The sequence below is a fragment of the Fringilla coelebs genome (assembly GCF_963513975.1).
Source record: "Fringilla coelebs genome assembly, chromosome: 13".
NCBI classification, from domain to species: domain Eukaryota; kingdom Metazoa; phylum Chordata; class Aves; order Passeriformes; family Fringillidae; genus Fringilla; species Fringilla coelebs.
Window position 1 is genome coordinate 7888619 of NC_140039.1, and position 60948 is coordinate 7949566.

The 60948-nt window shown below is 44.1% G+C and overlaps 1 protein-coding gene and 1 long non-coding RNA gene across 6 annotated transcripts; both read right to left on the bottom strand.

The window, feature by feature from the left end:
• Positions 1–3874: 3874 nt before the first annotated feature.
• POC1A (POC1 centriolar protein A) lies at positions 3875–48380 on the bottom strand. Of its 4 annotated transcripts, none has more exons than XM_084214330.1 (11): positions 48313–48380; positions 47022–47106; positions 46189–46360; positions 45103–45282; positions 43901–44008; positions 42514–42629; positions 38129–38262; positions 30266–30334; positions 28922–29017; positions 16023–16160; positions 3875–4135 (listed from the first exon to the last, which is right to left on the bottom strand). In XM_084214330.1, the coding sequence occupies exons 1-11, from the start codon at positions 48328–48330 to the stop codon at positions 4037–4039; spliced, it is 1215 nt and encodes a 404-aa protein (XP_084070456.1). In that variant the 5' UTR covers positions 48331–48380; the 3' UTR covers positions 3875–4036. The 4 variants fall into 4 exon arrangements, with proteins under 4 accessions (XP_084070456.1, XP_084070455.1, XP_084070457.1 ...); XM_084214329.1 differs by having other exon boundaries at positions 16023–16163; XM_084214331.1 differs by lacking the exon at positions 30266–30334 and having other exon boundaries at positions 16023–16163.
• A 9150-nt stretch (positions 48381–57530) lies between these two features.
• Positions 57531–60551, bottom strand: LOC311158822. Of its 2 annotated transcripts, none has more exons than XR_014616485.1 (3): positions 60449–60551; positions 59412–59551; positions 57531–58203 (listed from the first exon to the last, which is right to left on the bottom strand). It is a non-coding gene; the product is annotated as an uncharacterized lncRNA (long non-coding RNA). The 2 variants fall into 2 exon arrangements; XR_014616486.1 differs by lacking the exon at positions 60449–60551 and adding an exon at positions 59914–59970.
• Positions 60552–60948: the final 397 nt, after the last annotated feature.

The window sequence follows — 60948 nt, forward strand, 5'->3', positions numbered from 1 at the left end:
CGTGTTTCAAAACACATTTTGTTCAAAAGCAGCTCTTTAAAGAGGTTATATAATAAGTGATTTGTACCACAAGGCTGGCTACTTAGATCATAGTTGGATTTTATTTCCTGGTTAGCTGGCAGGACCCATGTCCAGTGATGAGCCTGTGGGCAGAGGATGCTCCTGGCCATTGCCTTTCCCGGCCAGCAGAGTCAGTACCACAGTGCTCTGCTGTTTCTGCCTATTCAGTAATGAGCTCTGCTGGTGTATCTGTCCAACTCCAGCTCCCAGACAGGAAGGAAAGTGGGCAGTGCTTGAAGATTCTTACTTTTTCACAGATCACAGTTATGTTTAACATGCTCCATACTCACAGCAGCCAAAAAGCCATTTGCAGCAGCACCGGGCTCCCCAGGGGCCAATCTCAGCACAAAGAACCCTTGCTGAAAGTTTAGTGAGGTCATATGTCTGGCAAATGTAATGGCAACAAATTAAACTACTTTTTTAAGAACTTGGCTTCCACTGTGCCTTGGAGATCCAAAACAAAATCCTTAACTCTTCGTGGACTCCTCCTGCACAGAGCTCACCACGTGAGGTTTGCAAGGCAGGATTTGTCCTCGAGCAGTGCAGAGGCCATGTCAGCCCAAGGACAAGCCACAGGCTGCTCCTCACTTGGCTGCTCCACTGCTCCCCAAGTTAACAACTTCACATATGGGACACTGCAGATGTGCCTACATTTCAAAAAAAAAAAATCATGAGTGTAAAAGTGGGTTTAACTCACTCCAGAGGCTACTCTCTCCTCATCACTCAAAACCTGTGGTGCTTAGTGGACAAAGCACAGAGCCTCAGAACAAGACAGGCAACAGGATTTGGGCTCCTCGAGATTTTTTTTTTAGGTTTTTCAATCTTTAAGCACAGGGATTAAAATGTCAGTCTTGTAGTTTCCAAGCCTTGCCTGCCTCTCCAGCAACAGCCAGCCTGCAGAAGTGCTGGTACATTTTAAGTCCTATTCCAGGTAGGACGGTTATAAGGGGGAAAATGAAGTTGCTGAGATTTAGGACAAAGAAGGTAGATAGTACTGTCAGAATCTTTTCAGATTACTTTTCTTGCCTCCTAACTTATATAGAGGTTGTAAGATTCCCTCTCCTCCTGACTCCCCACTCCCATCCACCCAGGGTTACCACTACAACAACATGGAACAAGAAGGTAAGAAAAGCAATTTTCCCAATCTGCTGCTTTCGACTGGGATAGAGTTTATGTTTTTACCCAGTAGCTCCTATAGGGCTGTTTCAGATTAGTGCTGGTTACAGAGTTGATAATTCAGGGAATGCTCTAGTTGCTGCTGAGCAGTGCTTACACAGAGCCAAGGCCTTTTCTGCTTCTCACCCCACCCCAAGAGACGAGGCTGAGGGACAGAGTTGGGAGGGGACAACCAGGACAGCTGAGCCCAACTGACCCAAGGGATATTCCAGACATGTGGCATCATGCTCAGCATATAAAGCTGGGGAAAGAGGGAGAAAGTGAGGGCATTCACAGTGCTGGCATTCGTCCTCCCAAGTCATCACTACATGTGATGGAGCCCTGCTGTCCTGGGGATGACTGAACACCTGCCTGCCCAGTGGAAGTGGTGAATGAATTCCACATTTTGCTTTACCTGATCAACTGTCTTTATCTCAATCCACAAGTTTTCTCTGGTCTTCTGATTCTCTTCCCCATCCCACTTGGGGTGAGTGAGGGGCTGGGTGGGGATTAGCTGCCAGCTGGAGTTAAAACACAACACCCTACATCCCACTTGTCCTCAGCACTTGAGCATTTAACCTGTTTTAGAAGTACAGTTACATCTTTAAAATGGATTCACTCAGAACATCTGAAAAGGAAACACATCTGTATCAAAAGTGCCCAAATGTGGGCACATCTGGACACCCGTGAAATGTGTCAATTGTACTGCCATCCTCTCTAAAATACTATATACAGTTGCTTCTGTGTCTCTAAGACATTAGAAACTACACGTTAAAAGGATGCAAAGGCTATTTTTAAAGTAAATCACAGAATATTCTGAGTTGGAGGAACCCACAAGGATCATTGAATCCAACTCTTAAGTGAATGGCCCATACAAGGATCAAATCCTCAACTCTGCCATTATTAGCACCATGCTCTAACTGAGCTTAAAAACTAATATAGGAATGTTTCAATTTTCCCCTCCATACCCCAGTCCCAAAGGCCAGTCCACAACACTGAGGATCAAGTTGAAAGTTTAGGCTCTTGCAACTGATTTCTGTCATTGTTTCAGTGGCAGCAGATCAGGGCAGGAACAGCTGTTTTTCTAGCAGCAAATTGGCCACAGCATCTTTGACTCCCCTCCTCCCCACCCATCTGCATCACCACACAAGCTCATTTCAATGAAAATGATGTCAGTCTCTCAACAAAAAGCCACTGAAAGCTTAGAGCAAGAGCACAGAATATCACCAGTGAATTGATTCCATTAAGGGAAACTAATGATTTATCAGACTCAGAGCCTGGAAACAGAAAACAAAGTCTGTGGCAGAGCAGAGAGAAACTCATCATCAACCAAGCATGGAAATGAGAAAGCTCTCAGCCTCCCACAAATGAAGGAGTGAAATATTGTGATCATGCCAGCAAGGGGTTCTTAGAGATGTACAAAGAACCAGGAGGGAAGGAGACCAGAAGCTTCCTAGTGGCTGGCAGGAACCAGCTCCCCCCATGTGGGATGAGGAGTTTTAACACCACCAAGATACTGTCCCAGCCAACACAAAAACAGCCTGCAACAAAAACAGGTGCAACACCAGACACCATCCCAAAGCCAAAACCACATGGCCTGGCCTTAAAACCAGCTAAACCCCATGTGAAGTAAGGATGCCAGCCTGTCCTCAGGCAAGCATCCAGAGTGCCACAACACACATGGATGGAGGCCCTGGAAGCTGTGCTAGGCTGGCAGGTGCTGGTGGCACAAGGTACCACCAAGGGCAGGAGTGAGGCAGCCTCCCTGTCTGCAGAGGTCAGACAGACAGTGGTGAGGAAGGTAACCCTGAGGTGCTCAAGTTTCTCCAGGAATGTGGGTCAGAGTTTATTGCAGGAAAGGAGACCACCAGTATGTGTTAGCAGAAGAGGTGTTGCAGACAGGATCTCCCAGAAGTCCAAATTCTTGTGCAGCTACATACTGAACAGCTGCTCGAGCCCCAAAGCAGTCAGGAGGAGTGATGAGGGGAGGAAGGTGCCAGTGATGAGCTACTCAATTGTGAAAACATCTGCAAAATGACCAAAAATTAAAGGCAGTCCAGTAAGAGAAGAGGGGAGTTCCATGATGGAGAAAACATTCCACTGTTTAGTTCCCTTCCTGTCCCTTTGCCCTGTCTTTAGGAAGCAAAAATGAAGCAAAATCTCCTTGGAAATCACCCTGCATCTGACATGCTGGGGCCTCTGTTCCAGCCTCAATCATTCCTCTGTTGCACATGGGAGCAGGTTCAATGTGTCAGATTTAATCACCTCTGCACAAATATCATCCAGGGTCTCAGCTGCTGTGTCAGATTCACTGTGTGAGATTTGGCTGAGACAAACTCTTCCAGGTGCCAGCTGCACAGGACCTCACCTGCTCGATATGGTCCTAGAGCAGAGGTGAAATACCAGTGCCCCAAACATCCTGACAGCACTTTGCTTCTCACCTTCAGGCAGCACACGCCTCAGCAACAAGCCTAATACAGCCTGGGCCAGGTGTCTGGCAACTCCAAGGTGCTTACATACTTTAACTTAGTAGGACCAGAGACAGGAGAGATGTGACCTTCCTGGTTAGTACTCAGTCCACATGCTGGCTGCTGGACTTCTGGAAAGCACAAGAGATCACAATTGTTACCCACACTTACGAATAAAATATTGCTTTTATTTTAGTGAAGTAACAAAGCTATTTACAGATACAGTAACTATACATTCCAATTGAAAAATAGATTGTGCTCAAAATTGTTAAAGCAAGTCACACACAGTCTGTTAGGAACACAAACAACCTCAAACCTCCCAATTCCTTCAGCTCCTGACTGATTTCAGGAAATCAGTTTGTTTTGTTCTGAATGATTTTTTGCTGAGTCTCAAGACATTCCTTCAGCTTGTCTTCAGTGAGTGTCAGCCTCTGCTCCAGGATGGAAACTGTCTGCAAAACAAAGTGAAAGCTGCTGTTGAGCTACTGACAAAGACACGCTGCACACTGTACTCTCAATAAAATGTGCCCAATAAAACGCTAAATTCACAGGAATATTTTGAGGTATTTCTAGGCTGAAACTCCAGTGTCAGTATTCCAGCAGGGCAGAGCCCTGCATGACTTCAGAGAGGAGCAATAGAAGACAGTGGGCACAAAGCCCTCCTGCAGACAACACCAAGCACACATTTCAGCACTGGTGCTTTCAGACTGGGCTCTGCATTTCCTTTCCTGGACAGGTTCACGAGGCACCAGACACTGGAGAGCCACCAGACACGCTTCTGCTAACAAGACACAAATTTTTAACAATTTTACTCAGTTATGGCTCTGATTTTATCTCTTTGCTTCCAAGCATTTCCTCTCTTCCCTCAACACCATGGATCTGCTGTAATTAAAACACTCAAAACTTGCTGGACAAGCACCATGACAGGCAAGAAAACCTTCCCAGCCCAAGACAATGCAGCAGGAGATGAAGGGGAAAAACTCCAAGTGGCAATATCTACTTCAACATAATGCCTACATTTCTTTGTGTAATCCACTTACCCTGCAAAGGATTGCTCTCTTTCTCCTGGAGCTGAAGTCATCATGTACAGGATGCACAGGAAGAACATTTTAACCACGTGGCAATAAAAGCATCTGCTGAAAACCTTTTATTGATCACTCCAAGATAATCAAGGGCCCCAGCTATGCACAACCACTTTCAGCTTCTAGAGACACCAGAATGGCTGATAATGGGTGGTGATGATTTAATGCTTTAATATCCATAAACTTATCAGCAACGATCGATAGCTTCACATTTTGGGCATTTTTACTGCATAAATAACATCCTCTGCTAAAAACAAAGGATGCTCAGAACCCTGGACTTTAATAAAGCAATTCAAATAAACTTGGACAACCACTGTTTGTATAGCAGTTATACATAGAAAGCCTTTTAATAGCACATTTCGTAAGCACATCTCTAAGTGCCTGACAAAAGCAAGCAGGTCTCATTATCCCCATTTTACAGCTGGGGAAACGAAAGCACAAAGAGAGGAAATAGCTTGGCTAAGGCCACTTGAGACTAAGAAAAGTCTGCTGTAAAATGATTTGGGGAATGAGACAAGTCGTGGGGGAGAAGAGAAAACAGACATAGTAAAAACAACAGCAGGCATAAGGCAAAGCCATCTTGCAAGATTGTATCAAGGAAGTCAGGAAGGGCTTGAGGTCCTCCAGTGCATCATAATGCACCTTTTTCTCCTCCCTAAACACAGTTCAAAGCTTATTTCTAATATATTTATTTCTGACCTGTGACAAGGCAGAAGAGCTCTGCTGCAGCTGTAGAAAGCTTCACCTGAAAGAATAAACCCTGCATTGCCCAAATATTCCATAGGCTACAGCACCAGCTGCATTTAAGTTTTCTCCTCCTCTACTTCCATCCCTTAGAAGCACAGGAACTGAAGCACACAGAGAACCAGAAGAAACATTATGGAGCCAGCAGGTAACATCCAGGTGCCCCAGAGCCAGCAGGAGCCCTCCCATCTATTCAAAGGAGAGAGGAGTTCATCTTTTCCACATCCAGCCATGCCATTGCCTAGTGACTGTCTTGGAGACCAGGACAAAGCTACCAAGGGCAGAATGCAGCAGGCTAAATGTCTACCAAGGGTTTACAGCAAAGACCTTATCCTTTAAGCAACCAGACAGAGAATGAAAACCAGTAGGGATCCCGGCTTTTCCATCTAAAAAATGAATTGGTAACTCAACACTCCAATAAAAAGAGAATGAAACATTGCATCAAATTTCCTTTAGAAAGATAATCAGCTGAATTAAAGGCCCAGTCACACTGCCCTGCCAGAAGCAATGCCCAGATCACTCGTGGTTCCTCTGTTCCATGATTTACTGCCACCATGATCCTGTCAATAGGAGTTAAGAGCTGTTACACATGGCACCACGAGACACAAGTAAAGCAGATTTCACAGTGTTGAATTTGTGAGAAAGCTGTAAGGAAAATGTTTATTGGAATGGAAATTGCACGTAAGTATAAGCAGAAACTTGCAGTAAGTATTTTTTGGAAACTAAAAGTGGAAAAGTAGCAGTCAGAAATTAAATTCAGGAAGACCAAAGTAGGAATCAATGACTCTAGTCCATTTAGACTTGAATGTATGATGAATATAAATAGACAGGGCATCTGATATCCTAGGAAGGTAAGGGAAAGCACAAATACTGCCCAGCTGCTATAAGTGCTATATTGCAACTTGCACAGAAAAGCTCCTTTATTAGCAGCTGAAAGTTTTACAGTATTTCCATGCTGCTATTTATAAAGGAAGTCATTCTCAGGAGGCAAATGAAGCTGCACCCATTCAACTCCTGCATGCTTTTGCTATGCTTCTTAAAGATAACAAACCAGCAGTTAAGCCAAGGAGGAGAACACTGCTAGCCAGATCCAGTGAGGATTCACCAGAGCCCAGTTTGCACTCTGTGGCAGGATCTGGGCTTCCTGGTGTGTCAGGAATTCAGCACATGTCTCCATTACGCACCAGGGAGTAAATGCTGGATAATTTATTGAAGTCCTGGCTCAAACTGGCAAAAGGACAACAGCTTAGGCTTTAAACAAGAAAAAAAGACCAAGCTATTTATTTTTAAGGAGTATTTCTTGACATTGCAGTAGTATACTGAGCATTACTATGGGCACCAGAAAAGAATACAGGAATTTTTCACAGAAAACTTAAATCAGTTCTACCAACACTTGTCTGGCAACATTTGTCTTCATTTATTTTCACAGACTCAACATTGAAAAAAAGAAACAATCTTCTCTTTGGAAACATTAATGAGAAACTATGGAGAAATAAAAAGTTGCCTCAATTTACTTAAAAATTCTGGGGAATATTCACTCCCATCCTCCCCCAGGACACCTGAACTGAGGCACCCAGTAGTCATGCTTGCTTACCTGATGACAAGCCCCTTTATGCCATTCCTCCATGTTATTTTTACAACCCAAATAACAGTGGTTTGGGATGCTGTTCCAAGATGCTCTCATTGGTATCTTTTCCTTAGCCCCTCTTAAACATGCTTGATTAAGCAGCAGAAACAGCTCAAAAGCCACTGGCCTTAGGGCTGAAGCTTCTGCAGCAGCCCTGGAGGGGCTTTTGAGGACAGATAAGGGGGACCGGGTGCTAATCGAATGCCAAAAGAAACCAGTTCCACCAGCATGGAAGGAAACCTGAGCAGGAATCCAGAGCCAGGGAGCAGAGGTCACCAGCAAGGCTCTGGATCAGCACTGGAGCCCCTGGCAGGGGAGACCCAGGCAGCCAGATGGCTGCTATGGGCTAAAGCAGGACTTAGCCTGGAGTTGGGGGCAAGGGCACAGAAGGGTGGAAAAACTAATGCTCACCCTGCTCAGGGACACTCTCTGCAAGGCCAAAGGTGCAGCACAGGGCCTTTCCAGTATGCAGTCACAGTGGCTCTGAGTTAGCCATGGAATAGCACAGGGGACAGAGAACTGCCTGACTGATGACCAATAGTCAGGGAACCCCCCCAGAAAAGTATGGACACAGCAGTTCCTCAGATAAGTAACAACAGCTTGGCTGAACCTACAAGGGATATGATCCTGCACAGTAACTGCACCACACATGTGTTCTTGGCTCTGTGCAGGAAAAATAGGACACTTGCACTTCTATTCCTGTTTCTTCATAGCAGAAAATCCCTCTCTCCATTGATCTCAAATGAAGCAGAAGTAGTTTTCTAGCTTTACTTAAAAAGATCCTCAAAAGTTTGCTCCAGTGTTTTTTCTAAGCATATGCTAAAACATTTTGCAGAGCACTAACATATCAAACAGCTCAAAGAAAAAACATTACTTCTGCCTCTTCAGATTTTTCTTCCCTATGTGACATGTTAATTTATGAAGACAGCATTTTCTTTTCAATTTATAAAAAAAAAATCACCCACAATAAGCACACAACAAATGCAGAAGTTTCTAAGTTTCTCCACCCACACTTTCTTCACTCCACTGTGTGGGTACAAGGAAGAACTTAGGGATTGATGGTTTTTAAAAGGTCCATTGAAGACAACAGATTGCCCATAGATTTACAGAATGAGACTGGTCATATTTGACGTGGAGTTGCAGGTTAGAGAGCTCTGCCCTCTGTAACAAGCATGGCCAGTGCAGGTGTGTTTTCAAAGATGCCCTACTGCAACTTCAGGTGATTTTCCCTAAAATTAGCAATTTCAGAGCCCACTTTACTCCCAAACATGGCCAAGAAGTACATGTGAACTGCATCATAAAAAGGCTGCCTTAGCACCCAAGGGGCAGCCAGGTAAATTAAGCTTGGGAGCCCTTTCTCTAAACTAATGCAATGAGTGAAACAAACTACCATGGGAAGGGTTTGCACCGGGGTAGCCCTACCTACCTTTTACAGGAGGAAAAAAAACCTTAACTCCCACCACTAATCACAGTTTACAATTCCAAACTGCAGCTGCAAGATTGAAAGGCTCATGGGAGAACTTATGCAGCGAGAGTTCAAGCACAAACCTGTCTGGCAAGAACAGCTTCTCCTCCTCCCATTCCACACTGGGTTTTGCCCCAACATGCAGCCAGTGCCCCTCCACCTCAGCAGCTGCACTCAGACTCCCAGAGAAGATCCCTGCTCTTACCAACCACCCCAAAAGAGAGCTGGGCTGCTCTCTTCGCATGCAAATCAGAATTTAACAGCTTTGAGATGGCACCCAAGCCAGCTGCACACCTTCTGCACCTCTGAAGCATTCTCAGAAGGGCTGGCAGTTCAGACTGAGTGAGGAGATAAGTCTCATCTCACAGTAGAACAAGGCATGAAGCTTTCACAGAATTAACACTTTATGTAGCAAACAAATGCCCGCAAGGACCAACCTTACTCCATTGGTCAAAGCCTTAACCTCAGAGTGGGTTTTGCTTTAAAATAAAACATGGGGCATTTCTAACAGAAGTGATAACTCCTCATGTGCTCAGATTCAAACAAGATGTGCTACCCCAAACACTTAAAATCAGGTCTGTAGCTCCTCACCACCTCACTGGCTTTGAAGGCAAACTCTAATATGACCTCTCACAAAGCCTATTTGCATAGAATATTTCACACCAGGCTAGTGAGTGTTAGTGAGTGAAGATTCAGCACTATCCCGTTCTCTAATTCAACACCATGAATTTTCCTGGGTTTACTTTGCAACTTGCTTCAAATTCTACAAACTTTTATTATTGTTCCTACAATACACTTAGCTCCAATGTGGCTGGACAGGAACATCTTGGTCCGTGCTGTTGCACAGATTTGAGTAAGGAAGTCCCACAGAGCCCTCAATGCAGGTTTTGCACATCCATCCAAGGTTCACTGCGGGATCACATGCATTAGGAATACATGACAATGCCTGCAGAAGGACAAATGCCAGCACTAGCCTGGCCTCATCGGGATCTGCTTAAGTTGTGTTGCTAAACAACCTCCTTGTCTGTTCTCTAGTGCGGGGCATGAGAGTTCATAGTCCCACCAGCTCTCTGCATCCACCATTCAGACATCCATTACTGAGGACACTTCAAAAGTAAAGTATTTTCTCTGTTTAGCAGCCTGAAGCACTACAAGAAGGAAATGGTTACTGAGAAAACTCAAAGCCAATGCTCAGCTACCCTCCCCTTGGTATTAAAATGAGGGTGGTGAGGCCCTGGCCCAGGTTGTCCAGGGAAGCTGTGGCTGCCCCATCCCTGGCAGTGTTCAAGGCCAGGCTGGATGGGGCTGTGAGCAACCTGGCCTGGCAGCAGGGTTGGAACTAGATGAACTTTAAGGTCCCTTCCAAACAAACCATTCTATCATTCTCAGCTGCCATCTCTCCTTCCACCTCCCAGCACACCTCACTTTCTGCAGAATTACCTGAATTACAGTTTACCAACCCTCCCACTAAATTATAGGAGCAACTTTGGTGTAATGCACAAATCTCCTCCTGTGGTACTCAGCACAGCAACAAGTGATCACTTGCAGTGCTCACTGTGCTTTTTACAGTAGGAAAACCACACAAGCATACACAAAAATTCCAGTACCATCCAGTATTTGCCAGAGCAAGCAGCATGATCAGTACCAGTACCACAGTGACCAAAGGCATCCTGGGGTACAGAAAAGGTTGCCCTTTGTATGAAATCAATCCTAGCTACAAAAATGAGCCACAGACTCTGCCAGTTTCATCCACACAGGGTGGAGACACCAGGCACACAAGCCCCTTGCAACTGAGTCCTTCCATTTACAGCCCTCTGACTAGAAATGTTTCCTCACACGTTGGTGTTGCTTTAGTCTTGACAGCTGATCAGCCAAAGCTAAACTGATGGCACTTACATCAGATCCTGCACGTTTCTACAAGGGAATGGCCGATGGCTTCAGTGCAGCTTCCTTGCTGCAGAGCTCCCAGACCTCTGGGGCTGGGCCAGCACAGCAGAAGGAGTCACAAGACTCCCAGTTTCAAAAAAAACCACAGCTAGTCAATATGAGCTACAACAAAATGTCCAAACATGCACCATGACAGCAACTGCACAGTACAGAGGTTAGAACCCTGAATGACCAGAGGTCTTCCCAAACCATAAAGACTTCAAAGCCTTCCCATATCCATCCCCAGCCTCTGAGAGGATGCAAATCACTCACCTAAATGAACTCAGCTGCTGGTATCCGATAGCTGAATAACAACTTGTACTAATCTTCAAAGTCTGCTTGTGAAAACAAATTGTGGGAGGTGTTTAATATTCCTTCCCATTGAAGGAAAATGGAAGGTGAAGGTCCTGTGAACATCCAGAGAAAGGATCAGCACTTCTGAAGAGCCAGCCTTCAGAGGGTCAGAGGGTGTCCTGTCAACACAGCAACAGCCCTCAGAGTGCATTCAATTTAAGCAATCTTAGAAAGGAGAAAAATGTACTTGCATCAAGATTTTATAAAAAGCGTATTTTGGAAGTAAATTTCAGGGGGGAAAAAAAAAGTTGCTCTGCTCAATGACACAGAGGACTGGCAATAACCAGGGTACTTAATTTGTTTTGAGTGAGAGATCAAAGCTACTGAATCTCTAAGAGATGAGTCTGATTCACAAGAAATAGCCTCTATGTCTTTTAAATTCAGATTTAAAAACCAAGCTCATCTGACACTCCACAGACTTTCAGATGAGAACTTTTTCATTAGTGCTTCAGATTTCAAACTATTTCTCTTGGAGTAAAAATTACATGCAGTTTTCTCCCGTATATTGGGTCCACTGGTGTTCAGGCCTTGAGAGCACCACAGAAACCAAGATATTTGTGCACAGCAAAGGTAGAAGCACTTGGGACATGATCCCCCCACCACTGCCAAATATTTCTTCTTGACTTAAAACTACTTGAAGTTACAAAGCATATATTTTACTAATTTACATTCAGTGCCTCTCAAAAGAGAAACCACATTCATCCCTCACCCAACACAGGCTTGAGACCACATCTCAAAAAAGAAAAATTTTATTTTACTCGCTTTGATTACTAAGCACTGGACACACAAACATTTTCAGCTTTAATTAAAAAGCAACTTGTGTTCAAGTCTTTTTTAATGCAAAAAAAAAAAAAATTAGAAAAATTCTTTCTCTGCCTGCAATTTTTTCTGGAGTGAAATAATCCTTTAATCGCACATAAACTAGATTGTCCTTCAGTTCAGGCTTTGGATTATTTTACAGATTTATCAAGTCTTCTCCATTTCACTGTGTTGTTTTCTCCCAGCTTCAATGCAAGATTAGTTTGGGGAAGCATACAAAGCCATTTCCTGTGGGTGGATTATTGCAGCTATTTACGAATTTTTATGCTAACCTGGTTCTGAACTCTTCTTTTGGAGAAGACATCTTCCTTCCCACATAAAACCAGCAGCTTTGCCTCAGTGCCTGCTGCCCACAGATGAACAGAGTGAACACAGCAGCTGGAGGTGTTTGGAGTGAGGACAAGAGTACATTAAAGTGTTTGAAGATGATCACTGCAAATGCAGCCAAGACAGTTACTCAGAGATGATCTTTTCAGAAGGGCAGCTCAGCTGTAAATGCAGGAAATGCACCTGAACTAAGCAAATCTTTGATATCTGCTACATTTTTGTTTCAGCCAAAATACACGTTTCTGTGCCAGGTTATCCAAGAGAGAAAATCACCTTGCTTTCCCCTGAAACTTAAATATTCACCCTAACTCTTCATATAGGCACTGAGATACTGAGATCCAGTCCTCAATAAAAACAAATAAATTGATAAACAGTTTGCATTTTCATCCTTTCCACATCTCTGAAATGCCAGTAGAGGATTTTTAAACACAGACACTGACAAGAGAATAAGCTGCAGGAAAGGGAGGAGCAAAGCATCAGTATCATACATTTATTATTCTCATCTTCCTCATTCCTTTGCCAGATGTGAATTGCCTTCTTTCCTACAGAGGGGAACCAGGACATCCAAGTAATCCAAAACTACTGGGAACAACTGGCTCATGTCCAGGTCTCAACTTCACTCCTCAAGGCAGAAGAATTATTAAGCATATGCTACTCTCCTGAAAAAGAGCCATGTAAGGCCAAACACAAACTGCTGTTAGGAAAAAATATGAAGACCCTGTCAGGTCACATTAGCCCAGTTTCTTACAAGTAAAATGAAAGAGATCCTGACAGAGCTTTAGGGAGGAGGAAAAAAGGTTTCATTGAATTAAAGACCAGTTGAAAGAAAGTTGCCAAAACTTTAAAGAATTGAATCATATCAACAACATAACAATGAAGCTTAGCAAAGCTTCTATTCACTCTCATGGTTACTGCTAGTTGTGATACACAACAGCCACTGGATTCTTTTGATCCATCTCTCTCTGATAAGAACTGAAGTGCCCAGCTGAAGGAGCAAGTCTACTTCAGTGTATCCTCCTGTGCAGGGCACACCTCCACAGCCTCAGTGATTGGTGACTGGCTGGAAGAGACCTCTGAATTGAACAAAAACAATCTCACTCAATCAAAGCACACGACACCTCATTTCATCTGGAAATCTACTGCCAGCAGAGGGAAGGTACTAATAATTGGTGATGCAGCTTAAAGTGTGCAGCTCAGAACAAAGCTGTGTTCTGGCAAGAGATGACAGCCCACAGCTGATGTCTTACTATCACCTCTTTCAGCAGAAATTGGAAGTATTTTCTCTCCTTCCCACTTCTACATGATACCAGGTTTAAACCTTGAAATGACAGCTACAGAAAAAAATATTAGGAAAATAAATTGGGCTTAGATCTACATAATTTCCCCAAGTAGTTTATCACAACTTTAACTTTCCCCCACCAGTACTTTACACGATGGCAACACACCCTAGCATCTACAACAAGAACAATGAACACAGGAACTCAAGATACCACATCAGAAATGAAGCCAAGCTCCCACATGGAGCTAACAGATTAAATTCCTGAGAAGCCCATGGATGGCTGTACCAATAGAGGGTTTCTGAAAATGTCACATGCTCTTCCCCTTCAAGTGGATGGCCCTGCTTATGCCCTTAGAGTTCTCCTGAAACACGCAATACTCAGGAATTATGATTTGAACAGAGCACTAGGAGCATCTTCAGCCTTTCTCCAAGAAGAGAGAATAGTGACACCTGTTAAGTGTTGTTTATGGAAGTTTTCTGTTGTTTTGAAGAAGCAGTGGTGTCCTCCTTTCACAAAGAAGTCAGCAGGCCCAAAGCTGACACACACACACACACACACACACACACACACACACACACGTTGGTTTGAATCTGCTGCCTGCAGGGAGCAGCACCCATTTGTGCTTTGGCAGAAATGCCTTGGAAAGACAACCAGCCCCACACCACCAGAACTGCTTCCAGTTCACTCGGATCTCTGCACATCACAGCTCCTACCAGAGCACATCCAGCTGCATCAAAGAGGGGTAACAGTGGCTCTGCTGGAGCTGCACTCCCTTCTCCTACCAGCCCAAGCTGGAAAAGCCAAAGTTCAGACATGCAAGTCAATGCCCTCCACATCTGCCTTGCTACTGCCCACATCCCTCCTCTCTGAGGTGCCTTTTGCCTTAGTCCAGGAATCAGGAATTCTTACAGGCTCATTTGCTAAAGTTTCTTTGGTGTCAGTTTGTATCACTGCTACATATCAAAACCTTGGCATGAAAGCAGCATGTCAGGAACATCTACCTGTACAAACGCATTAATGTGGTGTTCATACAACACACGCAGAGTAGAACCAATAAGAAATTAAGTACTTCAAAGATGGTAAAAATGCTACAAAAAAAGGTAAAAGGTTGAAGAACACAGTTACTCAAGGCAGCTTTTTGGTTTTTTACTATTTCAGGGCTATTTCCAATTTTATCCTATAACTTACTAATTTATTCCTCCCCCACTGATCTCAATTTCTCTTTCTGCTAGGTTTAAAACAACATTTAGAATTTTCTACAGTTACACAATATCTTCGACAGAGATATTTGCATTGCTTATATTTAGGTTAAATCCCACACGTACTGTTTACTGCAATATTTGCCTCCTCTAAACACCTATGAAGCTGAAAAGGAGCCATTACACATCCATCATCAGAAATGTGGATGTGATTAATGTAATGAAAGATAACAATCACATTCCAAGCTTACAAGGGAGACGTAAAAACAGTATTAAAATATTTTGTGTATACATTAGCTTGCTTTTTACTCAAAAGTATAAGGGCCCAGTGTCACACAAGATTTCCCTCCCCTCCTCCAGTGTTCAGTGTTTTAAAGATCACAGCAAAAGTGCTTTTTTGCATTTCTGCCAAGTGAACTTAAATACCTTTTGCGTTTCATCCTACACTATTTTAGACTGCTTGTAGTTGTGGCATGTTTTTTAATCCTTAAAACATGCCTTCAATCTCCTGATGGGCCCTCCAACCCATCATCTTACACTCTTTGACAAGTACTTTGACAAGTTAACTCTCTCAAGAGCAGAGAGCTAACTCAGACTACTAATGAGTATGTTCAACACCAAGAGTTTAAGACCTACTTGTTCTTCCTCAGAAACAGTATTTAAACTCACAGAAAAACCCTCCCAATAGATTTTTCCATCCTACCACCATAGTCTCAGCTAGACTGGAGACCTCCAATGTTTTCCATTTCATACTTGCTCCTTGCTTCTCACATACCTCAAAAAAACACAATGAAGTTCAGGTCCAGCCCAACAGAAACAGTATTTCTCCACAATGAGCAGTTCAGTTAATCAAAAAACACTTATATCCCCAAATTCTTATTAAGTGAACACATTCTGCGATGATCACCATTCATGGCTGGTTCTCTTCAAACATTGCTTATTGACTCTAAGAAAAAACTGTTTGTTAATGTTTTAGCAGGGGATTAGTTGTTTGTAGCTGTGGGTGAAAAACATGTTCCAGCAAGGAGGCACAGAAGGGCCCAGACTTGTTGATGGGGGGAGGATTCTGCAGAGATTGGACTGTGTAGGTGAATGCTGGGTGGGGGAAAAGGAGCAGGATCTGAACAGAGTTCACCTATGGGCTGTGGTATAACGGAGGAGGGAAGAGAGACACAGATTATTCACCAAAACAGAGTTGTTCTGCCAACCACTCCTTTAGGCATCACCTTAGATAAACCCTGGCTAACAGCACAGTCTATCAGAGCTGGCTCCAGCAGCCTCTACCACGCTGCAGCACAAAAAAACTGGGGAAGGCAGGGCCTAAGGTGGAAGTCAGTGTGAGGGAACTGATAGAGAGAAACTGAGAAGCAGATGAATAAAGACTTATCAAAATACTACTAAAAAGCAGAGGTTTTGAACTAGCCATATTATTATTCTATGAAAGTATTGCAAAACATTCCCAATTCTTCCAGTCACAAGTACCTTTGTAAATAACAAATTAAAAAGCAAACCATACCTGAGTCAGAACATCCAGCTGTCCCATAATATGCTCCAGGGTATTTGCAAGACTGGTCTCCTCCTCTTGCTGCTCATGGGTCCTAACAGAATCCTGAGTTTTTGTTTTCTTATGATGAATGCCACCATCCATTTCTGACTGCTAGAAAAATAAACAGACATGATCTGCTATTGCAATGCAAATAACTGCACAGGGATTTCTCTTCCATGGAGGGTAAACAGTAAAGGACAGTTTATGCTGGGACAGTCTATGCTACTAAAAACAGGCAAAGGAAGAAAGGAATTGTTCTTGCCACAGCTGGAAAAGGAAAAGCTTCTGCTGACTTGTCTGCCTGCTCCAGGTGGAGGGTGGTTTTGTTGTTTACTGGGGGGTTCTGTGTGTGCTTTTGTTTGTTTTTAAACTACCACTGGGAAAGGCAAACCTTAGATCAAAATCTTGAAGCAATCCTGCAAGGTTCAAGTGTGCTCTTGTGGCACACAGGCACAGACTACAGGTAAGTGAAGAGTTACTGGAGCTGCTCAGGGAAGCACTACATCCCACTGACAGGAATTAAGTAAGCTACCCCAGAGGAGTCTGATTATTTCACTCCAACTGTGAAGTTAAAGCCTCTCTCCATGTTTGGTAGTTGAAAGTAGGCAAAGACACTGTACCATAGTTAAGTTCAGCAGAAGCAAGATGTCCCAATATGCATTGGAACTGTTTTGATTAAGTAATGTTAATTTTGTTTATATCTTGAACTGGTTTTCCTCCTCAACGAGATTAAGAACAAGTTTACTTTGAAGTTTCAACTGTTTTAGTTATGCAAGCTTGAATATTTCATTCAGAATAAATTAAGTTTGAAAAACACAAATAGATCTCTACTAAAGAACCTATTCTTCTTTCCTTTTCTTTCAAAATGGTATCTTTCTTGTAGAACAAACACTATTTGCATTGTTTATCTGCAATATTGCCAGTAGAAGCAGTACAAAGAAGTTTAACTAAAGGAAGTAGCCAACTGGTTAAGCAACTGCAGACTTCAGTTTCTCAATTTACACCAATGGACAAAATTTGAATTGAAAGCCAAGATCATAGCTCTCAAAACACTTCTCCATAGCCCAATCCCTGGTGCAGCTCCATCCCATGTACTTATTACTCACACAAAGTTTACAAATCAACAAAGCAAGGAATTCTGACAGATTGAAAAACAGTCTCCAAAAGTTCTTCCACATGTACTTTTTCTAAGTAGAAACGAAGATTTGCCTCTGTCTCCGCTCTCCTATGCAACAACAGGCATGCATTTCTCACCAGCACAGTACTGATTTACCTGCTCCTTTCTGTATTTGATGCCAGATGTGTGCAGATGTGCAAATAAACTGCAACATGACCAGCTCACATAACTTTAACCACCAAACTGTTCAGTACATCATGAAGATATTTACATGAATACAAAAAATTTCATATATTTAAAAAATATACATAAAACCCCTTGTGCTGCTGGGAGCCACTGATTGAGGCCACATAAAGGCTCCCAAGGCTGAGATCCAGCTCAACTACACAGGCAACATACGCAGTAAGTAGTACAAGGAGCAGAAATGTGAGTACCTAGGGAAGGTGGAGACTGGAGGGGGTGAGCAAGAGAAGAAGAAATAAGAGGCTGCAGCAGTAGCAGCTTTGACAGGAGAAAGCCTTGCTGCTGGCCACCAACTGCTAATAAGTAGGAGCTGACCATTCTTCCAGACCCTGCCCATCCAACCATCCTCCTACAGCTAAGCCTCACATGGCCAGTTCTGCATAAGGAGCAGGGAAGAAGGGGAAGGTTTAAGTGACAGCTGCTCCACAGGGATCACTGTGCTCCACATAGGCCAGGGGTGCAGCTGGGTATCAGGTGGTACCAGCCACACCAGCCTCCGCTAATTTCCTTCCTCCCACCTGCTTGAATAATTTGGATTGTCTACAGGCCCCTGGCCAACACAGCCCACACTCCAGGTCACACAGCATGGGAGCCACACTCCAGCTACTCCTGTGCTGCAGGAAGCCAAAGAGCCACACATTGCTCACTGATGCATTGATTTAATCAACTAAAATATGTTCTGGTAGAGATGAGATCAATCCAGTCTTAAAAACCTGCTATTTGCTGCTTAAATTTAGAAGTGAAAACAAACAAAAATCACAAACCATTGCTTTTCAAAAGGTAACTAGCATTAAAAAAAACATTTTCTTTCTATTTTAAGGCTGACTAGCTTATGCTGATGATGTAACTTCAGGCCAGTCAATCATGGCACAGCAGAAATTTTAGTGAGCTAAGGCTGCATACAACCTGCACTTAAAAACCCCAAATGATGATGAGCTATCCTCTTCAAAACCCATTAGAACAAGCTGACTCACAGAGCAGAAAAATGACTGTAGCAACAGATTTTCTCCATCTATCTTTATAGCATATGTCAGACAGCTTTTCATAAAAAGCTTCGGGGTTGAACTCTGAGTCTATATTCTCTTTGTTACAGTTCACGAAGTGTAAGAGTCTGGCAAAGGCAATACTGCAGAGATGTTCCCCACTAATGCTTTAGGGGTCAGGTGGTCCCTCTGAAGCCAGAGCTGTCAGATGCCATATTCTGCTGCTCACTCACAAGCTACGTACCACTCCCACAAAAAGCCACCTCCAGAAAGGCCATGGGAGCTCCTGAAGGCAACAGCCCCAAGAACTGAAATATATCTACATTTAAAAACAGAAACATGACAACATGGCATACTGTCCCATTTCAACCACCACAGCTGCTTGCAAGGGTCCTTACTGCCCATCAAGAAATCCCATAGCTGCAGCCTTCAGCAACGAGGTTCTGAGTTAGTGCCTGTGTCTAAAGCAGGGACAGAGCCAGCCAGCAAACAACCACTGGGTCACAGCAGCCACTTCCAAAAAGGAGGCTTCCAGCTGACCAAGGTCCTTCACCATTCGGTTCTAGGAAGTGTGCACCTAGCTAAGGAAGAACCAAATTGCCTCCAGACCAAAACATTTTCAAATTTTGTAAAAGCAGACTAAATCAGCTGCTGTTCCCAAGAATGAACAAGAAAACCCTTAGAAACATACAGCCTTAGAGAGACTCCAGGAGCCCTTTAATGACGATTTATACCATCTGAGCCAGCCCTCAGGAATTTAAATTCTAAAAGATTTAGAAAAGCATTGCAAAAATACAAAATTGTGTCAGTCTCAGTACCAATGACTATTATGATTACAGGCAGTGACATCTGTGCTCTCATCTGACTCACCTGTGGGTGAAGTGCCAGCTGAATGCTGGGGACAGGCACCAGAAACAATGGCACTGCTGCAGAGGTTTAATTCATTTCAGTCAGAGTTCAAGTGTACAATTTATTTGGCACAACCAAACAAATGTCTCTGCCATTAAATATCTTATTACAACATCTGGGTATTACACCCTGGGAGTAGAGCAAGGAGCAGCTGAACATTAAAGGAAGAAGAGATGAGCAGTTTCAGAATACAATACAGATCTCAGTGACAAAGGGAAAACAGAAGTGATTTATTTATAGCAACCACTTAAAGACAGCACAAGGCAACTACTTGGGGGAAGGGGAAAATTAATCAGCCTTCATTCCAGAGGTCTCTTACTGAGCCTCTTATGAAAACTGTTCTGGCTAAACAGCATCCTGGCCAGCAATTACAGTGCTGATCAGGGGTTGGGGGGCAGGTATGAACTAAACAACACATGCATCTGTAGAAAACTGCAGGAGACAACTAAAAAATGCCATTTTGCTCCTTAAATGATTCTCAGAAGACATATTGATACAATAACCACCCACCTCAGTTTTACACCTACTAATAAAATGTAGGATTCTTATAATTCAGTCCAGAGCAACTCCTTCCTTCTTCCTTTTCCTCACCTCTCTCCACTGGATGGGAAGAATTGAGTGGTGTGAAGGGGGTAGGTTCAGCTCTACCTTTAAGTCCCTTTCAATTAATTAACACAGTGTATTTACTCTTTTGAGGGTTTTGTGTTTTGGTAGTTTTTTTTAAGACAGTGTGATGTTGCCAAGAATTAATTTTCAAGTATCTAGAAAGACAGCACACCCCTTAAACAACACATACATCCAACATGTTCAATGCAACACAGACTTTCAATGTATTGTAATTCCCCAGTGCACTCAAATTCATTATCTCAGCTGAAAAACTACCCCTAAAAATAGAGCAGCAGAAAACCCTCAAAGGTGCTGTATACAGTTCATCTGAACCCCAATTCTACTAATCCAAAGAAAAGAGAAATACCTTTAAAAGTCTTTTTTGAGGCATCATTTTCACTACAGGTAAAACACTTTAAATGTGTTCCCAAAGAGCAACAGTGACATCCAGTGGAAGCACATCAGCTTCAAGGTAAGCACCACAGGAAGGTTAGATGGAGTACAGCGTGCTACATAGAAGGGCTCATGAAAAGCTGAGAAGTACCTCAGTCCTCCCTGCTGCACACAAAATACCACTGACTGAGCACAGGCCCATTTCTCTGGCCTGGAAAGGCATCCCCTCTTCAAGGCAGCACTGAAGTTTCTGGAGCCATCACATTCTTCAAGATTTGCATTACTCCCCCTCTACTGTCCAGACCAGCATAGGGTAATAACTCAATTTAGGACACGAGTTAAATTAGCTTTGTGAAACAATTTACATGACCAATCTATGGTCAACTCTTATGTCAGAATTAAAGTTGCAATCAGGCAGGGAATTTGGGAGGGAGAGGGAGAAAAGAGAAGGCAGGTGAAAAGAACATTGCCTACCTTTTATTTTTGCTTCAGACAAACGGTACCTTGGGTTTGATGCAATTATTTACGCAAAACCCTCCTCCCTACTGGTGTTACTAAAAAACCACTAAAATTTGGCACCTCTACTGCAACAGCCATATTTCACCATAAGTCAATAAATATTAAGCTCCTGATAAAGTCAGGAAGAAATAAGAGTTAATAGGGACATCTCAAAGCCATCTAAATCTCAAGGCATTCCTGTGCCAAAGCCTAAGTGAGGCACTGGCAGGAGGAGGCGGATGAAGCAGGCTCGTGTATTTTAAGTGAAACAGCATCAGAGCATCTAGCTCTGCTGACCAGAATACCCGGAAGGACAGAAACAGGGGAAGAGCTAGTGGCCAGCTAAGGGACTCAAAAACGTACAAACAGCCTGTCCATACAGAGAAGGCTGCACTTGGACTGAAATTTGGATTTGCTTGGAGAAATATCAGCATTCTATCTGTGCAAGTGACCCTCTCTGGCAATCTCTGGCCAAGAACAGGTCCTCACCAGAAGGGAAAAGCTGTTCCCACATTTCAGTGACCTTGCTCTGTGGTTCAGTGTCTATTAGTCCAGTTTACTTACCCCTATAGTCTGTAAGTGTCACTTTTTAATCAGGACAGACAGGAGTACCATCAGCTTCAAGGTAACATTGAAGACAAATTGGAGCTTGGCACATATTGCATTTCCAAAAGCACAAACTGTATTCATGTGAAAAGTGAAATGAGAAATAGCAATGCCAGGCACTGAAAGCTCAGTGACAGATAAAACTTAATGACTACCAACTGTTAAAAAAAAATAAAGCAAGCCTGTATTTCTTGAGAAGGAAAATCTAAGGGTGGACTTCAACATTTTAGTTTTGTTTCCTTCATTTTATCTCCTTTAAGCAATTTTCCCCTCCCATCAATCCTAGAGTTTCTTTAAGAAATAGGAAGAGATCTTCCAGAATTCAGTATGGAATAATTAAGCTTTGTTGCATAGGTGATGCTCAACTGTCTAACACAGCTCCTGGAGAATAACAACAACAAAAATTTCAACAGAACAGTTTTGTGTGGAAACAAGTCAAGACAGGAACAAAAACATAAGAATGAAAATCACTTGTAAGAAATGTCACCAAGAATTGAAGTGCTTCTTTCTGGTCTTGATTTTTGGAGAAAAACTCTCAAGAAAAGGCAGCAAAACACTGAAAAAAAGTGTTTATTCTCAGCCTTGGGTTGTCCAGCTACAGGTTCTTTTGCACCAAAGCATCAGCCTCCAAGGCAATACACACAGACATCTCCTGAAGTGGGAACAACAGCTTCCAGCTCATTCCCTTCATCAGAATAATTTGCCTTTTTCCACTGATTTAGGTACAGACACACTGTGTAACATACAAATGATGTGCATACCTATTTTGTTACTTATATACATGCATAAAAATGCATGCCATGTACATGTAAATGCAGACACAGACAGACTACAACACACGCACTTGTTCTTATTCCTTCTTGAAGTTTGAATTTTAGCAGAAAAGTCTGAGATCTTAGGAACTTTTAAAGCTTAAGCTAACTTCATCCATCTCCGAGCTGGCACAGAAGTGCAGCTTGAAAAGAAACTTTAAAATCTTGCCTCCATCTCACTCCTTTGAATTATGACTCAAACATTAAAACAAGCCACATACAGCAGCAACCTAAGTGGGAGAATTTACATTAATTAGCCTGAGATGCTGAACTTAAAAGGCAATTTTTATTCTGACCAATAATGACTTGTCAGGACTTGCCTTATTGTTCCAGAGTCTAAGAACAAATCTATTCACTGTAAGATGACAGAAATTAAAAGCTGATCCTCTTATTTCTGGAAGAAATCTTGTCAAACGAGAGCACAAGGGAAAACAGTTGTAGGAGCACAGCTGTTCCATCCACTACCAGGCAAAGCTGCTGCAGGTTGCTGCAGTCATTCAGGCTCCCTGGAAAGCCAAGCCGAGGGCACTGCCTTTTCCCCTCTCCCCCGTTTTTCACCAAGACACTTCTATCACTCCATGCCCTTGTCCAAAGACCCTCTCCAGCTCTTCTTGTAGTCCCCCCTCAGGTACCAGAAGGGGCTCCAAGGTCTCCCTGGACTCTTCTCCAGGCTAAACAATCCCAACTGTCTCAGCCTGTCTCCACAGCAGAGGTACTCCAGACTTCTGATCATCCCCATGGCCTCCTCTGGAGCCACCCCAACACATTTTCCTCACACTGGGGCCCCAGAGCTGAAGGCAGCACTGCAGGTGGGGTCTCACCTGAGCACAGCAGAGGGGCAGGATTAGCTCCCTCAGCCTGCTGCCCACAGGGCTTTGGATGCAGCCCGAGACATATTTGGCTTTCTGGGCTGCAAGTGCACATTGCTGGGTCAAGTCAAGCTTCCTGTCAACCAACATACTCAAGTCTTTCTCTTCAGGGCTGCTCTCAATCTCTTTTTCTTTGTTCCTGTTTAAGATCTGTTTCCCCACAACCCAATTACAAGGCCACATCTCCAAACAGGCTTTAATAAAAGGAGAGGCAACTATGGGTAACCATCTCTGCTTGAGAAGGATGTAGGGAAGAGCTCCTGTGATCAATCATAGCAAGGCTCCTGCTCAACCCTATAAATTAGGGTTGGACAGCCACATAGGATAGAGAACAGTGGAAACACCTTGAGTACTCATCACACTGTTGTTCCTTTAGGTAAACAATCTACCTACCTTTTCCAAGAGGAAGGCTATTGTGCATCAGACTAAAGCTTCCTGGAGTTGGAATCATCAGAAAAGAAAGGTGATAGCAGATGGGGGAAAAAAATCATCATTTTGCAGACCAATTCTTCACCACAGACTGAAGACTGGATCCCTGCTCTTGAACACAGGATCCCTCCCTTATAATGCTTAACATTACATGAACAGAAGGGGGTGGAGAAGGTGCAAACAAAAACCCACATTCACATCCCACTGCAAAGAGCTGCAGCTCTATGGAAGAAAACTGATTCCCAGGAAGGAATTTCACAGGAAGTAAAAAAGAAAAGGTACAACAGGATTCATAAGTATTAACAAATGCCAAAATTAGATACAGTTATCAATTTGGAAGCCAAAAGGTCAAAAAAAAGAGGCACATCTGGCCCATGAGTAATTCAGAAGGAATTTGTTTACACAAGGACGAGCTGACAGGATGAACTGCTGCAGTCAGCACGAGACCATGGGCTGAGCACTGGAGGCACCCGAGGTCACCAAACAAACCCAACCAGCAAAGGAGAGAGGTGGAGTCAGCTCTGGACATTCAGTTATGGACTTCAGACAACTTTATGATCAGATCACATTTTCTAGAATTTGCCTCCAATCCTATCCAACAGGACCATTTGGGATAATTTACCATTGAAGAAATAAGCAGAGTCCAAGGCCTGGGGAAACCCAGCAGCATCAGAAGAGCCTAAATGTCTGTCTTAGCTGAAAGACAGATTTAAAGAGTCACAGGCTGCTTGTTTCTAAATCCTTTCTGCTGAAATGCTGCTCTTACCAAGCTTTCCTTTGTGAAGATCAGCTGTGCCTGGAAATTTGGTAACTTCACAACTAAGGGCCATTTAACTCCATAAGAGTTAAGGACATTTAAGATATTTGTGCTCCTGAATTTCAGAAAAGCAGAAAGGTTTTTCTGGCAAGAGAATGTCAGTGGACAGTTCCCATTTCTGGCCATGTCTCCTAAATTGCCTTGCCAAGGGATTACCTCTTTCTGAGGTACCTCAGCACAAGCAAGTTTTAAGGTATTTTTCATTAGAAAGTTATATACAGACACTGAGGCTGAAATCTCCTCATAAGCCTCCTCCTTTGCAAAGTAACATTTTGCAGAGTTACAACATGCCAGAAGGTTTATGTTTAAATCTGAGCAAAAAATCTATGTATCAATGCATATTTCCTGTTTTCCATAATATTTCATTAAAAAACTGTCTACCTACTGAGCTTATACTACAATGCTTTTATTCACCATTTTCAGTGTTTAGATAAACAAGCTTAGATAAACACCCAAGCACTGTCTAACTGCCCATGTGACATCAACCATTCAGCATTTGCTGAGACACTTTACCATACACAGCCTTCCTGGAATTAGTAACAACAGCAGCAAATCTGTCCTATAATGAAACAACTGTTCTTGCATGCTCACATCAGCTGCAGCCACACATGCAAAGATTTCCTTGTACCTGTAAAAAAACCCAAAAAGCCCACCACCAAAACCCCAAAATAAAACATATTATCTGCCCTCTCTGGAAAAAAATAAGTCATGTGTTGAATGTTTTCATAATTTATTAGAACAGTGAACACATCCTCTGATCTGATCCTACACAACTTTCACCAGACAGACCTAAATGCTTAGTTACTGACCCCAGACAAGTATAAAAGCTTATATTTTTGAAATCACCTGCAAAATCCATTCTCTCATTTCCTTTAGGTCCTCACCACTCAATATTGTAGCATAAAGCAGGAATTTACCCTTTAGATTCTAGATCAAAGCAAGCACACTCACAGGATCAAGGCACAGGACTGCAAAACTGCCTTTCTTCCCATCAGCTTCCCACTGCACACACCAGGAGTGCTTGCCCTGAACCTTGGGTTTCAAGGTGATTATGCAACACTTTAAAGCAACAATTGTTAGCCTATAATTTAAGAACAAGCATTTATTGCAGAGCTACTACTTCTGATCTAACATTTACAGTCTCACATCTACGCTAACATACTTAGAATTCACTTCTGACAGCTTCAGTTGTTTATCACGCTTTCACATCTCTGCTTTCACACCAGCCATGACTGCAATTCTGCCCATGCTGTCCTTCTCTTTCATTTGCATTAGTCCTTGCACAGATCAGTTCTACTTCCAAAGCAAGCTGCATCTCCCAAGCCTCTATATTTACAGAAAACACAGGCAGGTGGGCAGAGCAACTTTGAAGTTTCTGTCCATTGTTACAAACATGTCCAACAGCCTGATTCATCCTGAACTTAAACCAACTGCCTGAGAAACCAGAATCTTCTAAAGGATCCAGTCTGCCTCTGCCTAGGGAAGTGAAAATTGGTTTGGAGCAACTTGGTTCTTAAGCTCACCAACCTTGACAATATTTCATGACTCTTATCCCACAGCTTATTTAGGATTGCTTTTCCTTCCTATTGAACTTGATGACAAACTAGTTTTGACGTCTGTATTCAGTTATTCTTTCTTGCATGTTAGTCAACCTCCCTCCATGACAAACCAGATACTGCACTGAGTGGTTTTACACAGTCACTGTTTTCATCAATATCTGTGCCTTCACAATGCTTAACAAAAAAAAGTCATACAGCTACACAACAGTATAAACTTTTCTTGGAAAAATGTTCCCATAGACTTAAGGGTGAAAACAGATTCGAGATGTGTCAAGAATAGTGTTCATGTATTTTAGGGGTACCAAAACTAAATAATAACCCATATGCCTATTTTAAATGTAATTATATCCTGAAGTGTCTGCAAAATCTCAGGATTATTCAATAGGCAGAATCCTGGCATTCTAACACAGCAGTAGAGAAAAAAGGAGTAGGTTCACTTTTCATTGAAGGAAAAGGTGACCTTGGCATGAAATCAGGATCTGCAGGTGGCAGCTTCAAGTCTGAATTTGACAGAAAATAACTATCTCACCTACCCAAATCCCAGCAAAATAAGCAATTCCCTATTAAAAAAGCAAGTATTTGGCTCAAAACAAGAAAGAAATTAAAATACAGTGAAATTTACGTCTTGCAGTGAGTGGTAGTAGTGGTAGTACTCTTAAAGAGCCCAGCACAATCTATTTCTAAAAGATACAAGACATGACATTCACTTAAAAGAGGAGACTGACATGAGTGTATAAGTTACTATGGAGCCAAGATCTTCATGTTCAGGTTATACTTAAAATAGAGAATGAAGCCATTTTCAGATATCAGTTTTCTTTTTAACAGCAAAGAACATTTCAGATCAATTCTAAATTTAATCTTAACCTAGGGTATTCAAATGTCTCAGAGGACATTATTTATTCTTCCCCATCTAACTTCAGCAATTTTAACTGCCTTAATCCAAGGATATAGTACTAGCTATATTTTGTACCTCCCATGCTGCATGCCCAAGCCAAGGCTTGCACTTGGATGGCAGTTTAAGAAGACTCCTTTGAAGTAATTTAGGATCCCAAATCAAAACATCTTTCTGCTACATGATTGAGCATGGATTCAGTTCTGCCTCTGCAAATACACAGCACCTGGGCCAAACCAACACACAACACTTCAGAATACAGAGTGCCTTGTTTCCTACAGGCTCAGAGCATCACTAGAGCAAACCCTGTCAGCCACCAGCACAGGAGACAGACTTGCCTCTCAGTGGCACACAAACAGCTGGACCCAGCAGCATCTACTGGATGTCTGGCCAGGCAAACTCTCCTCCACAGGGGAACACTTGTGTTGGAGGGACAGATGTTCAACGTGGTTAGGCATTGTTCAAGGGATTTCTTCAGCAGCTCCCTTCAATGGACATTTTAAGAGGTTTTATAATGAAAAACTAAGTTTTAGAAGAGCTCAGGCATTTTCTTCCTTTCTTTAAAACACTACTGGACAAGATGCTCTGGCAATAGCAGCAGCACAGAAGAGGGTAAATTTACCATCCTTTCCCGTTAGCTGATACCTTGTCTTCATTTTTTAAGCCACTAAGCATGCTACAAACCAAAAGTGTTATTTTTCTCCTAGAAAGGATGTATCTATGCCGTATTTCAGCCCAGTATTACACAATGCCATATTTTAAATTAAAGCAGATAGAGTTCAAAGCTAGACCAGTTCAATAGGCTAATAAACAAAGAGGTCGTTGGACTGATAGTTTCATAGCCTACATAACTTTAGAGTTAGAACAGGAGGGGAGGAACAGGAAGAAGTCAGATTTAGCCAAAACCAGCCAAGGATCAATAAACACTTTCACCTCCTTTCTTATGTGACTGCTTCCTCCCATGCTCTCCCACTAACCTCCATTAACCAACCTCAGGTTTTGTTTGCTTTCTTTACACAGCACTCCACACATTAGGGCATCAGGCTTAGAGCTGCAAACTAGAATCTTGTTCATCCCAAAATACTGTGGCTATTCCAGTATCTCCAGCAATGGACTCAAGCCATATTAAATAAAAACACCAATGTGCTTGAGAGATAACTTTAGTGCCCCAGTAAAGATCTAAATTGATATGGGCAAAGACACTGCCACAGAGCAACAGACATTGCCTAAAGTTTGCCCTTCAGCTGGGGCAATGCCACTTATGCACTGACCCCTGGTTCACAGAAAGCCTTTCAGCTTACAGCTCATGCTGAGCAACAGTAACTAAAAATCAGCCATGGTAATAACATACAGCAGAATCCTCTAAGTATACCCAATGTATCAAAAATATCCAGAGATTGACAAGACAAAATAAAGACCTTTAAATGAATCACCACCGTGTGCAAAAATCACAGCTTTTACGGGCAGCAGCTTTCAAGGGTCACTTTTGTAACAGCCAGCATCTGATGCACTGATCTAAGTTCCACTCAGAGCAGTGCATCACTGAATTGCTCAGCTGCTGGATTTATCCCCAGGTACAGTCAGAACTCAGAGGTCTCAACACATGATTCAGGGAACAGATATGAACTAATGTCTCCAGGTATTCAGGAAAGAAGCTCCAGCACAATATGTCACCTATTTGTCATGTGCGACACCTACTCAAGGCACCTTTTTTTGTCTTTGCTGACTGTCAGTGAAAAGATATCATGAATTCTATTTTCAGGACTGACACCAGCCTGAAGGATTCATGTCAGCTAGCAAAGCCAACTTCACTTGTTGCTTACATCTGCTTTTTTGGTGAACTATCATTCATGTCATTATGAACCACACATTCCTAAACAGTGGCTGTTACTAAAAAACACATCTATACATGCACTAAGTTTATCTTCCTTTTAAGATGATTACATATAATTGCCCTATGAAGTAAGTACAGTTAAACAAAAACAAACAATACAAGGTCAGTTAAAAAACAGGTGTCTTGCAGCTCAAACAGCACAGAAAGATGATTCTACAGTTCAACCACTTGGGTCACACATTTCAAGGCTGCACCAAGTGAACTGGAAAGGAGCTCTCCACAATTACTGGCTGCTGACCTACCCCAGTGCCATGGGTCCCATCCACACCGCTGCTATATTTCTGGGGTTTCACTACATCACCATAATCAGCATCAAAGTTGGTCTTCCACACCATCACCTGCAGAAGAAAGTTAACTCCATTAAAATTTCCCATCTATGTTTGCTTATAGGTCATTTTTTTCAACCCTTCAGAGAAGAATCAGCAAATCCACAAGAAGTTTCCCTAGAAGAGTTTTGTCATTGATTAAGGATGTTGTTTGTAAATATGCTACTAAATAAAGACAGTTTAGCTGAAATCTCCGTGGCTAAATGACCTCTTTCAGCATTCTTTGGGTCAAGAACATCATTAAACTAGAAGGACCAAGAGAACTTCAAAGCAACATGAAGAATACACCATTAAAACCACAAATATTTTTAAATACCGTGCTCAGCATTATAACATTTATCAGCCACACTCCAACTCAGTCACTCATTAATCATGAGACTCAGAGGAAAAAGAGTTAGGACCAATACCAGCATTAGAGATCTTAAGCTAGTTTGTCAGCTGGACACCAAACTTAAATCCCACTTACAGGCCTCTGCTTTCCATAACACAGCACTGATTTCAGAAAAGAGGCCCCTGACACATAAATCATTTCAACATATCAAGAGGAAATCCATGGAGTAAACCTCTCAGCAGTGACTTTACAAGTCTAAAAAAGTTAAAGAGCAATCAATCAACAATTTCAGAGGTCTGAAAGACACTCAAGAATCCAGACAGCTCATTTGGTTATCAGAAGGAGCACTTATTCTTCATTTACAAATTTGCATCACTGCTTTGCATAAAATAAAAGCATTTTTCTTTCACTGTTGCATGGTTAACCAACAAGGCCATTCCACTCTGCAACAGGGGAAAAAAAAAGTGATGTTCTTAATGAATAGACAAATCTGTCTCTTCACAAAGGTGCTGTTAATGATGGGCATTGCCATCTGGTCCAGCCTGGGGATTAGCAGCAATGCAACACAGCTCTTTGAAGACTGGTTATATCCTTTCTCTGACCACTACTTTGGGTTGAAGTCTGTCTGTGTCTTCAGCAGAGCAACTCACTGGGCTAAAACCAGGACATATTTGCAGCACAGGCTGGGCCTGTTTGCAGTTTGGCAACTGAGTATGGGTTTCTTGGGCTACATGTCTTATATTACCAGCAAAAAAATTGGATTTGACGTCCAGATTTTTATTCATAAAACAGCAAGTTGCTTCAGCATGGTCCAGACATACTAGATAAAGATTCCACTTTTGCTTTCCCCATTGTCCAACAGACAACAAAAAGCAGCAGCTTTTAAGGAAATGTGAATCTGGATTATAACTCAGAAATTAATCAGGTACCTGTTCATCAGAACCCCCAGAGGCAAATAAGTCTCCATCTCTTGAAAATGCTACACAGGTAGCTGGTCCCTGCAAATACATTTAAAACACAGGTTTAAAAAAAATATAAAAGAAAATGAATTGTTACAATGTTCCATTCATTACAGCTTCAAAAGCTATTTATCATTTGACATCAGCAATCTAAAGGCAAAATTTGAAAAGCTCTCACCTGTCAGGTAAATGGGCCATAATTGAGATGCTCAGCTTGCTGGCACTTACCATTTCCCACACTTTTGACCCCAGTTTAAGACACCCACTTTTCAACATCCATGGCAGAGACAGGAACATCACCAGGCTTTTTCTTGTTCCCCTCAAAAATTCCCTCTTCACCTTAGAATTAGAAATTTCTAAAACTCCTGTTCATTTATTAAAAGTGTTGAAACAATGAGGTTTTTGTAGAGTAGGCTGGCTTAAACTGTTTTTCTCTTAGTAGTCTGATAGGAGAGATGCCAGAGTTAATGTATCCAGGATCACCTCTGCACAGCACTTGCATTTTGAAGAAGGCTAATGCTTAAAACACTCAATTCTGAGAGACTTTAAATGCTTCTGAGTTCTACAGCCCACCTTCCACACCACACACCTATTTCAATGTGTTTTCCACCTTCCAGCAAGCACACAGGAGGATGCACATGGCAGGCTGAGGCAGGAGCTCTGAGCTGCACTCAAACAGAGCTGTGGAACTGCTACGTGTGTTCGAGCTCAGGCACAACAGACAAACTGTTCTGCACAGAGTAAACAGCTGAGAACCCAGATCCTGGAGTTTTATGTCAGCTGCTGAACACATTCCTCTGCAGACTGTTCAGCAGCAGGGGCAGAGGTCAGAATGAGAACTTCCAGAGGCTGCCTATGGAGCTGACTGGCTGGAGAGGGTTTGAGGAAACACCAAAAACAAACACCAAAAACAACGAGAAAAGCCACAACAACCACCAGAAACCTCCACCACGTGATCATCCACCTCCTGACAGAAGCAGTTACCCCCTTTTAAGTAAGACCATGTATCTCGAAGGCAATTAAGAAGCTTCTCCTTCTTCCTTCCCTGTTAAAGGACACAATTCTGACTGAGTCCACATCCTTCCAGTGGACATTGCATGAAAAATTCACACCCTTTCTTTGCCTTCTTCATAAAAGTGAATTCAACATAATAAATCCTGAAGATAGACAAATACCCAAAGATAGCATGTGAGATAAGCACCCAGCTCTCATTGCAACCTGTGCCCCACAGTCCTGTGGGCTTCCAAACATACTGGCACAAGGTTATGGCAGCAAAACCAGAGCCTTGCTGTGCTCAATCCCAGTGTCAACAGTTTTAGCTTCCTTAAAACACAAAGGTGTTTCCATATTATCATTTAACATGTAGTGATTTCAAAATGTTTTGAGGCCTCCCATGGCAACACCTCACTAGAGGACTTGCCAGGAATATTCCAGTAGCAGCAACTCCAAAGCGCAGGCGCAGTCCCCGGTGTGACTAAGCTCACTCACCTGACACAGCAATAACTAGGGTAGATATTTCAGACCAAAGACACTGCCATCAATCAGCTGAGACAAACTGTGCCTCTGCCTTTATTCCCACCCACCTACCCCAGTGTTCAGCTCTCTCAGTGTTCAGTGTCAGGAATGGAGGCTCTAAAAAAATGCAAAAGCGAAAGACAAGCAGTAAGAAAGGGCAGAAACAACCCCACAGCCAGAAAACTGCAGTGGTGAATACTGCTCCAGTAACAGAGGCTGAGCATACTATAATAAACCAGCCAGAGTCAGGAGGGCAGAAATAAGTTTAAGACAAAGTGTTCAGGAACAAGCATAAGTGAGGAATACTGGAAAGGAGCAGTGTTTCCTAAAAACGTTTTTATCAGTCTAAATATTTCAGTGTATTTAGACAAAATCTAGTACAACACAAATCACATCAAAACAGGCAATGAACTGACTCCAAAGTCATGGCATTCTGAAGGGAAAAAAAGTTCAACAGAACGTATTCTTCCCAAAATAGAAAATTATATCAAAGACTGAATGTGCCTTTATAAATTGAAAGGGAACAAACAAGTCTACAGACGCAACATCCTCTACAGATTTGTTGACATAAGTTAAGCGAAAAAGTATTCCTGCTCCATACACTCCCAGAACTCTTCCAAGATACAACAGGTTTGCTATAGCAACAGTTTGCCAAATGCCCTTGCAATTTAATATTGACACACCAAACAAAAATTAAAAGCTACATTTGGCAGTTATTAGACACAGCCTAACTTCCATTTGTCCCAGAAAAGCACAGCAGAAATCCAACAGATTTCTGATGAAGATCTGGGTAGCAGACATGAGATTGGAGAATGAAGAATTCAAACCATTTTTTCCCCCTTTTTCAACTTACTGCTTGCATTAAAAGTATCAAAAAGTAGTAGTTGCATGTTCTTCTACAGAAGTTGTAGAGAGAATTTTAAGCTTATTTCCTACATAGCTAGAACTTGTGGGATGCAGCAGCCTTCTTGGCTGGATCTGTAGAAGGATCTTACCTTCTGTAGCAGGATCAAATGGCCCTCTATTAGTACTTCCTGGAGGTTCAGAATTTCCAGTCTGAACCCCCACTGCCCAAGGTGCTCCACACAAGCTGCTAGCACCAATCCCCAAACCCCAGCAGCTTCTTGCCTCAGACTAGACAGCAAGCTGCAGGAAGAAGGGGTTGGGCAATGACATACACTAAGTCAGTGGTAAGGAACATTTCTGTTTAATCCTCAGCAGGTCAACGCCAGGACTGTCAAGCTTTTTGCATGTCCAGTAGAGTTTGAAATTATAACAGCAGCTTTAGTGATACTGGAAGAGCTGAAGGAATTTTGAAGAAAATACAGAAGAAAGCAACAAGTCACCCACTGAAATTGTTGAGTGAGAAGAACGTGGCCACTAATTGACATTCAACTCACCTCCTCTGCTGAAAGAGTACCAGGCAAGGTAGAGACAAGTACCAGAAAGCCTTGAAAAGGACAAACAGCTCAAACACTGGATAGAGCAAAGCAACCATAAAGAAAAAGGAAGCCATAAAGAAGGAATGATAACAGCATCAAGCCTCATTGTTTGCTGTAGCATTCCCAGTGAACACAACTCACGCAAGGTCAGATATGCAGGGCATGGCAGCTGAAACACCAGGTGACAGCCCATTTCTAGCTGCTTGCACAGGTAAGAAAGGTGAGGCACAGCAAGTTACATCATTTTTGTAACTTGCAGAGACAGAGATTACACCTTCTGCCTATTTTCCCACTTCCTACAAAGGAGGTTAGTGACTGCAAGGCCTTTATTGCCCCAGCACTTCCCAGGTTGATCAGCTTACATAAAACATTACGTTTGGCCTTCAAAATAGATGGTGAGACTATTCTGAATGACTTGAATGCATTAATCACCAAGAGGGATGGGATCTGAAGCCAGGACACAGATTACACCACCAAGTGACTGGCAGGATGCTAATACCATCAGCAACAACTGACACAGGGGTGACATAAGACAACAGGAATAGCATCACTGAACACAAAGCTTTGAGGGGTAGAGCTAAAAATAGATGTCTCTGAAAGAAATACTTATGAGAAAGGCCAAGAGGTTAGTCTGTAGAAATATGACTGGAGCCCAGAGTCACACCTGCACACAGGCAGCAATGAATGTGTACCATCCATAAATAATGAGTGGACAATCACAGAGAAATCCCTCTTGAACACCCTCTTCTTCTCCCAGAGCTGCTGGGCACAGAAGGCACAACACTTCAACAACAACAGGGCCAACACCAACAGGCAAGTCAAGAGAGGCCAGACTTTCAGGCTTCAGCTAGGAACAGAGTGAATATTTCAGCTTCAGCATAACAGCAGAAACAAGAGCCAGGTTGGAGAGGGTCCAGGAATAAACCAGAGAAGAGTAGTTTAATGATGCACTGTCTGCACTATGAAAGGAGAGTCAGTGTGGAAGGAAGGTAGAGAGACAAGTGGGGTCAAGGATGCTAGTAGATTTTTATTTTTTTTGTTTCAGTTCTGCAAGAAACCAATGCATGGTAAAGAAAAACCAGGTAAGAGAGCAAGGAAAATGTTAAGAGTTGGAATAAGGCATATCTAGAGGATGCAAATAGTTGAATTAAAGGAGAGCTTCCTCTTCCACTGCCAGAAAAAAGGAGATGTAAAAGTGGGAGCCAGTACATTCAGCCAAACTCTCCAGAAACAGACTAGTGCAAAGAGAAACAGGAGACATGAGAGGAAACAAGGCCTGAGAAGCAAATCCAGCAGCAACCAGCACTCTAGGATCCCAGCCCTGGCATCATCAGGTCTAGGCATAAAAGAACTAAGAAGGAACAGAGCAGTCATTGCCACTGTTGACAGTGCTTCAGCTGCTTCATGCATGGGAGAAGAGAGCAAGTCATATGTGAAAGGAAGAAGGAAAGCAAGGAGAAAAGCACAGGGAACAGAGGTGGCAATGACAATAGGGATGTTCTCAGGACACTGGGCTTTGTAAAATTCCTGAGCAAGACTGACATGTTTGCATCACCAGGGAGCAAGAGCTACAACAAACATAGGGAAAATTTATACTGGCATCTTACAGCTGAATCTTCAGCAGCTTTAACTCCCAAAAGTTTCACTCTATAAAAACACAAGGCAAGGACAGAGAACTCATATTTCCTTTCAAGACTCAGAAATGCTAACCTAAAGTCAATTGCTTGTTGTTTGCAACACACGTCTTTCTTTTTTGTTTGACTTCCGTGTAGCTCAGAGATGTCCCCACACTCTTCAAAGAGGACAGGCCTGCACAGATGTTTAATGCCACCTATGCAGGGCTGGCAGCTGACAGTAAAGGAGCACATTTGTTTCCTGTGCACCTGCTCAGGAGACTTCACTCATTAGTCAGTGAGCAAAGCAGGGAGCATTGATGTTGCCCAGATAGGTAAAATGTAGCTACTTCACAGTTCAAGTCAAGGTTGCTTAAAGAATTGTAACTTTGCATTTTCTATCTTCCTATTTATGAACATAACCATGAGATGTTTTATAAATATTTACTGAGAACTTCCATTCCACTGAGGAAGTCAGTCTGGAAATGCTCTAATTAAACTACTCCAAAGGGCAGACAAGTACCATGTACATACCTGCTCTCCTCTAGCAACTCTCTGGGGGTGGCTTAGAGGCCTCAAAACATTCTGTTCTTCAACAATGATTCAGTACTAGAGGTGGATTTACATACCAAGCCAGTGTCTCATCTGTATGGAATTAGATAAGAGCACTTCACAGCTTGAAGCACTCCAGAACCAAAATATGCAGCACAATACAGAATGATATTTTGCAGATGCAAGATGTCAGCTCCAAGCTGCAAACTTCTGCCTCTAACGATCCTTCTGCTACAAGGGGCCAGCTACATTTCAATTAAAGACAGCAATGTAAACTTGGCCAACCTCCTCATGTAAACTACAGCTAATCAGCTGCTAACAAATTTCTGGCACTCCAGCAGTTGCGTCAAAGTATGTCTAAAGGACCGTAGGGTTTTTTCCTTTAAGTGTCCACTTGCATGCAGCCTTCCCAGAACAATGTAACAGCAGCCAGCTGTCAAAGCAGGAACAAAGTGTCAACCAGAAGGTAGGTACAACCTCAAAAAGTCACAACTCAAGAACATCTTCAGAACAGGCTGTCCATCTGGTGACTAACCTGCAGCACTCACTTAAAAAGGCAAATCAATTTAATGACCAAAAAGTCCACACCACTTTTAGACTCTTGGGGATACTGGCATAAATCACAGTAATAACAGAGGAGACAAAAAATTATCATTATTAACTAACGTGGATTTATCTATGAGCAGAACTAGCTGGAGAAGCAGCCAGTGCAGGAATCCACCCCTGGTGACAGCACAGCCTGTAGCCACTGACGGTGGCTGACTGGGAATGAAGCACAGGTTGCCCTATCCTATTGGTGGAAAAGCAAGGTATCAGTTCAATCAGGCAGTGAAAGAACCAACCCACAACAATACAGCACATGCCAGACAGGGAATGCCAGGCAGGACTGTGCCAGGACTGGTTCCACAGATATCTCAGTGCAATACCCTTAAAGGCAACCAGAAAGCTCTACCAGCCACTTCAATACTTGCACTTGTTTCCACACTGAAGAAGCTGTAAATGCCACAACAGCATCTACTCTTCAGCTGTGCCAAAGGCAAAGCTTTTCTAATGCCAGTTAGATGCCCAGGAGAAAGAGGCAGAGACTGTTTTACTGACCTGAAGCAGCAGGGAGGAAGAACAGAGAGCTTTAATTCTACTTCTGAATAGATGATCCACACTGTTCTTTTAAAGCCTCGAGTTAAGTACAACATTAGCCTAAAGGGACTTTCTATTGCTCATTCTGAAGATCTCCATCACCATAATCAGTTTTGGACTCTCATTCAATGCTAAACTCTTTTTTTTTTTTGTTTGTTTTTGGTGCTACTGCAGTCAGTGAGGTACAGCTAGCAGCTCAAATGGGAAAAAAATGGAAAGCAGGTTCAGCCTCCTGCTGAACCATAACCAGGCACATGCCTTCCTGAGGGAAGGGGGGAAGTGTCAAGATTTCCCATGCTTCTAACACTCTTTTCCAGGAAGCTTCTTCCCAAGAACTCACTTGGCAGATTAACACAACAGATAAATATGAAAACAAGATTAAAGCAACAGAAGCTTTGCAGCCCCTATCTGATAGGAGTATCCACTTAGTCCAATCTTCCAAAAACAGTTTTATACAGCCAAGGCTGACGTGTCAGGATAACCAGCATTTCTTATCTCCTCCCCATTCTTTTAACAGTTGAACCCTTTGGTCAATTTTAAATCAAAGCTCTACTTCATCAAAGATTTAAGCATAAGGTTTTCCTAATTTTTTTCCATTAATATTACAAAAAAAAAAAAGAAGAAATTTTTATTAATATACAGCAAAAGAGAAGTTACAGAAGAAACTTGATCTTTTTAGACATCAAACAAGGCAGTCACTAAACAAAGCCACAAGAAGACAGAATTATCAGATTTACAGCTTACACAGATACCATTGTTGCCCACAACAATCCCCATCATCTCCAAAAAGCTTCAGGCTGTGGTTTTCCCCCTCAGTTTTTATGCTTTAAAACTCAGCCCTCACTTTAAAAGAGACATAAGTGGGTTAAGAATTTCTGTTCTCTTTGTCCCTTTGGAAAGGGATCCCTTAAGGCAGTCCTGCTTTTTCACACCCCACTCTGCAGGGACAATGAAATTAGTCTATTTATTTTCATTTAAGATTCAGAAATACAGCTCCAAGCATTCATAAAATTAACCTTACAAGCAACACATCCAGCAGCATAATACTAATAGGCCAATCAGTTAAACTTAACCAACCAGCACCATTTATCACCTTCAATTGTATGATTCAGTCCATTAACAAGATGTTCCCAAATCAAATCCCAAAATAGATATCCTCTATTTTACTGTTACTGTTCTTGAGTCTCCTGCCAGGTGAACAGCATTTATCTTCAAAACATCTGTGTCAGGGAGCCAAGTGTTATTTGCAGCTCTCTAGAGGGAGGGAGACAGAGCTGCACTAGAGGCTGACAGGGTCAGTCAGAGTCAAGGGTGCTGCTCTGAGTTCCTTCTGCCTTAGACTTGAATCCTTAATATTGGAGCTCACTTTTAGTCTTGCTTTCTCATTCTCTCCATTCCTGCCTTACCTCCTTCCCTTCAAAACAGTGATGATCTCAAAGATTATTAGCATTATAATCATGATTTTACACACAGAAGATTTCAAACAATTTCTGGTCATGGAGAATGAAAGTCTCAAGCACGCATTTGCTCAGTTTGTGAGTCTGTACATTACTGTAAAAAAGGCTTTGCCTCACCTGGTGACCATGCAGAGTATAGAGTAGTCTTCCTTCTAACAAGTCCAGAATCTTAAGAGTTGAATCACTGGAAGCAGTAACCAGATAGTTTCCAGAGGGATGAAAGGAAAGGCTGTTGACCACAGAGCTGTGCACTAAGGATGGAGAAAAAAATATGTAACCAAGACCAGGTTACATAAGCCCAAAGCAAAAGAATAAAATAAAGCACAAGCACATTACAATTTTCTGTTATAAAATTTAACAGGAAAATTATCATGGGGGAAACATTCCACAAAAGCTCTTCAAAGCACTGGAGAACAATAACAGTAACTCAATTCTTGTAAAAACAGGCACTACTTTACTGAAAGGAAAAAGGAAGCTTTGCCAATTATTCTGGGAGACTTAATGCTACAAAAGCTTCCAGTATAGCCCCAAAATGTACTGTATGTGCAAGTGAACTACAGGATTCTGTGAGAGTGCTGGACATTGATTACTACTGTGGAGCTGCTGGCCTCACTCTCAAGTCATTCTAGATTAAAATCTGCATCTCAGGACACTGAGAAGCCTAAAATTACAATGGAAGAGACTCAGAGTTGACACCGCACAACTTCTTTTGGTTTACTATCTGACTCAAGCCAAGATTGGGGTTAAGAGAAACTAGGAAATAAGAGCAACTTGAAAATGGTCCAGTATAAGCATTATTTCCTCAGATATCCTATTTGTCTCGCCAAAAATTTAAAACAAATACAAATACACAAACTATCAAGAGTGTGAACTTGCAATAAAGCCATTTTCCCTGCATGAGGATGAAGCCCAAGATTTATTCTGAAAAAAGCTAAAGAAAATGTTCTAGGAAAAAAGTCAAACTTCACTGAAATTCAGTGTAACATTAAACATTTAATATATGACTTTTTTCCCTCCCCAAACTTTTACAGAACAGGCTATTGAACATATTTATTTATGAGAACACGCAGTACTTCACATATGCCCAGCTTCCTGAGCGTATGTGACATTACAGAATATTAATATGCCTGAGGAGGGATTTAACCATCCAATTATTCCTAATTATACTACATGCCCTCCAAATGTTCTGGTATCTCAGATCCACTACTTCTGATACATCACACCCAACTAAATTTATATTCTGTTGAGAGTCTACTGTGCATTTTGAATCCACACTGCATGTTAAGAACTCCCTTAAAATACCATTTTAATTACATTAGAAGCAAATATTATTTTTTGCATACGTGGATTTGAAGCAGATAGCTGAAATAACCTTGCTCAACTGTAAAACAGAATGCCTCTACTTTTGAAATTCTCAGGAACACTAAATACCTCAGCTAAGTTCTGAAAACAACTCCTCTTGACCCAGACTGTTACAAAACAGAAGAAAACCTTAACACAGGTAACTTCTAAACTGTTATTCTTGTTGGTGAGTACTGTCTCCGTCACACAGCTGGATCTTTCTCTACCCCCAACCTTGTGTCATGCTATGCATAAAAGGAGAAAAAGGTCTGTGTGGAGTTTTTTCTTATGAGTGATAAATATCTTTCTCCCTTGAAAATCTTATTCTGAGTTATTTGTAATATTCCTCACCCCCATCGTATCTATATTCAGATAAATGTAAATGTATCTTATCAACTAAGGAAAATCCTGAAAGGAATCACATCAGAAATAGACAAGGTTAGTAATGTATCACATTTCCAAGTTCCAGAAGGTAAATAAAGTATTTCCAGCTTCACAAAAAAAATCCTTTCCATAATGGAAAAAAGTCACACAGACTGTAGCCGCATAGGCAGTCACAGCTTCTGTGCCCAAGGAATTACTGGCTCTTGTAAACTCAGAGAAAAGTTCACCTCTACTGTCAGAGCAGCTCATACCTCCCACGAGACCATTCATAACACCTCTCCAAAAAAAGTGCCAACACATCCTGCCACCTCACTTGATTTCATGCTGTGAACAAGAAATCCAGTGCAGTACCAGGTGGCATCTCCCAGTGAGTTGTTGCTACAAGCCCACCCTTCTGCCAGCCAAGCCCTAGCAAACTAAGAGTTTCTTAGGGGACTTATACTGGGGGTTAACATCTAAAATTGAGTCCTCCCAGCCTGCACAAAATTCTCCCAAGTCCCACAACACTTCTTTTATGTAATGCAACCCTTAGTATCACCAGGGAGAAGATAAATTAGGAATTTGAAACAGCCACAGTCTCTACTGAACAGATAACCACCATCAGCTCCATCCAAACTGAATAGAAGTACCAATTATTCTTTTTAAGCAGGAATAAAAAACAGGTTAGAGCTGTTTCCATAGACCTGTTACAGAGATGTCCCACACACAGCTTTGGACAGGGAAAAAATGTTAGGCAATAAACACTGGCCATTTTTGTAGGGGCTGTACAAAATCTGCTGTACAAAAGAGTCAGTGCCAAGCAGAGAACCAAATAAAGCATCTGTGTGTTCTCCTGTACAGTAAACGTGACCAGAGCATACTTTGCTTGGCTCAAAGAAAAACACACCATACAAAAGGTTTTGCAGCTTGCTCTCTACTTCCAACTTTCATTTACAAATGTCACAGTTGGAACAAGTGCTGGCAACTAGAGCAACACTGCTAAAAGACTAATCAGTGCTGGAAACCAGCCCAACCTTAAGACGCAAGAGCCCGAGGCAGGGCTACTCATCTATTAACTCCTCCATGCAACTCCATGTTTAAAATGGATTCCCTGGAAATCAGGCAGCATCAGCACATTCTGAAGGCACAGATGCCATCTAGTGGGACAGGACTTCCAGCCTCACAGGGGAGCCACAAAACTAAATCAGATTTAGCCAAAAGGCTATAAACCCTCAGAAGGGCAGGGACTTATAGACACCCCCAAAACATGTTACAAACACATCAGTTTGTGGCCACAGGTGCATGAAGTGACTGCAAAAAGCCACCATTGCAATTTAGGGTTTCTTCAGCTATTATTACTATTTTTAGTTAAAGGTTTAATACACAGTTAGGATTTACACAGTAGCTGTTAAAAATAACACTCACCTCCAGGAAAACGATCACTTCAATAGCAAGGGTGTCACGCTAAAATGCCATTCAGAAAGGGTGGGATACCAGGGAAATATGTAATTTCAAGACAAAAAATAAACTTGGCAGCCAAGCCTAAACCACATTAGATTTGGACAATTTAATAGTAGTAAGTGGAAAGCAGGAAGAGACAACTTTTGAGCCAAGTTATACTGTGGCTGGAAACACGCACTGCAGATCTTGCCACCATTGAAAAGCTGATAAAGCAGGTTAAAGGACAACATGACACTGCCCAAGTATTTAAAAACACTACCGATTTTAGCAACAAGACTTCAGGAAGGCGTTTCCAAGTTTTGATATGGGCCACAAGTTAACAATACTTATAACACAAACTGCATGCTCAATACTGACAAATTGGAACTACTGTCACCAAAAAGTTTGGTATCTATTAGATTTTGTTAACTATCGAAGAGCTGGGAGTAACTGTGAGCCAGAAGAACCACTGAAGCTGGGAGGCTGACACAGCAGGAATGCACAAAACCTTGTGTTGAGGGCAGAAAGAACACACCACGCTCCAGCCCCTTGTCTTTGTTCCGCTTTACGAGCATGCCAGAAGCAGTTCCTCAGGGAAAGTTAGCAAAAGTTTAATAAGCTATCAACACTAAAAACAGTGCTGGAGAATGTATTCATTTTAAAATATCACAGCAGCCTTAAAAACTGCTATTAGCAAAGAAAAGCCACATTTTGGCTGAACAAACTAATGCACAGAATAGGTCAATCAATCTCACAGAAGCTGGCAGGGATGGGAAAGCACCCTTTTCCTATCCATATCTACCAAACAGCAGCACTAATCAGTGGGACAAGAACCTGTAATGGGAAGAGATGCCATATGGCATCATCAAAGCTAATTATGGAAGCTGAAAAACAGAGTTTGGAAAAGGAACCATAAACATAGTTCATAGTATAGAATTGCAATTGATTGATTTTGATTTTCCTTTTTTGTTAACTTTTCCTAGTTTTCTCATAAAAGAGAAACTCATAAAAGCCTAACATTTTGAATTGCTGGAATACAATTCTGACTCCTCCTATAGGCTTATTCAGAGGCAAAGGCCACATCCTTTTTATTGGACACCACTTTCTCAGTAACAGTGAATATGAGCCAAATGGCATTACAGGTAAGACCCACGCCCACCTGTGGGACAGCTTCGGGATTAGCTCTGGAGCTGAACACAAAGCAAAGCGTGACATCTGGTGAAGGAAGGCTCCCGCTGGCAGGCCTAACCCAGTGCCTTTTTGGAAAGGCAGCAGCTGATGGAGAAACAATCCTTGGACCTCAGAGCAATTGGCATCAATACATGGAAAGGCTCAACTTTTCTAAGTTGTTGACTTGCCTTGGTAATGCTGAAGCAGTCTGTTCATGCGGACATCCCACAGCTTCACCGTGCTGTCCGTCCCGCCCGCGGCGATGCAGTTACCGTTGGGATGGAATTCCACGTGGTTCACAAACCTGCCAACGGCACCAAACCCAGCTGCTCACCTGCAACTCCTGCTGCACATCAAAAAAGCCTTCTCCACAAGGGAAGCTACATCATGACTCATTGAACATTAAGAAAAGGAGGAGATAACATGAAAATTGATTTTGCTGAATTTCTCTTAAGACCTCGCTTCTAACCCCAGCCAGACTGCAGGCTCCTACCTAAGCAATAGTCATATTACAGGTGTAGGAGCTGTAGACACAAACCTCCTGAAATCTGATGGATCCAACTGTCACAACAACATTTTCAAGTCTTCATTTAATGTTTGCATAATATATGTCTTCTACTATAGTAACATTATTTCCAGAGTGATGTGTACAAGACTGAACAGAGATTTTTCTTCTGTTAATTAAATTTAAGATGGAACTCAGTGAGTTTGTGCCTGAAATCATCTGTTGCCCTTTAGAAAGTAGCAAGGTTGAGGCCAAATTTCTTTCTGGACCTGAATCCAATCAATTTTTAGTCTGAATGCATAAGTACAATAAAAGCTTCAGACCCTTCAGGAAAAGATAACTCCTCACCAAACAAATTGGATAAAATTAATTATCTTTTGACTATTCTTGTAGCAAGTACTGAAAAAAATTGAGCTATTTCAATAGGCTGTTTGGACAAGACACATACCTTAGCGTTGAAAAAAATAATGCCTGAATTTGTCTTATTATCATTATTACCTAGAAAGAACAAAATATTGCACTAGAAAGTCAGAACAAAATATTGCACTAGAAATTCAGAAATGAATTAGGGGGATTCAAGTCTCAGTTCTCTGAGGACTTGTTTTATGTTTCTGAGTAAATTATCTTTTGCTATATTCCAAATTTAACAGCTGTTTTTCTGAATGCAAAGTGAAGGTTTTGAATAACCTCGCTATTTAAAAACTTGAAGGTGAATCAAAGCATCCAAGTGCCATTCTGTCAGTAGACTTTTGCATTTTTATGTCAACTCGGAGCAAAATAAAAGAAGAAATAAGGAATTTAAGCATCTCCAAAAATAAATAAGCACGAAGAAACTGAGGCTTGATGTGCTGGACAGTTACTGAAATATAACGCTCACAGTTCTAACCTTGAGCAGTCAAAGGGGCCAGGGCAATTCTGGACTGGGCCCTTACACTGGCTACTTTTGTAAGAGGTGCTAATGGTTTTTTTAAGCAGTTTTATAATTGCCAGGACAGGGCCCTCTGAACCTCACAAACCAGGTGTAAATTCCCCAGGTAACCCCACTTCAGACATCACCACCAGGTACTTACCCTCCATGCTCACAGAAGGAGTGGATGCATTCTCTGCTGGTTTTGTCCCACAGCTTGACAGTTTTATCATCACTGCATGACACTATCAATCGTCCATCAGGAGAGAATCTAAGGCAAGAGCGACAGCAATTAACAAAAGCCCTCAAATGAAAGGAGTACAGGGTCAACTGAATTGGGCCAGGTGTTTTGACATGTTGGTAAACACACCTAGCTTTTCAAGAAGTCACAGAGGCATCAGTGAGACTGAAAATCCAATCACTGAGTTGAGGGAAAAGAAAGCAAGCCCTAAGTACTCAAACTATCCCCAACTCCATGAGTACATAAAATAACCCTCAGGAAAGTCTTGAGCTGACTTAAGATCTTGTGTCTTACTTGTTTAAATTTAAGTGTACTTCAAGTTGTTTCTCTGCCCTGATTCAAAACAATTCCTGCCTTTGCCACAAGAGTTCAGGGCAACACAGCCACTCACAAAGAAACAGCTGCAGCAGAGCCTTCACCATTCCAGTGCCTTAGAGAATATACTGTTCCCATCTCAAAATATCATATACATGACAGATCCAGATCTCTCTTCACAGGAATACACATTACAGAATCAGGACTTGAGTCCCCAACTACAGATCATCAGACATACTGGAAAAACATCCTTTCTGCTCTTCTGTGGGCATCTAGCCACTGCCAACACCACATTCCAGAACTGTAATGAACTTTTCACCTACAGAGGAACCATGGCTTTAGCCTAGATACATGTATGCATAAATAACTCCTAGAAACCAAATGTGAAACCATTATCAGGAAATAATGTTCTTATCATGGCAGCATTTAAAACATTTTAGAGGTAGCACTGGTGACCATTTTAACAAGGGGCATGGCAAGTCTAAAGAAACTAAACTGAAATAACAGCAGAAACCTCTCCTTTTTTCCTATTAGCAACTTCAAGACACAGACTTCTCCTTGCCAGGTAAAAACAAAACACAGAACAAATCACAAAGCAGGAAAGCCTCTAGTTGACAGAGATTACTGGAGAAACACAAAGTGGGTGCAGACTATTAGTCAAAGGATGTCTCTACAGGTCAGCAATGTATTTCAGTCACTAGACACACCTGAATCACCCGAAACAGAAATGTGTTGCACCAGACCATGACACTGAGCCTCTGCTTTGAGGGATAAATCTCCATCTCTGTCTGTCAGAGGGCTGTACTCACCTGGCACAGCGAACCCAGTTGATGTGCTGACTCAGTGAGAATAGAAACTTCTGCCTGTGAACCGTCCACACTTTGATGGTTTTGTCATCAGAAGCTGTAACTAAGGACTGGCCATCACTGGAGAAATGAACACTTCTCACGGTTCCTGTGTGAGCCTTGAACACAGTCGATTCTCCTTTGCTACACAAAAGGGAAGAGCTCTTTAAAACTGCACAAAGGGCAGCAAAGGCATTTGTTTTCAATACCTGAAAACACAGGGCTGCTGTATGCTGAGCAGTGCTAGTAACCACCACTTCTATGGGAACTGCACATGACCACATTAGGATAAAAAAATTGATCAACCCCAAACTTGCTCATGCTTCATGAGCAGTACAGAATACACAGCTAAAACCATTTGTTTCAGTTCCACAATGGAGGCCAATCAAACAGGAAACAACCCATGTTTCCTATAAAGGGGAAAAATGCTACAGCTAATTTGTGCAACCATTTTAACTCTTACAGAAAGATCTATGTAAAAGAAGACACTTTGGTTCTGTACTCTTGCCAGGTCCTTTGCTGCAAGGCAGGCAAAGAGAGAGGTGTTTTCACAGCTCATTGAAACAAGAGCCAAGCAGGCAACGACCTCACAACTGCTCCTGTAATGGCCCATGCCAGGCTGGCCATTCCAGTACTTCATCACACAAGAATTCAGCACACCTGAGGAGGTACAGCTGTGAGCAATCTGTCATTCACTCAGCCAGGCAAGACAATTCAAATGTGTTCATTTTTCTTTACACATCATTTCCAAAAAAATGCAACATGCATTTTTCTGCCAAATAAACACAAGGCATATTTAGAAATCCAAAGCAGAGCATATTTAGAGATCCAACAGGTTCATGGAACTCTCAGTCCAAAATCTGTCTCCAGAATGTAACCTACCACTAGGAGCTCCATATCCACAAACTGAAGAGAAGACAAAGACACAGTGGTTCTTCTTTCCCTCAAACAGATCCCTGTCCCATTGCCAGAGAACTGCTACAAAGGAGTAAGGAGAAATGCCAAGCCATAGTTAAACACAAAGAGAGGCAGAAGGGAACAGGTACTCACACGCTAGGGATCCACAAACGGACTGTTTTGTCTCGAGAGCCTGAAGCCACAAGGTGACCAGAAGGTGAGAACTGGACACACAACACTGCATCTTTGTGGCCCAAGAAGCGATAGGCTCTCATCTGAGGCTTCATACTCCAGATCATCAGGCACGAATCCATTGAGCCACTTACTGAAACAAAAAAGGAAAAACAAAACCACACAAAACCAAACTTGCATTAGCTCCAATTACACTAAAACTACATTTCACACTCAGCTCCCCATCATAGCTTCCAGCAGTCTCAATACATTGCCCTTGAAGCTTCACCAGTCTATTGCAAGCTGTGTATTTCATTATTGTCATGTCATATATCATTTCATTAGTAATTCAAACAAAACTAGGCCAGCCATGCATGGACTGACAATTTAATTCCAAGAGTCTAGCCATGCAACAGCCACAGGTTGCAAATCTTCCACACACTCAGAAAATGAAGGTTATCTCTTCACTTTCTTATTGGCAGAGGCATCAGCCACAGCAGGTTAAAATGTCACTTCAGATTAAGCACAGAAGACCAGGGAGTTGGTGCCTTAAAACCACTCTGGCTACACCTCCCTCCAACACCTCTCCCTTGTGGCAGAACATTGACCAAAGTCAGCTCAGCAGCTCCTCACAACATATTAAAAACACAAGCTTGGCAAGGGGAGTGGAGCAGTGCTCAACTTGCTGTTAGCAGGAAGCAACAGCAGGACCTTTTGCTGTTGCATAGTTCAGTTACCTCCACTGCTCCCCCCATGTAACTAAAGCAGAACAGCTCTTTCTTTATCCTCTGGCCATCAAAACACAGACAATTTACCCAATTGTTTCTTAGCACGACTGAAGTCCACACTAGTGACAGCATCTCTGTGGCCTTTGAAGTGCCTCTCCAGGGTTGGATCTTCCTAGAAGAGAAGAATGTTCAGACACTACAGATTTAAGAACCATCTTTGTACAATAAAATCATTTTATTTCTAGAAGAAGTGAACCAAGCCACATATTCACCCCACAAAAAACAGGTAGAGGCAAGAACTGTTGTGCAGGCCACTGCACAACACAAAACACAAATTTCACATATACCATAAATTTTAAAAGAAGCAAATTATCCAAGCTGTTATTAGCTTGGATCTTGAGTGACTGCACAAATCCCTCATGCACTTTTACAACATGCTGGCACAGAGACTCTAAAGCTGACTGTAGAACAGATAAGCCATGTCCATGATCACCTGAGCAGGCAGCCAAGCTCAGCTTTGCTTTGACAGCTGCTCATCTCAGCTCAGGTAGCCAAGAGGCCACTACTTACACAGAAGAGGCAAACTCACAAGATTTAACACACCTGTTGAAACAGGCAGGACAAATGAGAATTGCAGCAAAACAGACTGACACCTAACCCTTCCCACAGCACTTTGCTGCAAAGGCCAACAAAGGTCAGGAAAAAAAAAAAAAAACAAACCAACAAAGACCTGAGAGAACTATTGCAAGAGGTTTTAACACTCGAAAATTGTTCAGGCCAGGCTGATCAGCCTTCAATCCTTGGTCTCATACACACTACCACTGCCTCCCTGGCAATCCCCACCACAGCCTTTTCCCACTCAGGATTTGACCAGAGCCCAGACCAGCACCCAGCCCCAGAGCAGGGCAGCGCTCCCGCCTCAGCGCCGGCCCCGCGGAGATCCAGAACGCCTCCAACAGCCTGGAGGTGCGGCTCTCCACACACACGGACCAACCCCGGCTGCAAAGCGCCCCACACCCAGGGCTACCCCAGCACTAAGCTCCTCGACCCCTCTGTCCCAGCCCCACCGGCATGATGCCCCTCCACAGCAGCGCTGAAACCCCCCGAGCCCAGCACTGCCTCCCACCGCCACCGCGGCCTCAGAGCCCCCCACAGCACCAGAGAGCCCCGGGCCGCCACCAGCCCGCCCTGCCTTCCCCTTTCCCTCTTCCCGGCACAGTCACATCCCTCCCGGCTCGGACACAACGACCCAAGGGCTGCCACCGCCGCCCCCCGGCTCGGCGGCAGTCCCCGCAGCCCGCCGGGATGCCCCGGTCCGCCGCAGCGGCCCCACACGGACTGTTCTGTTCCGGCCCGGCCCGGCCCGGCCGCCGCTCACCTCGCACAGGGCGGCCATGACGCCCCGCGGCCGCCGTTCGGTTCCCGCGCCGCGCGCGCCCCGTAGCAACAGCCCCGCCCAGCGAGGGGCGGGCGGGGGCGGGCCCGGCCTGAGGGCGCCGTGGCGGGCCCGGGGCGGGAGCTGCGGGGCTCCTCCGGGCCGCGCCGTGGAGCCCGGCCGTGTGTGGGACCGGCTTCTTCTGAGCACGGCCCGCCCCGTCAGGGGGCTCAGGACGTTGGGGAAAGCCCCCTCCGGCGCTGTTACAGCCGTTATCCTGGCAGGCTTGGTGCCGCTCCCGTTCAGTGCCGACCACCCCACTCCTGTGTGTCGCTGCCGCCCTGGGGCCGAGTGGCTCCCGAGCCGGGTGAGGCGGTCTCCGGATCGCAGCCAGGGGAGCACCGCAAAGCCGTGCTCTCTAGGGCTAAGAAACCGGGCTGCTTATTTCCAAGAATTGGTTCAGCTGCTGGGAGATAGTTGCTTCTGCTTGGTCTGTCAGTGTTCCAAATAGGAACTCACCCCGGCGCTGTGCAAAGAGCACATGGCAACCGAGAAAGGTTTATTCTTCCAGTGGTTTAATACCAACTCAAATCTATTTCTTCCAACTCTATCCAACTCTATCGAGGAACAGCACTGTTAATTAGACACTACAGACTGGACACTGACTGCTCTCCAACAGGCGCCTGTGTGGAGCCCAGATCTGCCTCTCCATGAAGCTTGGGTTGACCACCTGGGCTTCTAAAGGGGCCTTTCCTCCATCTCTTCTGCATATAGGCCCCTTCCTTTAAGGACACCTCTCCTCTTGCACGTTTCTGACAGCCAGGGATGCGCTCTGTTGAAGCTGGGGTTATAGTAGTAAAGGATCTAAAACAGGCAAAGGAGAAGAGTTAGTTGCCACCATCTCCCCAGTTACTCCAAACTGGAGCAGAGGATCATGTACCCTGAGGGCTGTGTAGAACCTAAAGCTCAGGCTAAAGCTTGTGATGGTTGTGTTCAGGCATCACCACCCCTGGGGTTTTGCCTCCTGAGAGTAGAGCAGTGTGTAGGATTTTCAAAAGCAGAACAACTATTTTTGAAAATACCACTATTTCTCAGCAGCTTCAGTGCAGATGTGAGCAGGCAGGTAATCTTGTTGGCCCTTTGATGCATCTGCTTGGCATTGGAGAGGTGCCGCAGGAAGGTTTCAGATTTAATACAGCAAGACACAGAGCAAAGGCATTCAAAGAAATCAGGTTATGCTGAGCCTGTCTGTGCCTTTAACGGGTTCAAACTCAGTAGATCTCACCAAAATATAACTTGTCCACATTTCTACTAGTCAGAAAGACTCACTCAAACATGCCTGAGAAGGAAATGAAAACCAGACCACTCGCTCCCATCCCCATCCCCTCCATCACAGAATCACACGCTGTCTTGGCTTGGAGGGGGATCTTAAAAATCATCAGGTCCCAACCCCACTGCCTTTGGCAGGGATGCCACTCGCTATCCCAGGTTCCCATCCAGCCTGGCCTTGAATACTTCAAGGGCTGGGGCATCCACAAGCTCTCTGGGCAACCTGTGCCAGGGGCTCACCACACTCACAGGGAAGGATTTCTTTTTAAGAGCTAATCTAAACCTGGCCTCTTTCACTACAGAACCACTGTTCCTTGTCCTGTCACTCTCTGCCTGCACTAAAAGTCCCTCTCCCTCATTTTTATGAGCCCCCATAGGAAAAGTGGCTTCTTTTCAACCTGCAAATGGCCCTCTATGAGGAAGCCTTACTTGCTGTGAAGGTCCCTCTTCCCCCCCCACCAGACTATCACAAGCATTAGTAGCTGTGCAGAGCAGCTGCTTTACCTGGCTGTGAGCAGAAGCTGCTGCTTCCTCTGCCAGGAATTCGGGCAGGGAGGCAGATCTTTGGAAATTCCGCTGCATTTTGGTGAATCCATATGCATTCAGCTGTCGCATGAAACTTTTAATTTTCTGTGTGTGAAAGACCTGCTGTCCTTCCCTGCCCAGCACCTCCACTTCAAAGAGATCTTTGTTGATGGCCACACATTTTCCACCTTCAGTCCACCAAATGGACCGAAACTGGCTACTTTCCAGCATTTTCCAAAGCTTCTCTGGAAAGCGCAGGGACGAGAACTCTCGCTCCATGGCCATCTCCCTGGACAGCTTGGCTGTGTCCCACCAGCTGGCAGGCACAGACCAACTGGCACCAACAGACAGCAGGTTCCAATGGAATGTTCTGGCATATCACTGTGGTGCCCGTGCTCTGGGGGCATTGCAGGTGACATCTCAGTGATGGCTGGCAGTGGTGCCCTGGCAGGGGGAGCAGCCCAAGCAGAAACTGCTGAAGGGAACTTGTTGCTTCTCTGTCTGGTGGGAGGCCAGAGGCCAGCAGTGCCCACAGAGCTGTCCTGAGGGGCTGTGGGCAAGGAGAGGCCTGGGCCATGTGTGGCTGCAGCAGGAGTGGGTCCCCAGGGAGGAGCTGGGATGGCTGCAGCCTTGGGCATCCCAGGGCCCTGTTTGGGGAGCTTTCTGGCTGGGCCCCTCTGACACCTGCAGAAATGGGGCTCCCTGGATCCCTGCAATGCAGAAACAGCAGTGATAGCATGGAGAATCATTTTCTTGACATCTCTTGCCCCAAAGCAGCAGGGATTCGGTGATGTCAACTCATTGTCTTTGCAAATTTCTTGAATAGGATTGCACTTTTTTATCTAGTGGGTTTAAAACTAGGTGGGAGAGATGCACCAGGGGACACACTTCATTTCTGGCATGAGACCCAAAAGCAGTAGTTTCCTTTCCATCCATGAATGGCCCAGCAATCAGGCTGGGGGAACAAAGGCCAAGCCCTCACTCAAACCCATCTGTTCAAGAGATGTTCTGGTTTACTTTATGTGAATCACTCCTGCTTTGTTCATAAATGCAGAGCGATTAACACAATTCCATGAATGGGTCTTCTCAGGGAAGCCATCCCTCCTTCTCCCTGATGCACTGCCTTCCTGCAGCAGACAGTCTGCTGGTTCAGGGGTGTTTGTGTGCCTGAAAAGCTCTGCATTCCCCCCTGCCCTTTGAGGTACTGCATCTGAAGAGATACATTCCTCCCTCAGACATGGCCCTTCTGCCCACATAGCTATTGATTTTGGATCTGCAAGTCTGAAGTGGTTTCTAGCATGGCCTGACCTGTTCCTTATTAAATTCTTTGGCATTTCAGTATTAACTTTTCTTTCTCTGCACTGAAATAAAAAAAGAAGATATACATGATGCTAAATATGCCTGAAGTCTGAAAGAATCCATAGAGAAATAAAAAACCAGAAACATGTTGTAATTGCACTCCCACTTATAAAAGCTGGAAATAGGAACATCTACTTTAATTGAAGGATTCCACCACTCAAAAAAACACCCCAAGTTGCCTTCTAGATAATACACAAGCAGCATCCATGGTGGCCATGGATGGTTACTTTGCTTACCTCAGCCCTGGGGTGCCACTGCATAACACCAACAGCCAGAGGTGACAGCAGATCATTGGTGTGACACTCTCACCTGTGGGAGTTCAGAGCAAATGTCAAAAAAGAAAGAATTAAAGAAAATTCATTAATTCATTCAGAATTAAAGAAAATTCAAGAGGGAAAAAGGGGGTCCTTGGGAGCAACAAGCACACATTGGATCCAGCAGTGGAGCTGATAGTCTTGAATAGCCCAGTTCAGCCATGGACACGTCCTTGTGGCATTATCTGCCCCGGGTTGGGGCAGGGCGGGGTTTTTCCAGTCCCTCAGACGGGTGTCCCTGGGGCCAGCCCGGGCGGGGGCGCTCAGGCCGTGCGCTGTCACCCCGGGGTCCCCGCAGGCACGCCTGCCGTCCCTCGGGTGGCCACCGGGGGGCAGGCGGGGGCCGCAGCAGCCTCGCCCGGATAGAGAGGGAAAAGCCAGCTGGAAAACGGGGTGAATGCAGGGCGGCGTACTTAGGAATAAACCAGGCCCATCTAGGCAGCTTCTTTGGGAAGAATACCGTAACTCTGGCTGATAAAAGCTCTGAGCGTGCCTCTTTTCAATGCCACTTCCCTGCTTGGCACCTTTAGGCATTGTCTAGTAATTCTCAGCAAGTACTTCCCTGGGCTTATTTGTGTCACAGTGAATCAGGAGATCAGAAGCCCCAGGATCTGCTCCCTCTGTCACATCGACACAGTCTTGCACTGGCAGCTCTGCCAAAGCTGTGCTTTCTGCATGCTGCAAAAGCTACTGCAGAGCATCAGACACACCCAGAATTCAGGTGAGTTGTTCTTGCATGAAATTACAGTTAACCTTTGACTTCAAGCCCAATTCATAAAAGCCTGACTTTCTCTCTAGAGTGCGTGGGTCTAACTTTAGCAACTAAACTTAATGTTTACCAATACTATACAGCAAACCCAGTTCTCACGTGTCCTGTTAATACTTAAATTGCTGAGCATACCAGTCTCTACTTGTACCTTTGCAGTTCTAAGAATATTCCAAAGGACAGCATGCAAAGCTTCAGAAAGCCACCATGAGACTTTTTCTGGAAAAGCTGAGGTTCTCAACACAACCAGTGATGGAGGAAGTACTTTGCCGTCTACAAAGGAAGCTCAAGAGACACAGAGTTGGTGAATGCAATGCACACACATTAAAATGGAACCAGCATCTACACCCAGGTCTCCAGTTGCTAGCAGTACTCTCACAACAAGGTCATCCTGTCCCCATGATCCCAGCATGGCTCCTTCACTGCTGTTTTGTGTCCCACCCCAATACATCCTGGAGATGCAGGCAGTGGCATTGGGCAACCAGCCCTGCAATGCTATGGCATAGGTTGAACTGACCATCCAGGGTGTGACAGCCACCTTGGTATTGGCACTTTGCATCCAGAGAGCACAGCAAGGACTTGGGCAGCCCAAGCACGCAGTTACAAGGAGCCACAGAATGTAGATGAAGATCCATAGCATAGAGAGTTGTTGTCCAACCTCTTCTGCTGCTGCTGTGGAAGGGGGCAGCTACAGACAGGTTAGACTGCAGAAGAGAGCAGACCCATCAAGCAGCTCAGCTGATGACAGTGGCATGTCCCATTGCTTCCATGGGACAGGCTGCTTTACATCAGCTGAAGATGCAGCTTGCTGCCACATCAGTTATTTTTTCTCTTACTAATGATTTTGTCCTCCCCTGTGTGCCAAACCTGTTTATTTATAGCCCACATTTCTTTTTCCCACCTGCCTTTGTGCTTATTACCCTTCCTTACAGAGTTAAGAGAAAGACAGGAGGAAAAAAACCACCAACCTTTTAGTTAAGTAAGTCCTGACCTAAATGCAAATCTGCTCAAGCAAATTCAGAGAGCTTTGATGCTGTATAAAAAAGAGAAAGGGAAGGGGAGCAGCCTCTACTGCTATCGGAAGAGATCTTTACTACTGCGTAACAACCCAGCAATGAAGCAAAAGCCAAGGGAGTTTAAAGAGGAAGCTCAGACAAAGGTCACCTGGCTGCTCCAGGTGCTTGTTATCAGCTCCTTGAAAAGAGGGAGGAAAGTGACACGAGCTGATTACAGCAAGAGCAGGAAGCAGCTGACAGGGCTGGGGGAGCCCTCCTCTCAGCAGGCAGAGGGGCTGCAAAGCCTGGACTCTGCAGTTGCTCAGGACACTTAAAAGAAAATATTTCTACTTCAGATTTGAAGCGTCTGCTAGGCAGAGAGTCAGAAAGCACCCTGTTAATTGCAATATCCTGTTTTATTTGCTGCCTAGTCTTTGCAGTGGATTTGTTCTACTCACTGCTCATGTGAATGGCTGAGGGGAAGGGTGGCAAGGGGATCCATGCAGAAGCACCAGAGGAATACACTGCTACTCCCTCTGTGGAGCTACACAGTTCTTAAGCCATCCAAGAGAGAGCAAGTAAAGGGAGCTCATACATGCCTGCAGTTTCCAGAACTAGCCAAAGGAGGAGAAAGATTCAGGAGTGAGAAAACCTCAAGCTGGATCCAGCCAGAATACCATCAACAACCTCTTGGCATCTACAAAGTTGTCTCTGACCACTTACATCGGTTCTGGCGTCTTAAGCCACTATAAGATCTTAAAATCTGCTACAGGGATGTAGATAAAACCTGGCTTTAAAATGTCTCCAGCACAGGTGGCTCAGCTGTGCTGATCTTGCTGACCAAGGGCAGGTGGCTGCTTTCTGTCCCTGAACTTTCTCTGCTGGTGTCTGCAGGGGTGAGCAGAGTTCAGGCTTCACTGAACTCACAATTGCATCAATACAGAGCTCAAAGTGCACAAAAACTGGTGCTAGGAAAACGCTAGCTGAGTTCACAGGAGTGAAGCTGAAACCTTTGGGACATGGAATTCCTCACTGATGGGGCACATGTCCAGCACCCACACCCAGCAGGGTTCATTGCCACACAGACCCTGGGGCTGGCCTGGCCAGGGCAGGTAACACTGCACGGTCCAGCACCACCCACCTACAAAGCAGGTTGGTATTGCCAGTGCCATGGAAGCATGTTCCAGAATTCACCTCTCCCCATGGGGCTGCCTTCCAAACAACACTGATCACTGGGCTGGATCACATTTGGCCTTGACTTTTAAGCCTCTAATCTTATCAAACAGTTCTTTGTCACAGAATTTCACAAATCTGGGTCCCTACTCTGCAGATTAGAGGGTATCAGTCAGTGCTGAAGAGTATCAAGTGTCCATGGAAAGTGTCACGTGGGAAAAACTAAAAGGATGAAAACTCGGCCATGCTGAGAGCAGAGTGGGCAGGGCGACATCAACCTTCCTAGAGAACTCCTGCTGATAGGACAGTTTGGTCAGCACAGGCAAGCACAGAACTGCCCAGTCCCTTCCCTTCTTCTAAAGCTCTACGCACTCAGGAGCCTTGCACCTCCTGAAGACCCAGAGCTGGCTTCTCTCCTTCCCACACACTATTCCTGCACGTTGCAGAGGGGAATGGTAGGTAAGTATGACCAGAGCAGACCACAGAACAACCCCAAATATCTGTTACATTTGCTGCCTTTACATGCTGAAGAGAAGGATGCACCTGTTTGCAGAATGTCAGAGCAACCCTTCTTCCAACAAGCACAAACTCTATGGCACCCACCTGAGCATCTCCCCTGCAGCACTTTCCCTCTGAACAGACCATAATTACTAAAGCTAGACATTCCTGCTGTGAACTGAGCTGTGTGAGAGGATAGTGGTTCTTTGTATTTCCAAGCCAGTTGAAGCAGGCAGAACTAGTGGTGGGCCCACTGCCCACCACCCAAACCAATTGCTTCCTTGCACAGATCATTTGCCCTTCCAACATCCTATTCTCAGAGAGAGAAAGAAGCTCCTGGCTTCCTTTCTGTCCAGCGCAACAGGAGCTCAAGCTTTGCTGCACCTCTTTGTGCTAGCATGACATGGCCACGTTTGTGCTGGGACATCTGTCTTGCTGAGGCCACTAAAGGACAAGTGGGACATTAAAGACACAGAACTACATAAGAGAGTTTTCCACTGTTCAAATAGGACAGGACAACCAGAAAGGTTTACTGTTCAAACAGTTTATTATCAACTCTATTAGGTTGTGTCTATTAGATTTTATATCCATACAGTGGTCCAGGAGGCTCTAGAAGCATGGGAGCAGCTGCCAGTGGAGATGGATGGGCTTCAGCTGACACGTGCATGTCCCTCCACACTGACCATCTGGGCTTTTGGAGGGGCCTTTCATCCAACCCTGCTGCACACAGGGCTCTTTGTTTGAAGGCAGCTCTCCTTCTGCACATTCCCAGCAGCCAGGGATGTGCTCTGTTGAAGCTGGGGTTATAGTAGTAGAGGATCTAAAACAAGGAGAAAAGTTAGTTGCTACTATTCCAAGACTGGAAAAACCCAAGCTACAAGAACTAGGACTCTGAATTGCAAAAGAGGAGCATGGCTAGAGAAAAGGACATTGAACTTAAATATGGAACTTAAAGCTCAAGCTAAAGCATTATGTGACCATGGTGATCAGCAATCACAACTGAGGTTTTTTCTTCCTGGGGGACAAAGCAGAACTGCTTTTAAAAGCTAAATATCACTATTTCTCAGCAGCTTCAGTGCAGATGTGAGCAGGCAAGTAATCCCATGATCCTTGGACACATCTGCTTGGCACTGGGCAGGTGCCATAGGAAGGTTCCAGATGGCACCTGAAGACATTTAGAGAAATCAGATTACACTGAGTCTGTCTGTCCCTTAAACAGGTTCAAACTCAGTAGCTCTCACTGAAATATATCTTATCTACATTTCTACTAGTCAGAAAGACTCACTCAAATCTGCCTGAGCACAGGCTGAGAAAGGAACGAAAACCAGACCACTCGCTGCCATCGCCACCTCTTCTATGGTAAGGCCTTACTTGGTGTGAAGGTCCCTCTCCCCACCCAGATTATCACAAGCATTAGTAGTTGTGCAGAGCAGCTGCTGTACCTGGCTGTGAGTAGAAGCTGCTGCTTCCTCTGATAGGAATTCAGGCAGAGAGGCAGATCTTTGGAAATCCCGCTGCATTTTGGTGAATCCATAGAGGTTCAGCTGGCGAATAACGCTCCTGATGTGCTGCGTGTTAAAAACCCGCTGGCAAACTCCCCTGCCCAGCACCTCCACTTCAAAGAGATCTTTGTTGATGGCCACACATTTTCCACCATCACTCCACCAAATGGACCGAAACTGGCCACTTTCCAGCATTTTCCAAAGCTTCTCTGGAAAGCAGAGGGGCAAGAATCTATTGTCTTTGCCTGTGCTCTCACTGGAAACAGCAGAAGCTCGTTTGGTCTTGTGTGTGTCACTGCCATTCCAGATGTTCCACTCATCCTCCATTGCTTCTAAGGCAGTGTCACAGGGCACAATTTCCCCCTGTCCTGCAAGGCCAGGAGCAGCCATGTCAGCCCACTGCCCCAGTGCATTTGGAGCAGAAAGGGCTGGTGTTTCTGGGGGAATCAGCTTCCTTTTCTATTCTCGCAGGTGGGCTGAAGCTTCCCTCATTGGCCATCGCCCTGCACAGCCATACCTCGTTCTCCCAGTCAGTGGGCAAAAGCTGACTGGCCATGGCTAACTCTGGGTGCCAATGGAATGTTCTGGCGTATCACTGTGGTGCCTGTGCCTGGGGGACATTGCAGGTGACATCTTAGTGATGGTTGCCACTGATCTCAGCACTAATCTCAGTGCTGCCCTGGCAGGGGGAGCAGCCCAAGCAGAAACTGCTGAAGGGAACTTGTTGCTTCTCTGTCTGGTGGGAGGCCAGAGCCCAGCAGTGCCCACAGAGCTGTCCTGAGGGGCTGTGGGCAAGGAGAGGCCTGGGCCGTGTGTGGCTGCAGCAGGAGTGGGTCCCCAGGGAGGAGCTGGGATGGCTGCAGCCTTGGGCATCCCAGGGCCCTGTTTGGGGAGCTTTCTGGCTGGGCCCCTCTGACACCTGCAGAAATGTCCTTGTGGATATCAGGGAGAGAGGCCAGCCCAGGGGACCAGCCCAAGGGACTGCACCAGACTGCACAGGGGGAATGTGGGAAAGCCCAGCCCTGATGCCAAAGGTGGAGGCCAGCCAGGGCCTGGCTGTTGGGTGGTGATGACAGAGATGAGGCATTCCAGACATTCTCCAGCACAGCTGGGAAGTAGGGGAGCAGCTGCTTGTCAAGGTGTTCAGGTCTGCATATGTAGGGACGTGTGTTAGGGATTAGCTGTGTTACCTTGGCAAGCACAAGCTTTCTGTGAACAGACACCTGTGTGTCCTGTGCAGGAGCTGCTGTGAGCACCTCCTTCTCCATGCCAGCAGTGGTTCCCTGGACAGGCCAAAGATTTTGGCAGCTTCCTGAGGGGCAGCTTTCCTCCAGCTCCTCATCCAGGCACAATGCAGCTGGGGTATTTTTTTGTGGCTCACTCTTGGCTTGTAGCCTTCCAGCACCTTGGGATGGTTCATCTTAAAACCTGTGCTATAACAGAATCATAGAAGGTAGAAAGTGCAGAGAAGGAGAGTTAGTTGTAACCAGTTCAAGCCTGAAAAACAAAAATACATAAGAATTAAGATTTTATTCTCGGCCAAAATCCAAACCTGATTATTGAAGAAGACAGGGGAGTTTGAAACCTCAAGCTTGGGCAGGCTGAGATGTTACAATATGGTTCTATTAAGTGATAACCAGCCCTGGGTTTTTACCTGAGCAAGTCTACAGAGTTGTCCTGAAGGGCTATGGGCAGGGAGAGGCCTGGGCCATGTTCAGCTGCCCCAGGAGTGGGTCCCCAAAGAGCAGCAGGGACAGCTGCAGCCTGGGACATCCCAGTGCCCTGTTTGGAAACCTGTCCAGCTGCACCCCTTTGACACCTGCAGAAACACCCTGACAGTCTGCACCTTTTGTGATTCACTGGAGAAACACCTTACAAAGCTCCTTGGTAACAAACTAGCCTTTCAATTGGCTAGGAAAAGTTCTGCCAAGCAAGGGGAAAGGGTTTTCTGTGTTGAAACACATTGCAGCAAGCTTTTGTGTGGAGTAAACACTCTTCATGCCAGCAGGATCAATACAAACAACCTGTCTTGGTACCCAGTTCTGAGCTGCTGCTTGTCTCTCTCTTGCAGCCCAGTGTGAGGCAGTTTGGCTGCAGCATTCTGTGATCTCTGTAAGAGGGGAGGCTATTTCTGAGGTGACAGAGACCCAGCAGACGGCTGACAGCCCAGAACAACCCCTGAGCTCACCTTGTTAGCACTGCCAGGTTGCTGTTCTCTGACAATCTGTTCTTAACATTGGCTAAGTTTGGAAGCAGTGCTAAAAGCAGGCTTGTCATGGTCATGCCAATGAATGAAGAGCTTGTCAACAGAGGGAGAGTCACCAGCAGCACAAGGGAAAAGTATAAATATGATTATATTTCCTCTATAGAACTGTTTATATCTAGCTCTGAATCCTTCAAACTGCTGCAACAGAGCTTTAATACTGTATTAAGGGCTGGAAAATTGGAGGGTCAGAGGATATTTCACTGTCTAGCTCTAGTCTTTTGCAAATGAATGTGAATCCTCCATTCAAAACAGATTCAACAAGCCAGTTCCTAACAGGTTCTGACCCTTATAAAGTGCCCATATTCAGCTTTTGGCTTCAGCTTTGCCTCCAGAAAATCCTCAGCAATTTAGGCTTACTCCAAGGGCAAAGCTCACCAAGCATTCACAGAAGACAAGGAACAGCACCGTGCAGCTGTTGGCAGCAGGGCAGACCCTCTGGGGTGAAGAGCCAGCATCCAGTGATCACAGCACCACCTCTGCCAACTCAGCCTTCAGGAACTAAGTTGTGTTTTTTCCTGTGAAAGCAGAAAGGTGAAGAAAGATGCTGGTTCTCACAGGAAGATGGACAAGTCAAAAAAAAAAAAAAGGGAGGTGCTACAGCTGCAGTGAGTTTGAGGTGTGCTGCTTGGAATTATCCTGAGGTATAGGAAAAGCCTGTAGGTGTAGGAGTCTCCTGCAACAACTCAGGCCTTCTCAGAAGAATTTTTTTCCCACTGCAGGTCACCCAGCTCTGCATTTCTTTGTCAGGCTTACTCCCTCTTGGAGACCAGGCACATTCCTCTGCCCCTGCCTTTCAGCTCAATGCCAGGCCTGCAATGTGTCTGATAGATAAACCAAGCCCTGGCAAAACCAAGCACATTCTTGTCTAGCACCATACCTTGACCCACTGATGAGTTCTTTTTTCATCATTTCCTGGAGACGTGGGAAACAGCTGGAGCCAGAATCCGTGAGAGGAAGCAATAGAATTTCAAGCATTTCAAAAATAGAAAGATCATAAAGGTTAGGCTTGAACCAAGTGAGGCAGACAAAGCTGTAACCCCTGCCAGGAGGATGAGCAATGCAAACAGTGGATGCCTGAATCTGAAGGAGAGATTTTCCCCTGTTACAGCAGAGGAATATGTTTTAAGTAGCTGGCTTTTGGTCTCTGTTTTGTTTACTCTTACAAAGACAAAACCAAAAGTGACGCCATACCCTACTTTATTAAGTGCAGAAGGAAGCATCTGGGAAGGGCAGCAAAACATGACAAAGTCCAGACCAGCCTAAACAGAGACACCCACAAACCCTCCTGAGCCTGCTGAGTATGTAGATATTTATCTAGTACAGCCTGCTACCACAGCTGAACAGAAAACACCTGCTGGGCTTCAGGATGCTCCAAGCAGCCAGGAGGAGAACAGGGGGAATATCACACTCACCTGCTCCTCAGGGGTTGCTTGGTCCCTTGAATAACCACAACTGCACAGAAGAACCAGACCTCAGCTGCTGGGAGCAGACCCCACAGCCTCTGCCACAGCTGTGCTCATGCTGGCTCCAGTTCAAGGGCTGTATGGCTACTGCCCACTTGTCAAGCTGCTGGCAACTTCTAGCCTATGCCAAGCAGAAGCTGAGGAGCAGAATGAGGAAGTGATCCACTGAAACTTGTTCTGTGTGAGGGACTTCCCCAGAGAACAGCACGAGAAAGGCATTGCCTGCCCAGGAAAGTGCCACTAAAGCTGGAGAATGGCCAAGCTCTTGTTCAAGCTGGCTAATTTGATCACAGAAGCCAGTACCTCTGCCAAATGCAGGCACTGGCTGAACACTATTATAATTAGAGCTGAGGTGCTAGACCTGTTGTTTCTCATTACTGTTATTTTTATTATTTTCAGTAATTTGTGTTAACCTGAAGTATTATCAGTATTTTGTGTTAACCTGAAGA

What these genes read in the sequence shown, in the direction of transcription:
- POC1A (XM_084214329.1), bottom strand. An exon ending in CGTTTGTGGATCCCTAGCGT is followed by an intron (nt 45,283 to 46,188) that starts GTGAGTACCTGT and finishes CCTTTTGTGTAG; the next exon opens with CAAAGGAGAATCGACTGTGT. An exon ending in ACTGCTTCAGCATTACCAAG is followed by an intron (nt 38,263 to 42,513) that starts GCAAGTCAACAA and finishes CTCCATCCTTAG; the next exon opens with TGCACAGCTCTGTGGTCAAC.